This window comes from Pogoniulus pusillus, chromosome 14 (genome assembly GCF_015220805.1).
Source record: "Pogoniulus pusillus isolate bPogPus1 chromosome 14, bPogPus1.pri, whole genome shotgun sequence".
Lineage (NCBI taxonomy): Eukaryota > Metazoa > Chordata > Aves > Piciformes > Lybiidae > Pogoniulus > Pogoniulus pusillus.
Genome location: NC_087277.1, coordinates 2287350 through 2351186, shown reverse-complemented (window position 1 = coordinate 2351186; position 63837 = coordinate 2287350). Strand labels below are relative to the sequence as shown.

The 63837-nt window shown below is 50.9% G+C and overlaps 2 protein-coding genes across 9 annotated transcripts; one reads left to right on the top strand and one right to left on the bottom strand.

Moving 5' to 3' along the window:
• Nucleotides 1–3354: 3354 nt before the first annotated feature.
• On the top strand, nucleotides 3355–38620 carry DPYS (dihydropyrimidinase). 8 transcript variants are annotated; one of them, XR_010304769.1, is made up of 11 exons: nucleotides 3355–3572; nucleotides 5625–5900; nucleotides 13208–13366; nucleotides 17431–17610; nucleotides 18885–19074; nucleotides 25543–25699; nucleotides 27524–27665; nucleotides 28353–28495; nucleotides 33986–34128; nucleotides 37336–37418; nucleotides 38478–38620. XR_010304769.1 is itself a non-coding variant. In XM_064154125.1 (11 exons), exons 1-10 carry the CDS (start codon nucleotides 3528–3530, stop codon nucleotides 37414–37416), a joined length of 1581 nt encoding a protein of 526 aa, XP_064010195.1. In that variant the 5' UTR covers nucleotides 3371–3527; the 3' UTR covers nucleotides 37417–37418; nucleotides 38478–38620. The 8 variants fall into 8 exon arrangements, 7 of the variants coding, with proteins under 7 accessions (XP_064010194.1, XP_064010195.1, XP_064010190.1 ...); XM_064154125.1 differs by having other exon boundaries at nucleotides 3371–3572; nucleotides 33986–34193; XM_064154120.1 differs by lacking the exon at nucleotides 3355–3572 and adding an exon at nucleotides 3601–3721 and having other exon boundaries at nucleotides 33986–34193.
• A 2971-nt stretch (nucleotides 38621–41591) lies between these two features.
• DCSTAMP (dendrocyte expressed seven transmembrane protein) lies at nucleotides 41592–46099 on the bottom strand. The gene is made up of 3 exons (XM_064154127.1): nucleotides 45092–46099; nucleotides 43481–43801; nucleotides 41592–41675 (listed from the first exon to the last, which is right to left on the bottom strand). The coding sequence occupies exons 1-3, from the start codon at nucleotides 46097–46099 to the stop codon at nucleotides 41592–41594; spliced, it is 1413 nt and encodes a 470-aa protein (XP_064010197.1).
• Between the last annotated feature and the right edge of the window lie 17738 nt (nucleotides 46100–63837).

Sequence of the window (63837 nt, the reverse complement as noted above, 5' to 3'; positions counted from 1 at the left end):
TTTTCACATTTGTTGTTCGATTGGCACTGAAACAAATATTAAGGGGGTGGCCGAGCTTATGACACCGCAAGGAATTGTTTTGTTTCCAAAGTAAATGGCATGTTCTGTGCAAGTTCAGTGAGTATTGCTGGTAACTCTTCTTTCAAAAGAAGTTTTCCAGGAGAGGATGCTGGAATTGGTTACAGTATCCTGTGTTCTCCTTCCTGTCCAAATGCCAAAGCCGGATTGGGTCTGGGGAAACCCCCATACAGGTTTGGGACACCACTACTGTTTCAGTGAGTCTCTACATTAGATACTCCTTGCAGAGCAGTTAAGGCTTCTGCTGTTGGGATGACTTTTTGTATCCTTCCTGGAAAGTGTTTATTGTCCTGTTCTGTTCTCCTGCAGCTATTTAACTGCACTAGTTCATAGGTTCATAGAATGGTTTAAGCTGGAAAAGACCTTAAGGATCACCTAGTTCCAACCATGGACAGGGTCACCTACCAGACAAGGTCACTCAGGATCTTGTCCAGTGTGGCCTTAAACACCCCCCAGGCAACCTCCCAGGGCAACCTGTTCCAGTGTCTCGCCACCCTCACTCCAAAGAGTTTCTTTCCTCGAGCTCAAATCCCTCCCCTCTTCTCCTTTCACTACAAGCCCTCGTGTGAAGTCCCTTCCTGGCTTTCTTGTGGGCCCCTGCCAGGTACTGGAAGGCTTCTATAAGGTCAGTCTTGCTGTCCATATCACTGGCAAAGACGTGATGTAGATATTGCCTGACCAAGGCAAGTATTTAAATCCAGAGCAGGCGTCTCAGATTGTCACAGCATTGTTGACTGGTGCTGTTATAGAAGTAAGGCAGATTAATTAGTAGGATTACATTCATACCTGTGCAGTCAAATATTTGTGCACTGAAAGGTATGCCAAGAGAAATGCAGAGATAATTTTCAGCTGCTTGTCCAGGTGCAAATGAGCAACAACAGCTGGTAAAATATAATGTTTCAAACCCGTTTTCTTTCCTCTGGTCAGTTACAAAGGATCTTTGACAACCATGGTTGGAAGTGGTTCTGGCTCAAATGAGAAACAAAGGCAGCACAGTGAGGAAGTTCATAATCAGACATATCTGCAGCATGGCAAGGAGCAGAGGTGTGCAGAGGTTTGCTTTCTCTTGCCTCGTATGTCAAGCAGCAGTTGTAATTCTGACTTTGCACTCCTTCAGAAGAGAGATGAGAACTGCCCAAAACAGTGTTCTGCAGTGGTTTTTTAGGTAATGCTTCCAAATGAAACTAATCTCTCTGCTTTTGTGGTTATGCCTCTTGGAGTTTGGAAAAGTCCCATGCATGAACTATCTTTCTTTGGCTGAGATTACTGACCAGGAAGCAACTGACAACTCCAATGAGTCCTGTGACCTAGAACTTCAGTGCCTGAATGGAACTGCCTTTGTTGTATCACAGTATCACCAAGGCTGTCTCTCAGATTTGTCGAAGGTGGCCACTTGATTGGACCCCTGTGAAAGGAATAGCTAAATGAGCATGGTATTAGGGTTTCTGAGATGCTCTTCTGTTGCATTCCTGGTCTTTCTTTCCCTTGACAGTGCTGGCTGTGGTCCATTCACTGACTGGGGAGAAATGACAAGAAAGTGGCTCTAGTGGTTTGTCATTGAGCTGGGAGATTTGGACAAATCCTCTTTGCCCATAACTATCAATTTGTGGATGCTGTTCCATGTGAAACCTTCAATAGCCATGTGACTGCACGCAGTCCAAGGGACTTGTCTTTGTCACCCTCTCTCCTTGTTTATCAAAGGTCTCTTTGTTTATACAAAGTGAAATTTGGTACCTGAGACAATTAGATCCTTGGCAGTACAGCTTTTATCCAGGTGCCCATCTGCATGGTGGCAGAAAAGGGTTCGCTATCTCAGCTCAAAGTATAGCTCCATTACTTCATTTCAGTGCCCACTCAGAGCTGTCCCATTTACTCTTTAATGTTCACAATTCCTGTCGTAGCTTTACTTCTGCATCCTTATTCCTCAACTCTTCATCTGAGTAATCATATTACCAAAACTCAGCTGTTCGTGCCTCATCAGTACCATTGTTACTACTGAGCCAGAGTTCCTGCCTGAATTCCCATCACAGTACCTTGATCCTTGTCTTTCTATGAGCTCTAAATGCAGAAGACATGCTAGGTGCTGGTTGCCCTTTCCTACTTGTTCAGCACCACTCAGCTACCCCAGAGCGTGGGGTCTTTCACTTAGCTTTTTCTCTTTCTCTGCTCTGCTTTTCCCAAGAAGTTTTGACCTTTTCTTTTGCTGTGTGGTGTGATGAACCCAGTGGGTCTCTATCCCACTGCACAAAGGGGAGGCATAAAGGGCAGTCTGAGACGTGCAGACACAAGGGCAAACTGCTGCTGCTGCTGCTGCTCTCCTACCCACAGGGAGAGAAGGCCAAGGTGACATGCTGATGGGAGGGTGTTTTCCAAATCCAGTGTCTCTTGTCTCTGAGTATCTTCTCTGTAGCATGTGTGTGCACCCTCTCACAGCCCTCAGAGGCAGTATTCCATCTTCTGAAGCCATTGTCACTGAACTGGAAGAGGCTGAGGCTATGAAGGTGCCGGTGCTCAGCAGAATTGGGGACACGCTCGAGCAGTGCCACTGCTGAGTCTGCAAACCTCGGGTTACTGGGGGAGAAGAGCAGTGAAAGCCTGGAGAACCAGGAGCCGGTGGGCTGGGACAGAACAGGGCTCTCGCTCTGCTCCAGGCTGACAGTTCATTTTCTAGCTGTTTTCATATTGCCTTCCCTGCTCTGTTTCCCGGTCTGATCCTCTCCCAGCCAGGGCCAGCTCAGCCGTGTGTGAAGCCGGCGGCAGCAGCCCCGGGTCTCGCACGCCGGCGGGCAGGGGGCAGGGGGGCAGGGGGCAGAGGGGCAGGGGGTCGGGCACAGCCCGGCGGGGGCGGCGGTTGCTGCCTGCGCGGGGCGGCGCCGCTGGCCGTTGCGCGGGCACCAGTGGGGGCCGAGGGAGCAGCGGCCGCAGCAAGGGCCATGATGCACATGTCGGAGGGCAGCAGCTACCGCAAGATGATTTTCACCTGGTCCTTCGACAGCGGCCAGATGCCCGAGGCTCTTGAGCCTCCTGCGGGCTGGGTGAGAGGCCACGGCAGCCCTCGGCCGTCCTATAGGGTCTTCTCCCTTCTGCCCGGGGTATCGGCCGTGGAGCAGCATTGCGGGAGGGGGTGAGAAGCTGGGTGTCACAGATCCGCTGAGGAGCAGCTCGGGAGCGGTTCCTGGTGGTTGCTGTCCTCTGCCCGTGGCTCGGTTCCGTGGCAGCACCGTAGACTCCTCCATAGCGGCCTGCAGGGGCTCGGCTGCGATGGGTGCAGCGCTTGGAACGGCGCAGCCTTGCGCCCTCCTCTGCCCCGGCAGAGCTCACAGGCTCCCCAGGCACTGCTGCGGGGAACTCGGCCCACCCTGGGGCTCCCTAGACAGCTCTGTGGAGAGCTGGGGTCACCCTTGGTTTGCTCCAACCCCGCTGCAAAGAGTTTAGGCACGAACAAGGCAATGAAGGGTCACAGTGTCAGGAGAGCTCTGCATGTCTCAAGCCTGGTGAGCGCCTCGAAAACCCAGGCACCCTCCCCAGCGCCTGGCCCTGCTTTCCCCAGGCAGTCCTGAGCAGAGGGCTTTAAAGCCAGCGCTGCTCCCAGCCCGTGCCACCTCGCTGCTCTCGGCTGGGCGCTGGAGCTCCACTGGAGGTGGTAGGTGGAGCTGCTGAGGGCAGAGGGGTCGGTTTAAAGAGCGCTATGTACTTAGGGCCGTCGGGAGGTAACTGCTGCGCTGGGAGCGGGGCAGGCGCTGGGAGCAAGGCAGGCGCTGGGAGCGAGGCAGGCGCTGGGAGCGGGGCAGGCGCTGGGAGCGGGGCAGGCGCTGGGAGCAAGGCAGGCGCTGGGAGCGGGACAGGCGCTGGGAGCAGGGCAGGCGCTGGGAGCAAGGCAGGCGCTGGGAGCGGGGCAGGCGCTGGGAGCGGGGCAGGCGCTGGGAGCGGGGCAGGCGCTGGGAGCGGGGCAGGCGCTGGGAGCGAGGCAGGCGCTGGGAGCGAGGCAGGCGCTGGGAGCGGGGCAGGCGCTGGGAGCGGGACAGGCGCTGGGAGCAAGGCAGGCGCTGGGAGCGGGACAGGCGCTGGGAGCAAGGCAGGCGCTGGGAGCAAGGCAGGCGTTGGGAGCAAGGCAGGCGCTGGGAGCGGGAGAGGCACTGGGAGCAAGGCAGGCGCTGGGAGCGGGGCAGGCGCTGGGAGCGGGGCAGGCGCTGGGAGCGGGGCAGGCGCTGGGAGCAAGGCAGGCGCTGGGAGCGGGGCAGGCGCTGGGAGCGGGGCAGGCGCTGGGAGCGGGGCAGGCGCTGGGAGCGGGGCAGGCGCTGGGAGCAAGGCAGGCGCTGGGAGCAAGGCAGGCGCTGGGAGCGGGGCAGGCGCTGGGAGCAAGGCAGGCGCTGGGAGCAAGGCAGGCGCTGGGAGCGGGGCAGGCGCTGGGAGCGGGACAGGCGCTGGGAGCAAGGCAGGCGCTGGGAGCGGGACAGGCGCTGGGAGCGGGGCAGGCGCTGGGAGCGGGGCAGGCGCTGGGAGCGGGGCAGGCGCTGGGAGCAAGGCAGGCGCTGGGAGCAAGGCAGGCGCTGGGAGCGGGGCAGGCGCTGGGAGCACGGCAGGCGCGGGGAGCACGGCAGGCGCTGGGAGCGGGGCAGGCGCTGGGAGCGGGACAGGCGCTGGGAGCAAGGCAGGCGCTGGGAGCGGGACAGGCGCTGGGAGCGGGACAGGCGCTGGGAGCAAGGCAGGCGCTGGGAGCGGGGCAGGCGCTGGGAGCGGGGCAGGCGCTGGGAGCGGGGCAGGCGCTGGGAGCGGGACAGGCGCTGGGAGCGGGACAGGCGCTGGGAGCAAGGCAGGCGCTGGGAGCGGGGCAGGCGCTGGGAGCGGGACAGGCGCTGGGAGCGGGGCAGGCGCTGGGAGCGGGGCAGGCGCTGGGAGCGGGGCAGGCGCTGGGAGCAAGGCAGGCGCTGGGAGCAAGGCAGGCGCTGGGAGCGGGGCAGGCGCTGGGAGCGGGACAGGCGCTGGGAGCGGGGCAGGCGCTGGGAGCGGGACAGGCGCTGGGAGCAAGGCAGGCGCTGGGAGCGGGACAGGCGCTGGGAGCAAGGCAGGCGCTGGGAGCGGGGCAGGCGCTGGGAGCGGGGCAGGCGCTGGGAGCGGGGCAGGCGCTGGGAGCAAGGCAGGCGCTGGGAGCGGGGCAGGCGCTGGGAGCGGGACAGGCGCTGGGAGCAAGGCAGGCGCTGGGAGCGGGACAGGCGCTGGGAGCAAGGCAGGCGCTGGGAGCAAGGCAGGCGCTGGGAGCGGGGCAGGCGCTGGGAGCGGGGCAGGCGCTGGGAGCGGGGCAGGCGCTGGGAGCGGGGCAGGCGCTGGGAGCGGGACAGGCGCTGGGAGCAAGGCAGGCGCTGGGAGCGGGGCAGGCGCTGGGAGCGGGGCAGGCGCTGGGAGCGGGGCAGGCGCTGGGAGCGGGGCAGGCGCTGGGAGCGGGGCAGGCGCTGGGAGCGGGACAGGCGCTGGGAGCAAGGCAGGCGCTGGGACGCTCTCGGGCAAGAGCTGACTTTGTGCTCTGCGGCCTCGCTCTCACCTTGCAGGCTCCCATGCCACCCCAAAGCCTGGCTCGGCGGAGACTTTTGATCAAGGGGGGAAAAGTCGTGAATGACGACTGCTCGGCTGTGGCTGATGTGTATGTGGAAGATGGAGTGGTGCAGCAGGTGGGACCAAACCTGAACCCTGAGCCGCCGGACGGGCTTGTAGTGCTGGATGCGACCGACAAGCTGGTGATCCCCGGGGGCATCGACACCCATACGCACATGCAGTTCCCTTTTATGGGGAGCAGGTCGAAAGATGACTTCTATACAGGAACCAAGGTGGGTGGTCGTGTGTGTGTGTGTGTGTGTGCACCTGGGCTTTCTTAGGAATAGCTGCTGGTTACTCAGAGTTACTTGAAGGGAGAGACCAGAGGGGGAATCAAGCACAGGCAGTTGGTACTGTCCCTTGGCTGGGACATTGTAGTAAGTGGTTGGGGTATGCAGAGGTCCACATTTAACCTGCTGGGCTCCTTCAGGACCTGTTCTGTCTGCAGGTGGCGAGTGTTAAGTGGAATCATTTACAGTGGCTATTGCTATACAGGCTACCACTTGCATTGTGCATGCAACGAGCTTCATACTTTTCTGAGCAAAGGTTAACTAAAGCCACAGTTTAACTCTCCCAATGCCCTGGGAGTACTTCTGTGCTAAACCGATCCTCTCTTGTTACCACAGGGGAATGCAAGCTGTTCTGGTAGACACTTCAGACCTTAGAAGGTTCTATTTTCTCACTGTTTTGCAATTACAGTGCAGGTTTTTTTCAGCTTTTAGCTGATCTCATTGCATTCCCTGCAATAGCAATGTATCAGTTACTGGTACTAACAGTGTCGTGCATTAACTCCATAGCATTTGTAAGGTACTTTTCTGAGAGCTTTGCTGTGCAGGTTGAAATCATTGCCCTCAGATTGCTCTACTTGATTTGTCTGTTAGCAGGTGTCCTCAGAGAGCAGAACTGAGAGTTGCTAAAAGGCATCCCTGCCAAAGAAATGTATTTCACTGATGTGCAAAAACACTAATTTACCCCTTTGAAAAAGCTGAAATGAGTCAGATTCAACTCCTTTGAACAAGTGGTGTGGTTCAGTAACTGCACAACCATTAAGAGCCTTTAAAGTTTGCCATCTTGCTTAGTCTGGCTCAGTTCTTCAACAGGAAATTTCATTTCTGGTTTGCTCCACCAAGTGATGAGAGTGTGAGTTAGGTTGTCTGAGTGATGTGATTGCACATTTCCCCCTAGAACAAATCCAGGCTAGGCACTAACAGACTGGAGAGCAGCCCTGAGGAGAGGGACTTGGGGGTGCTGCTGGAGGAGAAGCTCAGCATGAGCCAGCAGTGAGGACTTGCAGCCCAGAAAGCCAAGCAGAGCCTGGGCTGCAGCAGCAGAAGTGTGGCCAGCAGGGCCAGGGAGGGGATTCTCCCCCTCTGCTCTGCTCTGCTCTGCTCTGCTCTGCTCTGCTCTGCTCTGCTCTGCTCTGCTGAGACCCCACCTGGAGTACTGCATCCAGTTCTGGAGCCCCTGGGACAAGAAGGATGTGGATGTGCTGGAATGTGTCCAGAGCAGGGCCAGGAGGATGCTGAGAGGGCTGCAGCAGCTCTGCTGTGAGCACAGACTGAAAGAGTTGGGGCTGTGCAGGCTGGAGCAGAGGAGGCTCCCAGGTGACCTTTTTGTGGCCTTCCAGGATCTGAGTGGGCTACAAAAATGCTGGAGAGGGACTTTTTAGGCTATCAGGGAGTGCCAGGACTGGGGGAAATGGAGCAAAGCTGGAGGTGATGAGAGTCAGAGTGGCTGTGAGGAGGAAGTTGTGGAGCATGAGAGTGGTGAGAGGCTGGAATGGGTTGCCCAGGGAGGTGGTTGAGGCCCCATGGCTGGAGGTGTTTGAGGCCAGGCTGGGTGAGGCTGTGTGCAGCCTGATCTAGGGTAGAGTGTCCCTGCCCATGGCAGGGGGGTTGGAACTGTCTGATCCTTGTGGTCCCTTCCAACCCTGACTGATTCTGTGACTGTATGACTTTTTAGTGTTGAGCCCAGAGTGCTGCAGGGAGGACTACAAATGACCTGTGTGCCATCCTTAAATTACTTTGGAATATTTCTTTCAGTAATACTATTTTTTTCCAACTCAAGACAGATTTGCTGATGTTGCTGCTGTTGTTTGAAGGGAAATATTTCATACCAGGCAGTTTTAAGCACTGGGATTGTTCTTTGCAAGGAGCACAGGGCTTGGAGTGGCTCACTGTAGTAGTCATTATGATTTGTAATTATTTAGTAAAACTGTCACACACACACACAAAGATCTTATCCTGCCTCAGCAGATCTCTCTTGCCATAACAAAAAGGCTGCTGTGTTAAGTGTAATATCTTTCTCCAAGTCAAGTGTAAGATAAGATTTAAAAGGAAAGCTACAGGATTGAGTTTCCACCTCTAGAATTGATAGCTGGAATGGGATTATAATCACAGAAATCACAGAATGGGTTGGGTAGGAAGGGACCTCCAAAGGTTATCTGGTCCAAGCACCCTGCAGTCAGCAGGGACATCCTCCACTAGATCAGGTTGCTCAGAGCCCTGTCGAGCCTGATCCTAAATATCTCCAAGGATGGAGCCACAACTACCTCTCTGAGCAACTTGTTCCAGTGTTCCACTACCCTCATGGTAAAGAACTTCCTTCTAATGTCCAATTAAAATCTCCCCTTCTATAGCATGAAATCATTGCCCCTGATCCTATCCCTGCAGGCCTTTGCCAACAGTCCCTCTTCAGCCTTCTTGTAGCCCCCTTCAGGTACTGGCAGGCTGCTATTAGGTAGAATCATAGAATCAACCATGTTGGAAGAGACCTCCAAGATCATCCAGCCCAACCTAGCACCCAGCCCTGGCCAATCACCCAGACCATGGCACTAAGTGCCTCATCCAGGCTTTGCTTCAACACCTCCAGGGATGGGGTCTCCACCACCTCCCTGGGCAGCCCATTCCAATGCCAATCACTCTCTCTGCCAACAACTTTCTCCTAACATCCAGCCTAGACCTCCCCTGGCACAACTTGAGACTGTGTCCCCTTGTTCTGGTGCTGGTTGCCTGGCAGAAGAGCCCAACCCCACCTGGCTACAGCCTCCCTGCAGGCAGCTGCAGGCAGCAATGAGCTCTGCCCTGAGCCTCCTCTGCTGCAGGCTGCACACCCCCAGCTCCCTCAGCCTCTCCTCATAGAGTTTGTGTTCCAGGCCCCTCACCAGCTCCATGGAGTCTTCGCAGGCTGAAGAACCTCAGCTCCCTCAGCCTGAAAGTCTCTTCCTTGAACTCTTCTGCAGCTATCTGGTGGAAGAGAGGGAACTCACTGTTAATGGGGGCCTAACAATGCAGTCTTTTGCAAAGGTTTGTGTTTAAATACAGCTCCCCACACGGCTTCCACAAGCAGTTACAGCTCTTGGTGCTGCTTTGTGTGGTAAATGGGGAGGAAAAGAAACCTACAGCATCTGCCCTGCTTGTCTACAGGCAGTAGAAACTGTTTCCTGGCTGAATGCAGTGCAGACTTTGATCTCTGGAGTGCTTAGTTTGCATGATTTAAAGTACATTATGTTGATGTTTGGTCATTTTCTGCAACAGGCTTTTATTTCTCTGTGAAGGCCATTTTTGTTAACTGTTTGTCAGCACTGCAGCCACAAGTTTCATTTCACAGGAGAAGTCAAACAAATGTGACTTGAAACCAGGAGATGGTTTTGTTTGGCAGGAAAAAAAGAAACAGCAGTGACTATGGATTTCTCTTAAGGTCTGAGTGATCTCCTTCTTAAAGTGCCTCCCTGGGCTTTTAAAGGAGAACTAAAGATGCAGACTAATTCAGATCTAGGTGTCTACACCAAGAAACCCCAAAGGAGGGGAGATCAATCATGTGCTACTAAAAAAGGAATGGGGTTTTCGAGGGGTTTAAAATGGCTTTTTGAGGCATAGGATAGAGAAAACAGAAAAAGGGGACACAGTCTCAAGTTGTGCCAGGGCAGGTCTAGGCTGGATGTTAGGAGGAAGTTGTTGGCAGAGAGAGTGATTGGCATTGGAATGGGCTGCCCAGGGAGGTGGTGGAGTCACTGTCCCTGGAGGTGTTGAAGCCAAGCCTGGCTGGGGCACAGTGCCATGGTCTTGTTGGTTGTCTAGGTCTGGGTGCTAGGTTGGACTGGCTGAGCTTGGAGCTCTCTTCCAACCTGGTTAGTTCTGTTCTATCCTATACAAGAAGCTGCAATCAGAGACTGCATACATGAACCAGAATGTCCAGATAGTCACTTTGGTGCTTAAAAGAAGACTCCAGATTTGGCTTAGTGGTTGGATGTAAACAAACATTCAGATATTGTGGACCTTCTTAACCCAGGCCAAAGTGTGGCAAGTGTTCAGAGCTGTGTGCTGGCAGTCATCATCTGACAAAGATTTTGGCAAGACAATCAGGGAGACAGAGTTAGGCTCCAGCTGTTGCAAAATATGCTACAATGATTAGCTAAGATTTACCTACCCAGCTGAAGAAATAAAGGCACAGAACACCTCTCCTTACAAAGAGAGGGGTAAAAAGTTATTAGGAGAAAAAGAGACTGAATCATAGAATGGTTTAGGTTGGGAGGGACCTCAAAGCTCAGCCAGCTCCAATCCCCTGCCATAGGCAGGGACACTTCCCACTAGAACAGGTCACTTATTGCTTCATCCAACCTGGCCTTGAACACCTCCAGAGAGGTAGCATCCACAACCTCCCTGGGTGGGATGGTTTGGGTGTTATCCACCCACACACACTTTGTTAAATCACCCAGACTAGACTCAGCTGCTCTGGAGATTCAATGAAGCTTTATATTTGAACCAGAATAGTTTCTGTACTGTTGTTTTGGGGAGTTAACAGCTTGCACACATACAGATACTCACCAACACATGAGTATTCATAGACCTTTCCTAAAGGTCAGGATAAAGACAGTGCATGTTGCCTTTAACCATGTACTTCCACGCACATAAAATCAGTTATGGAGAGAAGCTACGTGAAGGCAAGCACTGATTGGCTGTGGCTGAATGGTTCTCAGAGAGATTCATAGAATCAACCAGGGTAGAAGACAACCCCAAGCTCATCCAGTCCAACCTAGCACCCAGCCCTGGCCAAGCAACCAGACCATGGCACTAAGCTCCCCAGCCAGGCTTTGCTTGAACACTATAGGGACAGCGACTCCACCCATCCAGTCTGTGTGTTTCCAGTTTGGTGACCAGGATGTGCTGTGGGACAGAGTCAAATACCTCACTCAAGTCCAGGCAGATGATGTCAGTTGCCCTTCCCTGGAAGAGTTCCCATGGAACCCTTTGAATTTCTTCTCCCTAAGTCTACAAATACTCATGTATTCTAAATCCTGGTTAACAAATAAGCCAATCTGTCTGGTTAAAAAAAACCCAACAGGTTTACAGTTGGAACAGCTTCTCTTTGAGCAAATGTTTCCCTGAATTCATCACAGCTTCACAAATGTTTACATCACTCTTCAAACTGACATATTTACTCTTTTCCTTCCAGTTGCCAAGTGAAGGGAAGGGACTGATTGATCTAGAAAGAAGAGGAGTAATATAGCATGAATCTGAACTCTCTGTATTGTGATCTGACTTAGAGTCATAGAGTCAGGGTTGGAAGGGACCACAAGGATCATCCAGTTCCAACACCCCTGCCATGGGCAGGGACTTGGCGGTACCTGTTATGCTAAGGGATGTTGTTCAGAGCATTAGAGAGGCTGAACTGGAGGGCTGAAACAATGAGAGCAAAAGAATTTCAACATGGGATCAATTTCAGCCAAGGATCTGGTTTCTGAGAGTGACCAACAAAAATCCATCAGAGGAAAAAGGCAAAAAAAGTGATAATTGTCCATAACAGAAAATGAATATTAGATGTGGCACTTGGTGCCATGGTCTGGCCTTGAGCTCTGTGGTAAAGGGTTGGACTTAATGATCTGTGAGGTCTCTTCCAACCTTGGTGACACTGTGATACTGTAAAATGACAGGTTTGGATCCTCATAAGGCACTTACATTTTTGTCTGGTTTTTAACCTGTAAATATTTAGATGAAGGATGTAAAAGCCTTGTTCTATTTAAAAACCTGCTCTGCAGTTTTATTAAGTCAGAGAATCATAGAATCAACCAGGTTGGAAGAGACCTCCAAGATCAGCCAGGCCAACCTAGCACCCAGCCCTACCCAATCAACCAGACCATGGCACTAAGTGCCCCAGCCAGGCTTTGCTTCAACACCTCCAGGGATGGTGACTCCACCACCTCCCTGGGCAGCCCATTCCAATGCCAATCACTCTCTCTGCCAACAACTCCCTCCTGACATCCAGCCTCTCCTCACAAGGCTGTGTCCCAGACTCCTCACCAGCTTCATTGCCCTTCTCTGGACCCTTTCCATACTGTGACAGTATCAGAAAGGAGAACTGGAAGGTGAGACCATGAATGCTTTGTGCCACAGAAATTAGTAAGTGTTCAGCTTTTATTTCTCTGGACCAATTAGCCAATCAGAATGGTAGTTACCCAAGCTTGACCATATTAGGTGAAACCATAGGCTTGCATTACCCTTGCTTGGGAAAAACATAGGCCTTGCATGAGGCATACACAAGCTCAGCCTATGCACTTTGTCCACCACAGGATGTAAACAGGCCTGGGCAAGCCAGAGTCCTTAGATTCAGTGGCTCCATGTTCTTTTGTCCTCTTTCCCATGGTTGCTTCTCCCCAAAATAGAATGAGGGAGAGCAGAAAAGCATGTCTGGGCAAGCAAGGATATGTGTAAGCCTATTTAGGCCTACCACAACAATCAGTGATGAAGATGATGAGTCTGAAGAGCAGTGGTCCCAGTGCAGGCCCTTGAAGGGCACCGCTTGTCCTCTGCCTCTATCTGAACGTTGAGCCATTGGCCACTACCCTTTGGGTGTGATCATCCTACCCATTCTTTACCTACTGGGCAGTCCATGCATCTAATCCATATGTCTCCAGCTCAGAGAGGAGGATGTTGTGTCTAAAGTCCAGAGAGATGGCATCTGTTGGTCTTCCCTTGTCCATCGAGGTAGTTACACTATTGTAGAGAGCCACTAGGTTGGTCAGGCAGGACTTGCCCATGGTGAAGCCTCAAATCACCTCCTTGTCCTCCATGTGTTCCAGTATATGTTCCAGTATAGCTTCCAGGAGAATCTCCTGAACACCTGTTTGAGAGCATCCTTCTCAAAGGAGGTGCCAGGGGAGATTTAGGCTGGAGATGAGGAGAAAGTTCTTCACTGAGAGAGTCATTGGACACTGGAATGGGCTGCCCGGGGAGGTGGTGGAGTCGCCGTCCCTGGAGCTGTTCAAGGCAGGATTGGACGTGGCACTTGGTGCCATGGTCTGGCCTTGAGCTCTGTGGTAAAGGGTTGGACTTGATGATCTGTGAGGCCTCTTCCAACCTTGGTGATACTGTGATACTGTGAAATTAATCTCCTCAATCATTTTGCAAGTTCAGACTTGACTCAAGGAAACTCTTCAGTGGCTTCTGTCTTTTCAGTGTATCAAGTGCTGCACAGAGAGTTGGAGAGAGGGGGAGGAAATTTGCATGCTCTCTGATTGCTAAATATTAACTTCTCCTTTCAGGCTGCTCTAGCAGGAGGCACCACTATGATCATCGACTTTGCCATCCCTCAGAAGGGCTGCTCCCTTATTGAAGCCTTTGATACATGGAAGAGCTGGGCAGACCCTAAAGTCTGCTGTGATTATGCACTGCATGTGGCAGTTACATGGTGGAGTAACAAGGTAAACACAACAGCTGATTTTCAGCTCCGTGAGTTGCTGCTACATCTGGTTTTAATTAGCTCTGGTGCTGATTATAGCTTGCTGCAAGTACAGTAGAGATGTGGTGTGTAAAAACTACATCTGAAGGTGTCCATGGCTTATGGCCGAGAGTTTATGGGCATTAAATCAATCCATTGTATAATTTAGCTGAAGTCACAGTATCACAGTATCACCAAGGTTGGAAGAGACCTCACAGATCATCAAGTCCAACCCTTTACCACAGTGCCCAAGGCTAGACCATGGCACCAAGTGCCACGTCCAACCTTGCCTTGAACTGCCCCAGGGACGGCGACTCCACCACCTCCCCGGGCAGCCCATTCCAGTGCCCAATGACTCTCTCAGGGAAGAACTTTCTCCTCACCTCCAGCCTAAATCTCCCCTGGCACAGCCTGAGGCTGTGTCCTCTTGTTCTGGTGCTGGCCATCTGAGAGAAGAGAGCAACCTCCCCCTGGCCACAACCACCCTTCAGGTAGTTGTAGACAGCAACAAGGTCACCCCTGAGCCTCCTCTTCTCCAGGCTAACCAATCCCAGCTCCCTCAGCCTCTCCTCGTAGGGCTGTGCTCAAGGCCTCTCCCCAGCCTCGTTGCCCTTCTCTGGACACGCTCAAGCATCTCAATGTCCCTCCTAAACTGGGGGGCCCAGAACTGAACACAGTACTCAAGGTGTGGTCTGACCAGTGCAGAGTACAGGAGCAGAATGACCTCCCTGCTCCTGCTGGCCACACCATTGCTGATGCAAGCCACATGTTAGAAGACAATAAAAGTCTGCAGATAGCCTAAACCCTTGGGTAATACTGTGTGAAGTTAAAGTTAAAGGAAGCAGCTGTGCAAGACCCAGAGCAGGCAGGTCAGAGGGGGCAGGAGATCTTTGCCTGTGTTTTGCCTTTTCCTGTCTGACCACTCAGTGTGCTCCTGCTGTTATTTTATGGTTTTAATCAGGGTATGCAAAAGAAGCCCTGTGGTACTTAACTGCCTTTGGAAAGGAAGAGTTCTGTTTCTGGGTGACTGCAGAGTTATCTCCCTAAAGTTTGGAGTTGGTACCTTGGGAGACTCATCCTTGTGGTGTGAATGTTTGCTGCTAGCCTGAAAGCTTTATCCAATACAATCATAGAAACAACCAGGTTGGAGGAGACCTCCAAGCTCATCCAATCCAACCTAGCACCCAGCCCTACCCAACCAACCAGACCATGGCACTAAGTGCCCCAAGCCAGGCTTGGCTTCAACACCTCCAGCCACGGTGACTCCACCACCTCCCTGGGCAGCCCATTCCAATGCCAATCACTCTCTCTGCCAAAAACTTCCTTCTAACATCCAGCCTAGACCTCCCCTGGCACAGCTTGAGACTGTGTCCCCTTGTTCTGTTGCTGCTTGCCTGGCAGCAGAGCCCAACCCCACCTGGCTACAGCCTCCCTTCAGGTAGCTGCAGAGAGCAATGAGCTCTGCCCTGAGCCTCCTCTGCTGCAGGCTGCACACCCCCAGCACTTCCTCTAACTTTTAACTCTGAAAATACACAAACCAAAGCCTTCACTTTGCAAACAGCCCATCTTTGTATTCCATGCACTGAACCAGGCTGACTCTGACTTCCACCTCGCAGCAATGATATAGAATAAATTCTCCAGTGAAGTCTGAGGAATGTACACCTGAGACAGCCCTAACAGGGAACAGCTGAAAAAAAACCCATCCAATAAAACTAGGGAGGTGTAAATCAATGCAATGTTCTGGTTTATGTTAAGAGGTTGACTGTTTTTAAAGGCCAAGATTTAAAGAAACAGAAAGGTCTGATGCTTTGTTGCTGTAAAAGACCTGAGTAGAGGAGATGTGTATTTCATGCCTTGCTAGCAAGCTGCCATCTCCTCAGATTTTGAAAATCATAGAATGATAGAATCAAGCAGGTTGGAAGAGACCTCCAAGATCATCCAGGCCAACCTAGCACCCAGCCCTAGCCAGTCAACCAGACCATGGCACTAAGTGCCTCATCCAGTCTTGTCTTGAACACCTTCAGGGACGGCCACTCCAATACCTCCCTGGGCAGCCCATTCCAGTGCCAATCACTCTCTCTGACAACAACTTCCTAACAACATCCAGCCTAGACCTCCCCTGGCACAGCTTGAGACTGTGTCCCCTTGTTCTGTTGCTGCTTGCCTGGCAGCAGAGCCCAACCCCACCTGGCTACAGCCTCGCTTCAGGCAGCTGCAGGCAGCAATGAGCTCTGCCCTGAGCCTCCTCTGCTGCAGGCTGCACACCCCCAGCTCCCTCAGCTTCTCCTCACAAGGCTGTGCTCCAGGCCCCTCCCCAGCCTTGCTGCCCTTCTCCAAACACCTTCCAGCACCTCAACATCTCTCTTGACTTGAGGAGCCCAGAACTGGACACAGCACTCAAGGAGTGGCCTGAGCAGTGCTGAGCACAGGGGCAGAAGAACCTCCCTTGTCCTGCTGCCCACACTGCTCCTGAGCCAGTCCAAGATGCCATTGGCTCTCTTGGCCACCTGGGCACACTGCTGCCTCCTCTTCAGCTCCTCTCTCCCAGCACTCCCAGGTCCCTCTCTGCCTGGCTGCTCTCAGCCACTCTGTCCCCAGCCTGTAGCACTGCTTGGGGCTGTTGTGGCCGAAGTGCAGAACCCTGCACTTGACCTTCTTAAATCTCATCCCAAAGTATGGATTAAAAACATGCATTACTTGCAAAGCCTTCCCTTAGTCACAGTAATTAGTGATGGAGAAAATAAATTGCATGCCTCTGGGTTTGTGTCAGTGCAGGGTTTTTATGTCCCATGCTCACTCGATAATTCCTACTTAAGATATGCTGCCAGAAAATTGCCTTCAGTTTTATGTCAGTCTCTCCCCTTTACTGAGCAGACCCAACCAGATTATTAGATAGAAGATGAAAATGGAAGTTTGACTTTTAGAAAGGAATTATTGCCATGGGAATTGTAATAGTGCCACAGGTAGACATGAATTAGTGTCACCAACGTTTCACTGGGGAGGGAATAAAGTCCTTTGCTCTTTATCCATAGCTACCCAGATAAGCACAGGATGGGAGGGTGCCAGGATGCTGTCTCTCTTGGCCACCTGGGCACTGCTGCCTCATCTTCAGCTCCTCTCTACCAGCACCCCCAGGTCCCTTTCTTCGTGGCTGCTCTCAGCCACTGTCCCCAGCCTGTAGTGCTGCTTGGGGTTGTTGTGGCCAAAGTGTAGAACCCTGCACCTAGCCTTGTTCAATCTCATCCCATTGGCCTCTGCCCACCCATCCAGCCTGGCCAGGTCCCTCTGCAGGGCTCTGCTACCTTCCAACAGCTTCACAGCTGCTCCTAGCTTGGTGTCATCTGCAAACTTACTGATGCTGGACTCAATCCCCTGCTCCAGATCATCAATAAAGATATTGAACAGGACATTGAGAAGCAATTTGATGAAGAAAAAAAAAAGTAGAATAAAAGTGCCTTTGACTACATGACTTGGGCTGTGTGCTTAGAAAATGTATGTGATGGATGTGTGAAGGCTCTGTTGGAGGTCGGAGACCGGTGCGGCGAGAGATCGGGGCACTGAGAGTCGACTCTGTGGCTTCTGCGCAGCAGTGCAATTTATTAGGGCGATACAGCGACCTTTATAGCCCCCAAAGGGGGTGTAGACAACTGACTTAGTTCGAGATTGGTACAAGTGGAGGGTACAGATTGGCTCCAGGTTAAGTGTAAGGCAGAGATAGGTTAACTTACAGTAAACACCTTAAGGATCCCACCCAGGGGGGGTGGCCAGAGTCAGCCCCCTGGGCCGTGCCCACCCCAGAGGCGGGCAGATTCCACCCCCTGACAGCTGTGCGTGGGTTGCTCATAGTTGCAGGCTCAGGCCCCTGGGAGCCTCAAGGCTCCAAGGACACTTCTCATCACAGGGTCTGATGTTTACCTTTCATGCTCCGCTGCGGGAGGAAGCTTCCCACAGGCTCAGCCTTTGTATTTACAGCTTCCCTATACAAAGCTTATTATTAACAGGTCAAATACAGTGTTGCTGTTTTGAAAACCCCTGTTTGTCTTTCAGGTGAAGGAAGAAATGAAAAGTCTTGTTCAAAACAAAGGTGTTAACTCCTTCAAGATGTTTATGGCCTACAAAGATGTATACATGGTGAATGATGAGGAGCTCTATGCAGCCTTTTCCTGCTGCAAGGAGCTGGGAGCCATTGCTCAAGTCCATGCAGAGAATGGGGAGCTAATTGCACAGGTAGGCATTTTGCCCATCACAGTCAGGGGTATGAATGCCTCTCTCACATCAGTAGAGGTGTTAGTGCCATCACTGTATCATAAGAAAAGCCTTTGCTGCCCTGTTTTACTTCCAGGGAACCAAAACCAAACACAGTGTCCAAAATGCTAACGGATGCTTGTGATGGGCTAAGACATTGTACTCTGGAGTCCTGAGTTAGCAGTGTAGGCAGGAGGCAGATCTGCTCTGGTGACAGCTCTGGTGGCACTACAACATCTAGGTACTGACAGTGTAATATCTACATTTGACTGACAAAGCAAGCAACAGTCCAGGCCTGACTGTTGACTAAGTCATAGGGACAGCAGTCAGGTGTGTAATGCCCAACCCTGGGTCTCTCCAAACATACTCAATTCACCTGGCAGGGGCCAATCCAGAAGCACAGAGAAAGCTTTGCTGATTGGGTGCAAAATCTCAGCATCTCAGCTCCCACTGCCCTCACAGTGCTGTGTGCAGGCACTGGCAGTGTAACCCCACTGCTGGCCCTGCATTTCTTTCACTGCTCCAGGCAGTAATGCCTTGGCTCTGCCCCAGGTACTGTAACAGAAATGGAATTATTCCTAAGCAATCTCACATCCACAAAGCATAAACTCCTGAAATATCCTATGGACAAAATCTTATGCCTTTTAAAGCCTTTCATAGAATCATAGAACCAACCAGGCTGGAAGAGACCTCCAAGCTCAACCTGGCACCCAGCCCTGGCCAATCAACCAGACCATGGCACTGAGTGCCTCAGCCAGGCTTGGCTTCAACACCTCCAGGGACAGTGACTCCACCACCTCCCTGGGCAGCCCATTCCAATGCCAATCACTCTCTCTGACAACAACTTCCTCCTAACATCCAGCCTAGACCTCCCCTGGCACAGCTTGAGACTGTGTCCCCTTGTTCTGTTGCTGGGTGCCTGGCAGCAGAGACCAACCCCACCTGGCTACAGCCTCCCTTCAGCTGATTGTAGACAGCAATGAGCTCTGCCCTGAGCCTCCTCCTCTGCAGGCTGAACAGCCCCAGCTCCCTCAGCCTCTCTGAAGTCACTTAGGTGTTCTGAGGCCTGTGTTTATTGAAAGGTAGGTTGAATTTCAGATAGCAATAACTTCTCCTGGTTAAAACCATCATTATCTTGATATTTTTCTCTCAAGCTAACTGCAGTGGCTGCTTTAGCATGCATTTGCCTGGCAGTATGTTCCTGACACCCTGGTGCCACTTTAACCAACCCTTATGTGTTTCTGTGTGGTGTTCAGGGTGCAAAGAAGATGCTGGCAATGGGAATAACTGGCCCCGAGGGGCATGAGATGTGTCGTCCAGAAGAAGTGGAAGCTGAAGCTACACAGAGAGCAATTATCATAGCAAATGCTGTCAACTGTCCCCTTTATGTAGTCCATGTGATGAGTAAAGCTGCAGCCAGGGTCATCAGCAGTGCACGGAGAGAAGGTAAAGGTCCCAATTCTGTTGTGCTTGGACAGTGGCGCTGGAAGAAGGGTCATGGAAAACCAAACAGCACCAAGGTCTTCTCTCATCATGGGTGTCATAACCCATGGGTGATTTTCATAGAACCATAGAATCAACCAGGTTGGAAGAGAGCTCCAAGCTCAGCCAGGCCAACCTAGCACCCAGCCCTGTCCAACCAACCAGACCATGGCACTAAGTGCCCCAGCCAGGCTTGGCTGCAACACCTCCAGGCACAGCCACTCCACCACCTCCCTGGGCAGCCCATTCCAGTGCCAATCACTCTCTCTGCCAACAACTTCCTAACAACATCCAGCCTAGACTTCCTATATTTCTTGGAGTGGGATGTCTAAACTGTGTTGTGGGGCCCCAGAGGTGCTGGGTTCTTTCCCTTCTCCCCAGAGGAATTTTTTTCTCCCCTTTATTCCATACTTCCAAGATCAAAACAATGGTCAGGATGTCACTACTGAATTAAAACTGCTATAATCAGTCCAAGACAATGTATTCTCTGCTCTTACTGTTCCTTGAGTAGCAGTCTGTGAGTCCTTACTATCTGTTTAGACAAGTTCTGCAGCAGACCATAACCTGTGTTCATAAACATGGTCCTGTTCACTGGACACTCTTCTGGCTTAGGCCCAGGTGGAGAAAAGAGCAGCATGCATCCACTTGCTCACTTCTCACCCTGGCTGCAACAGAAGGCTTGTGGGTTGAGACAAGGACAGGGAGGGTTTGCTCACTGATTTTTGTCATGGGGAAAAAATGAGTCTCAGCTGTAAAAAAAACCCAAACATCTGTTACCAATCAAATCAGAGTAGGATACTGAGAGACAGAGCAAAGTCTTAAAAACACCTTCCCCTTGCCCCTCCCTGCCTTCTGGGCTTAGTTAGGCTCTCAGTTTTTCTTCCTCTTCTCCCTGGGCAGCTCAGGGAGATGTGGAATGGGAGTTAGAGTCAGTTTATCACACATTATCGCTGGTGTTCCTTCCTTATCAGGCAGAAGCTCTTGGCCATCTGTTGGGTAGGCTGGAAGCACTCTGAAGGCTGTTGAGATTCAGGATGTTTTGCCTCCTTGCCTGTAAGTTCATCCAGAGCAGTCTGAGGAGCCATGGTGCTGAGGATACACTAGCCAGGTGGGGTTGGGCTCTTCTGCCAGGCACCCAGCAATAGAGCAAGGGGACACAGTCTCAAGCTGTGCCAGGGGTGGTCTAGGCTGGATGTTAGGAGGAAGTTGTTGTCAGAGAGAGTGATTGGCATTGGAATGGGCTGCCCAGGGAGGTGGTGGAGTCACTGTCCCTGGAGGTGCTGAAGCAAAGCCTGGATGCTCTGGTTGATTGGGTAGGGCTGGGTGCTAGGTTGGCCTGGATGATCTTGGAGGTCTCTTCCAGCCTGCTTGATTCTATGATTCTATATGAGTAAAAGAAGCAGGACAGAAGCCTGTGACTTGGAAAGCCTAAAACCTTTGTGGGATATTGTCCTAATTACCTTTTTACGTCTAAGTTTATGCTCTTCTGACCTAACATGAGTTGCATAGAGACCTCAGTTTCTTGACTTTAGCACTTACACAAGGGACAGGCACTCGGTGCCATGGTCTAGTTGACTGGCTAGGGCTGGGTGCTAGGTTGGACTGGATGATCTTGGAGGTCTCTTTCAACCTATGATTCTATTCTATGAAAGTGCTTATTAATATCAACAAGCAGAGTTTGAGAGCTTGCTGAAAGTCAAATCAACCCCAGCATGATATCTTTGTGCCAATATATGTATGGATGCGTTAATGTGGAATGTGTATCGATTATGACTTACAACAAGAGTTATCAATGATTCAAGCTTATAAGGGAGTCTATCAGAGCATTTTTTAATGTGGAACATGTATTGATTATGACTTATGGTAAGCTTTATCGGTGATCCAAGTTTATAAAGGAGTCGGTCAGGGTTTTATTAATGCGGAATGTGCATTGATTATGACTTGCAGTGAGATTTCTCCTTGATTGAGGTTTATAAAGAGCATTTCTTTTACCCCTTTGGCATTGTGCTATACCAGGTGCGTCCACTAGGTGGCAGTGGCGCTGGTAACGCGGCTTGTGCCCATCCGCGTACGGCTGCGCTCGCAGGTGTGTGGTGGCAGCAGGCAGCTGGGACAAGAGCTGAAAGACCCAAATTAAAGCTGAAACAGCGGCTGCGAACACAAAAGAGCTAGGAGATAGGAGGCAGTGTTTCAGAAGACGCTATTCAACTCGAAGAAATGCACACCGGCTGTAACTGCTGTACAGTATAATCAGGCATTGCCACAAGGATGGTCTGCAGGACCAGTTTAGGGAGTGACCTTGGGTAGATAAGCTTCTGGAATGTGTAGAAAGAAGAAACTGGTGCAGTTTGTGCTTAAAGTGGTACAGATTGGATTTCAGAGCTTCCTAGGCTGGGGGTGATGCAATCAAAACCATTAGCCTGGAAAAGAGGAGGCTCAGGGCAGAGCTCATTGCTGGCTGCAGCTACCCAAAAGGAGGTTTGTAGCCAGGTGGGGTTGGGCTCTTCTGCCAGGCAAGCAGCAACAGAACAAGGGGACACAGCCTCAAGCTGTGCCAGGGCAGGTCTAGGCTGGATGTTGTTAGGAAGTTGTTGTCAGAGAGAGTGATTGGCATTGGAATGGGCTGCCCAGGGAGGTGGTGGAGTCACCATCCCTGGAGGCATTCAAGCAAACACTAGGTGAGGCACTTAGTGCCATGGTCTGGTTGATTGGGTAAGGCTGGGTGCTAGGTTGGACTGGATGAGTTGGAGTTCTCTTCCAACCTGCTTGATTCTATGATTCTATGATCAGTGCTTGCCTTCATGCAGCTTCTCTCCATAACTGATTTCTATGTGCGTGGAAGTACATGGTTAAAGGCAACAGAAATCTAGGAGTGATAGTGTAACTGAGAGAGGTAAAACTGACAGCATCTGCCTGGACCTGGGTGAGGCATTTGACTCTGTCCCACAGCACATCCTGGCCACCAAACTGGAAACACACAGGCTGGATGGGTGCAGCACTGCTGGGTGAGGAACTGGCTGGATGGTGGCAGGCAGAGAGTGGTGAGCAAGGGCACAGTGTCCACCTGGAGACAGTGCCAAGTGGCTCCCTCGGGGGTCAGTGCTGGCACCAGTGCTGTGTGACATCTTTGGCAGTGACACAGACAGAAGAATCAGTGCACCCTCAGCAAGTGTGCAGATGGCACCAAGCTGTGTGGCACAGTCGACTTGCTAGAGGGCAGGGATCCATCCAGAGGGACCTGCACAGGCTGCAAAGCTGTGCCCAGGCCAACCTCAGGGCATTCAACAAGGCCAAGTGTAAGGTCCTGCACCTGGGTCAGGACAATCCCAAGCACAGCTCCAGGCTGGGTGGGGAATGGCTGAGAGCAGCCCTGAGGAACAGGCCCTGGGGGTCTGGGCTGATGCAAAGCTCCACAGGAGCCTGCAGGGTGAGTGCAGCCCAGACACAACCCTGTGCTGGGCTGCAGCAAGAGCAGTGTGGGCACAGGGCAAGGGAGGGGATTCTGCCCCTTGGCTCTGCTCTCCTCACAACCCCACCTGCAGTCCTGGGGGCAGTTCTGGAGCCCCCAGCACAAGCAGGACGTGGAAGTGTTGGAGCCAGTGCAGAGGAGGCCACCAAAGAGTTCCAGGAAATAATTCTCAAGGAATTGTATGAATGTCATAAATAAACCCCAAATGTTTTACCAACAGATACTCAACTCGGGCAGGTTAGAAGGACTCTAGAATGAAATCTATGTAAACTCTCAAGTACCAGAGGCTCCCAGGTAATGTGAAGTATTCACTGCAGTGCAATTAATTTCTCTTTTCAAGCCTGTGTCTCCATCTCTTGATGCTATTTACAACTGCAAAATCTTCCATGCTCCTTTCCAAGAACTCAGGATGAAGTACATATTCATTGCAGCCCATGTCAGAGGAAGACTGATACACCTTCTGGTCCTGTCACCCACCTCAGAAGGGGACAGGCTGATCTTCAGTGAGCATAATCTGTTTCCTGGGTGACAAACTGATTCTGAGCACAGCAAATGCCAACGTTTTAGGGTGGCTCACTGAGCCTGCCTGAGCTCAGGTCCAGTCTGTAAGTAGCTGTAGTGATGCAAAGCTCTGCCTGATGCAATAAGCCCTGCTTTTCAGACAGGCAATTGTTTTGGTTGGAAGAGACCTTCAGTTCTGCCTGGTTTAGGTCACAGCTGGTCAGTATCTTTGTCCTCTATGACCTTATCATAAGTGCTGCAGATTTTTTTGCTGGAATAAGCAGAGGAGTTTTTCGAGCTTGTGTTGGTTGATGTTTCTCAAGTTTATAACTCTTTCAGCTCTGAGAGGTGATAAAATAAATTGCAATTGTCTCTTCTTCTTTGTTGTAAAGTAGGTTATGTGAAAGTAGTTCCCTGCCAGACAGTTTGGGCATCTGATGAAGAAATCACCACAGCTATTTCCCAGCAGATCAGAGATGTCAGAGAGACCAAAGAGCAGAACACTTTCTGCTTGATGCTTTTATTACATGCAGGAATACAAAACAAATGGAAAGAGCTGATTTATTACCACATTATTGCACTTTTTTTTTGCCTACAGGCAGAAAGTAATCAAGCTAGAAAAAGCTTCATGCAGAATATCCTTGTTGTTTGAATTAAAGCAGTGTCTTTATACTGCTGTATCCTTCAGACAGAGTGGTTATGGTGCAAACGAAATGCTCAGTCAGCAGAAGTGTCCAGATGTAGTCTGTTGAAGCTGCAGTGTTCTGAATCAAAATCACTTGAGGTAAGGGCTTGTACTCCTTCCCACTCATGGGAACAAGGAGAGCTGCTCAGGTCACATTCTGACTGCAGAAATAGGTCACATTCTGGCTGCAGAAATGCCACCGCTGGCTGTGCTGCATGAGTTAGAATCCACTTGGCATAGCTGACTGAGAGCCTGGAGGCTTCAGTTTTATGGTGTGAGACTGAGATGAGAAAACTGTGTATGGAAACTAAACATTTGCCTTTCTGATTTACAGCTTTGTCCTAACAGTTCTTAGTTAAGGTTTATTTTGGGTGGGAGTTTCTTTAGTTTGTTTAATTTCCTTAGCTTGGCATTTGGCAGACACAGTCTGTATCACACTTCCCCTGCCCTCACTTCTCATAGTATCTTAGTGTCATGGAATCCAGCAGGTTGGAGGAGACCTCCAAGCTCAGTCAGCCCAACCTAGCACCCAGCCCTGGCCAATCAACCAGACCATGGCACTAAGTGCCTCAGCCAGGCTTGGCTTCAACACCTCCAGCCACAGCCACTCCACCACCTCCCTGGGCTGCCCATTCCAATGCCAATCACTCTCTCTGCCAACAACTTCCTAACAACATCCAGCCTAGACCTGCCCTGACACAGCTTGAGACTGTGTCCCCTTCTTCTGTTGCTGCTTGCCTGGCAGTAGAGCCCAACCCCACCTGGCTACAGCCTCCCTGCAGGCAGCTGCAGACAGCAATGAGCTCTGCCCTGAGCGTCCTCTGCTGCAGGCTGCACACCCCCAGCTCCCTCAGCCTCTCCTCACAGGGCTGTGCTCCAGGCCCCTCCCCAGCCTTGCTGCCCTTCTCCAAACACCTTCCAGCACCTCAACATCTCTCTTGACTTGAGGAGCCCAGAACCGAATGCAGCACTCAAGGTGTGGCCTGAGCAGTGCTGAGTTTATTTAGTATATACAGAATCATAGAATGGTTTAGGTTGGAAGGGACCTCAAAGCTCATCCAGTTCCAACCCCCTGCCATAGGCAGGGGCACCTCCCACTGGAATAGAATCAGAATCAACCAGGTTGGAATAGACCTCCAAGATCATAGACTCATAGAATCATCCAGTCCAACCTATCACCCATCCCTATCCAGGTCACTCAAGTCTTCATCCAGCCTAGGTTTGAACACTTCCAGGAAGGTTATGGATCACAGAATCACAGAATCTTTGATCACATTCTGTGATTCTGTGCTCCACAACCTCCCTGGGCAAGCTGTGCCAGTGTCTCACCACCCTCACTGTAAAGAACTTCTTCCTAAGAAGAACAGCTTACAGTGTTGCACAGAGCACCAAGCAGGTACAGCCAGGGAATAGAAGGACCTTGGTCATAGTTAATGCAGCTGAGGACTGTGTTGCTTTTGAAATCTCAATCACATGGCTGGGAAACAATCTGTAAACTCAATTATCCTATATCTGTCAACAGCTTAATTAAAAACCCTCACCCAAGCAATGTTCTCCTGAAGAAACCTCTTGCAAGATCACCAGCAGAATACTCAGAACAGAGATGCTGTGTTGTAGCTTAGTTTATTATGTCCTTCTCTATGCTGCTGATTCTATTTAAACCCCTCAAATTTAAATCCCTTGCTAAGAAAAACATCCAGAGCAGGAAAAAAAAGTAGAAGATATCCATTCTGATGTTGTTTGCTGAGGTTGGCATTGCTTTGCTTTTGTCTTCCAGGGAAGGTGGTTTATGGGGAGCCTATTGCTGCAAGTCTGGGCACTGATGGCACCCACTACTGGAATAAAGACTGGGCTCATGCTGCAGCCTATGTCATGGGACCTCCACTCAGACCAGATCCATCTACTCCTGCTTTCCTCATGAACTTACTGGCCAAGTAAGCAGCTGATCAGACAGAAAGAGCTGATGCCCAAATACACATCAGATTCTGGAGTATGTAATAGCAGGTTGATGTCCCAGGGATTTCTGAGTACAGAGTCATAGCATCAAGCAGGTTGGAAGAGACCTCCAAGCTCATCCAGCCCAACCTAGCACCCAGCCCTGGCCAATCACTAGACCATGGCACTAAGTGCCCCAGCCAGGCTTGGCTTCAACACCTCCAGGCACAGCCACTCCACCACCTCCCTGGGCAGCCCATTCCAATGCCAATCACTCTCTCTGCCAACAACTCCCTCCTGACATCCAGCCTCTCCTCACAAGGCTGTGTCCCAGGCCCCTCACCAGCTTCATTGCCCTTCTCTGGACTCTTTCCATACTGTGACAGCATCAGAAAGGAGAACTGGAAGGTGAAACCATGAATGCTTTGTGTTACAGAAATTAGTAAGTGTTCAGCTTTTATTTCTCTGAACTCTTGTGGCCTTTTCTCCCCATTTGATTTTGATCAGTGAGGCATGCCTTGCTAGGGCTGCAGCAAACCCTGAAACATGCCCAGGGGAACAGTTAGCCAGTGGGAAGCATGTACAAAGCAGGGTCACGGTTAGGGGTATGGGGTTTCATTGCCAGCTGCCTCTTCACTGGAGATTTGGGTGCTGTGGGGGCTGGGTTTCATTGCCAGCTGCCTCTTCACTGGAGATTTGGGTGCTGTGGGGGCTGGGTTTCATTGCCAGCTGCCTCTTCACTGGAGATTTGGGTGCTGTGGGGGCTGGGTTTCATTGCCAGCTGCCTCTTCACTGGAGATTTGGGTGCTGTGGGGGCTGGGTTTCATTGCCAGCTGCCTCTTCACTGGAGATTTGGGTGCTGTGGGGGCTGGGCTTCATTGCCAGCTGCCTCTTCACTGGAGATTTGGGTGCTGTGGGGGCTGGGTTTCATTGCCAGCTGCCTCTTCACTGGAGATTTGGGTGCTGTGGGGGCTGGGTTTCATTGCCAGCTGCCTCTTCACTGGAGATTTGGGTGCTGTGGGGGCTGGGTTTCATTGCCAGCTGCCTCTTCACTGGAGATTTGGGTGCTGTGGGGGCTGGGCTTCATTGCCAGCTGCCTCTTCACTGGAGATTTGGGTGCTGTGGGGGCTGGGTTTCATTGCCAGCTGCCTCTTCACTGGAGATTTGGGTGCTGTGGGGGCTGGGTTTCATTGCCAGCTGCCTCTTCACTGGAGATTTGGGTGCTGTGGGGGCTGGGTTTCATTGCCAGCTGCCTCACCAGAGCCTGAGGGAGCTGGGGCTCTTGAGCTTGGAGAAGAGCAGACTGAGAGGTGACCTCATCAGTGGTTATAAAGATGTGCAGGCTGAGTGGCAGGAGGCTGGAGCCAGGCTCTGCTGGGTGATGCCAGTGCCAGCACAAGGGGCAATGGTGGAAGCTGAGGCATAGGAAGCTTCATTTAAACATGAGGAGGAATTTTTTCCCTATGAGGGCAACAGAACACTGTCACAGGCTGCCCAGGGTGGGTGTGGAGTCTCCCTCTCTGGAGATATTCAAAACCCACCTGGGTGTGCTCCTGTGTGATCTGCTCTGAGTGATCCTGCTCTGGCAGGGGGTAGGACTGGATGAGCTTTTGAGGTCCCTTCCAGCCCCTGACATTCTGTGATTCTGAAGAGGAAACTGCTTCACAGAGGAGCTACCTGTTACTGTCAAGCTGCTTTTGGAGGATGGGACTGAAGAGAGGCTGATGTGGGTGGCTGCATCTACCTAGCTTTGGCACTGATTTACCTCTGTTGACACTGTCTGGTGTACACTGTGACCCATAATTCATTTTGTTTCTCTCTAGTGATGACCTCTCTGTGACAGGGACTGACAACTGCACATTTGACACATGCCAGAAAGCTCTGGGGAAGGATGACTTCACCAGAATCCCTAATGGAGTGAATGGTGTGGAGGACAGGATGTCAGTCATATGGGAAAAAGGAGTTGTAAGTACAGCAAGAGATCTGAATGCCAAGGGAATGACTTTTTACAGCAAAATGTCACCCCTCAGCATTTATCAACACTCCAGTTTTATCAAGTTTATTATGGGATGAGCCCTTTGATCAAATGCCATATCAAAGTTCTTACTACCTGTCACATTAGGGCCCTGGCAGATAAAAAGTGATACTTAGTGCTTAAAACTTAGCACTGGAGAATGGTTCCCACAGCAGAGCAGCAAAGGACTGCTGTGGTTTCAGTGGCAGTGCACAGGGAATCTGTTTGCAGGTGAAAGGAAAGCTAAAGGAAAGAGAAACTCACAGTTCCAATTTGTTCAGTTCTTTATTTTTTTCCTCTTTAATCTCTCTCAAACTTACCTGCTGGAGGAGCTTCTACCCTGGGTGTGTGCCTATCAGCATCTAATTTGTGTTTTCAGCCAGAGGAAACAAGCAAGAGAGAAATCCTTCTTGATGTGTGGCTCTGGCCCAACCTAGCACCCAGCCCTGGCCAATAAACCAGACCATGGCACTAAGTGCCCCAGCCAGGCTGTGCTTGAACACCTCCAGGCACAGTGACTCCAGCACCTCCCTGGGCAGCCCATTCCAATGGCATCTTAACTTGTTTAGCAACACAATCATTTCTTTTGTTCCTCGTTTAACACAGTAATGCCTTCTCTTTTGTGGACTCTCCTGCAGTACAGTGGGAAAATGGATGAGAACAGATTTGTAGCTGTCACCAGCACCAATGCAGCAAAGATCTTTAACCTTTACCCAAGAAAGGGGAGAATTGCTGTGGGTTCTGACGCTGACATTGTAATTTGGGATCCCAAAGCTACAAGGTATGTATGGGTTATTGTTTCCTTCCATCCAGTCTCTCTTAACAGAGCCTCTGTTCAGCAGTAAGCCTTTGGGGTGGGATGATGGTGTTTATTTACAGGTGGTTTGTCTCCTGCAGTAGTGTAGGTAGAGATAATAGAGTCACAGAATCAGTCAGCGTTGGAAGGGACCACAAGCATCAGCCAGTTCCAACCCCCTGCCATGCCCAGGGACACCCTACCCTAGAGCAGGCTGCACACAGCCTCAGCCAGCCTGGCCTCAAACACCTCCAGCCATGGGGCCTCAACCACCTCCCTGGGCAACCCATTCCAGCCTCTCACCACTCTCATGCTCCACAACTTCCTCCTCACCTCCACTCTGACTCTCCCCACCTCCAGCTTTGCTCCATTCCCCCCAGTCCTGGCATTCCCTGACACCCTAAAAAGTCCCTCCCCAGCTTTTTTGTAGCCCCCTTCAGATCCTGGCAGACCACAAGAAGGTCACCTGGGAGCCTCCTCTGCTCCAGCCTGCACAGCCCCAACTCTCTCAGCCTGTCCTCACAGCAGAGCTAGCACATGGCTGCGTGAGTGAGGCTAACTCTCCCTAGTGCTTGTCTCATTTCACTGCAGATCCTGAAGAGGGCACAAAGAGCACAGCAGAGAAAAGGCACCAGGCTAATGCATTTCAACATTTCAGCTGTCAGGCAAGCTTCAGACTCCTGTGCTTTGTTGACTCTGGGGAGGGATTTTCAGTTTCCCAACAGGCTTGTCCGGGGGCAGAGATCATCGAGTCTAACCCCCCTGCCAAAGCAGGACCATACAATGAGTCCTTCCTCTTGAACATGACTTTTTTTTTCTTGTTTGTAAAGCTGAAATGTTGTAAGAGAAGAAAATGCAGCTTCCCTGCTCAGATTTGACACTGTGTGGCTATAGTCTTCAAATACTCTTTGATACTAGCCCAAAGTGCCAGACAGTTGCTGAAGGGAGGCTGCAGCCAGGTGGGGTTGGTCTCTTCTGCCAGGCAAGCAGCAACAGAACAAGGGGACACAGCCTCGAGTTGTGCCAGGGGAGGTTCAGGCTGGATGTTGTTAGGAAGTTGTTGGCAGAGAGAGTGATTGGCATTGGAATGGGCTGCCCAGGGAGGTGGTGGAGTCACTGTCCCTGGAGATGCTGAAGCAAAGCCTGGCTGGGGCACTCAGTGCCATAGGTTAGTTAATTAGAAGGGTTAGGTGATAGGTTGGACTCAGTGATCCTAGAGGTCTGGTTTAGTTAATTAGAAGGGTTAGGTGATAGGTTGGACTCAATGATCCTAGAGGTCTGGTTTAGTTAATTAGAAGGGTTAGGTGATGGGTTGGACTCAATGATCCTAGGGGTCTGGTTTAGTTAATTAGAAGGGTTAGGTGATGGGTTGGACTCAATGATCCTAGGGGTCTGGTTTAGTTAATTAGAAGGGTTAGGTGATAGGTTGGACTCAATGATCCTAGAGGTCTGGTTTAGTTAATTAGAAGGGTTAGGTGATAGGTTGGACTCAATGATCCTAGAGGTCTGGTTTAGTTAATTAGAAGGGTTAGGTGATGGGTTGGACTCAATGATCCTAGAGGTCTGGTTTAGTTAATTAGAAGGGTTAGGTGATAGGTTGGACTTGATAATCCTTGAGGTCTTTTCCAGCCTGGTTAGTTCTGTGATTCTTTGAGTTCTGCCAGCTCACGACTTGTTTTTAGCTCCCTTATCTCACTGCATACTTATTAAAGGACACAAAAATACCCAAGAGGCCTGTGAGTCTCTTGCAGCCATGTGCTACCAGACATCATCTTGCAGACCTCAACACCCTCAGCATCCCAAGTGCAGCCTGTGCGCACAGAGCTGCTTTGTGAGAGCTTGGGAAAACACATGTAGGCAGCAAATGTGTACTCACTGTGCTGTCTTATTTTAATCTGTGCTTTGATCACCACCGTTCACTGACTTCTTTCAGCTGCACACAAACAATAGAACAGCTCCAGGCCTGTGAATCAAAAGGCAACTCAAAAGGCTGCATCAGGAGAAGAGGGCAGAATAAGGAATGGAAAAGGGAGTGTCACCTGTCAGCAAGTCAGTGTCCTCCTTAGCTGATGCCTTTAGCTGTTTGAGAGCAAACAGGAATGCAAAATCTCTAGGGCTTGTTTCAGAGATGCTTGTCAAGGAATCTAAATAATGCAGTAGCCAATTCAGACCATGGAAAGAGCTGAGCATCCCTTGGAAAACAGGGGCAAAAGGTGCCCAAGATTGCATAGGAGACGCTCCTGGTGGGTATTAGGGCTCAATAAACTCACTGTAGCCTGTTGGAGCCTTGCAAACAAGTGCCAGATCAGACCCTAGAGGTAAGATCTAACAGCCCTAGGAATAAAAAGCCTGTGTGGAGTGGAGTTTAGCTTTCAAAGTGCAGCTGCTCCTTTATACCAGCATGCAGTCTGGGAAGCCTCACCCACCAGTTTTTTTCCCACACACCAAATGCAGCCTACATGTTAACTGCTTTTTGAATGCAGAGCTGCTGTGCAGGGAGCAGTCTCTCACCTCATCCTTCTTGGATTCTGCTAGAGTGGCCCTCTTTGGCAGTCCTAACAGTGCTACAGGCCTGGGGCAGTGTGGCTGGAGAGCTGCCTGGTAGAGAGGGATCTGGGGGTTATAACAGACAGGCAGCTGAATATGAGCCAGCAGTGTGCCCAGGAGGCCAAGAAGGCCAATGGCATCCTGGCTTGCATTGAAAATGCTGTGGCCAGCAGGAGCAGGGAGGTGATGATCCCCTTGGACTCGGCTTTGGTGAGGGCACACCTTGAGTGTCGTGTTCAGTTGTGGGTACCACAATACAAGAGAGATGTGGAGCTGCTGGAGCGGGTCCAGATGAGAGCAACAAAGATGGGGAAGGGTCTAGAGAATAAATCTGATGAGGAGCAACTGAGGGAGCTGGGGATGGTTAGCGTGAGGAAGAGGAGGCTGAGGGGAGACCTCATTGCTGTCTACAGCTACCTGAAGGGACATTGTGGTGAGGCTGCTGCTGGGCTCTGCTCACAGGTAATGGAGACAGAACAAGGGAGAATGGCCTCAGGCTGAGGCTGGGGAGGTTTAGATTGGATATTGGGAAAAAGTTTTTCATGGAGAGAGTGTTCAGGGACTGGAATGAGCTGCTCAGGGAGGTGGTGGAGTCACCCACCCTGGATGTGTTTAAGGGTGGTTTGGCTGTGATGCTTAGGGCTATGGTTTAAGGAGAATCTTGTAGAGTAGGGGTCTAGGTTGGAGTTGGTGCTCCCGAGGGGCTTTGCCAGCCTGCATGCTGCTGTGATTCTGTGACATAAATGTGTGTTGCTATGAGGATGATCAAACACTGGCACTGGTTGCCCAAAGAGTTCATGGAGCCTAATTGAACACAGCCCCAAGAAGCCTACTTTGGCTGACCCTGACCTGAGCAAAGAGCCTGGAAGAGATGCTCTCCAGAGGTGCTTTCCAAGCTCAGTGACTCTGTGGTTCTGTGAACTGCAACAAAATAAGGCTCTCTGAGGCAGCAGGATGGACGTTTCCCTGGTAACTTGCTGTCTGGACAGATGTCAGCTGCCCTCGCCAGAGAACTGAATCTTAGAAATGGTACTGGAAAATTTAAGCCTGCCTTATTTTCTCCCTGCATAACCCTGTCTTTGTTCTCCCTGATAATCACTTCCAAATTCCCCTTAGTCACTGAACAGACCAGTTTCTATTTTCCTATCTTACCATGCCTTTATGCAAGCTCAATTTCACATTACTGTTCCCCTCCTGCCCATTATACAGGGTGCCTACTTTGGCTTCCATCTCAGATTAGCTTGGAGTGATTGATAGGACCAGACCAAAAGTATTGTTGACAAATGACTTCCTTAGCATAATCAGAAAAATAATTTGGTTGTCATTCCCTACCCATCTTAAAAATGATGGATTTTAGGAGATATGATTTCATATAATTTAATATCTCATCCCTCACATAAGTCATTGTGACTCCTAGCTCCCAAACATTACCTTCCTGCCTCTTCCAGTCCAACCTAGCACTCAGCCCTATCCAGTCAACCAGAGCATGGCACTAAGTGGTCCATCCAGTCTTGTCTTGAACATCTCCAGGTACAGCAACTCCACCACCTCCCTGGGCAGCCCATTCCAATGCCAATCACTCTCTCTGCCAACAACTTCCAAATCACAGGCTTCTGTCCTGCTTCTTTTACCCATATAGAATCACAGAATCAACCAGGTTGGAGGAGACCTCCAAGCTCATCCAATACAACCTAGCACCCAGCCCAAGCCAATCAACCAGACCGTGGCACTAAGTGCCTCATCCAGGCTTTGCTTGAACACCTCCAGGGGTGGTGACTCCACCATGTCCCTGGTGTCCTGGGTTAGGGTGGATCCCTCCCCTGGTAGAATAAACTCACCACAAGATGGAAAGTCAGGGCAGGATGAAATTGTATTTCTTATAGTTTAAGTAAACAGTATAAAGAGAAATAAACTACTAGAGAAAAAAATGTAACCTTAAGGAACATGGGGAAGGGGTCAAGTGGTGACAAAGCAGCAAAAGCAGCAGCAGCCAAAACAGCAGCGGGGGAAGACAGCAGCAGGCACAGCTCAAGCAGCAGAAGCCAGCAAGGGGGAAGAACAAGCTGTGCTTCTAGACATAATCTCTTGGTGCTCCAGTGAAATGATATTAGCTTATCCCTTGTTGCCATTTGTGCTAGTTTGAAGCCAGCTAGAATGTTTTGGTGAGAAGAACTAGATTGCAGTCCATGGAAGGAGAACAATGGTGATGTCTGCTTCACTCATAGGCTTGCTGAGAGATATAAGGATCCAGCCATAGATAAGGCACTCCACTACTTCTCCTGCTGGGGAGCTCTGAGCTGCATCTCTCTAACCTCTCTGCTGTTTCTGTGATTAACCCACTTTGCTTCCTAACCCCCTGGCTGAACCTCCATTCTTCCTTGGGACTGGGGTAAGGTTGAGAGGGGTGGGAGAAGGTGGAAGGGCTGTTGGGAGCCCCTCCTGGGGACTCAGGTTTCTGGGAGGGCTGTTGTGTTTCTGTATTACCTTTTACCTTGTCTATTTCTGTCTATAACTGCATATACTGTAACTATCTGCTTGTATCCTGTGCTAGCTGTAAATATAAGCTTCATTCAATTTCCAGAGCTGGCTGAGTCTGGTCTGGGTGATTTTCAGAGTGTTGGGGGGAGGATGGGTAACACACAAACCATCACACCATTGTATAGCCTGTCCCTGGAACGTTCACCTCTCCCCTATGTCTGAGCTAGAAAACCTGCTCAAACAGCTACACCTGGGCAGCCCATTCTGATGCCAATCACTCTCTCTGGGAAGAACTTGGTATAGTTTAAGCATAGTTTAATAGTTTATGCCTAAACACAGTTTAATAATGGCTCAAACTTGTCTTCCCTGATGAATTTCTCAGGACTTCCTAACGGAGTAAAAGCCAAGGGTCTGCATCATTGGGGGTGTTCTTTTGTTTGGTCACCACAGGACAATCTCTGCCAAGACACATCACCAGGCCAACGACTTCAACATATTTGAAGGCATGGTCTGCCACGGAGTCCCAGTTGCAACAGTTTCAAGAGGCAAAGTGGTTTATGAAGCTGGAGCCTTCGATGTCACAGCAGGAGAAGGCAAATATGTCTCCCGGGCACCGTTCCCTCCATACGTCTACAGTCGAGTCAGGCAGCGGGAGGAGGTTAATGAAACTCATCCGTCTCTGCGGCGCTTTGTGCAGCGGCAGGGTGGCTGGCTCTTGGGAAGAGAGGTTTGGGAACTCCAGGGTAGTTTCCCTCACTAATTGCTCTGCCAAGGTGGGAGGAAATAAAACGAAGTACTCCCTTCTTTTCCAGTCTTTAGCCTCTAGAAAAACATAACCGGCTGCTCTTAGGGCAGTCTGTGCAGCTCAGAGACCAAACCTGGGTGCTCAGTAACGTGTCCCACTTGCAGTGGAAGTGGACAAAGTTTTGCTTGTGTCTAATCTGGCTAACTGCTACCTTTTGTCACTGACTTCACTGAAAATCAGAGAGACTCACTGAGAAAGAAACCAATCATTTGATACCACTTTCATGGGTCAGGTATTAGGATCCATACCCTGCAGGCTGTTCAGAACTAAGGACAGAGAACAGATTATTGCATTTGGGGTTTTGCAAAGAAAGAAACACTTTTTTCTTTCCCTTTTTATTTTTCTGTTCCTTTTCTTTTTTTTTTCTTTTTATCTTTCCTTTTTTCTTTTTCTTTTAATTTTTCTTTTTCATTTTCTTTTCTTTTATTATTTTTTCCTTTTTATTTTCCTTCTTTTTTCCCCTTTCTTCTCCTTCTTTCCCTTTTTCTTTTCCTTTTATTGTTCTTTTTTCTTCTTTTTATTTTTATTTTCCTTTTTCTTCTTCTCCTTATTATTCTTTTTCTTTTTCTTTCCCTTCTTCTCCTCTTTTCCTTTTCCTTTTTATTTTTATTTTATTTTTATTTTTCCTTTTTTTCCCCTTTTTTTCTTTTTCTTTTCCTTTTCCTTCTTCTTTTCCTTCTTCCTTTTCCTTTTTCTTTTTATTTTTCTTCTCTTTTTCCTTTGCCTTTTCCTTTCTCTTTTCCTTTTCCTTTCCCTTTTCTTTTCCTTCTCTTCTTTTTCTTTTTCTCATTTTCTTTCTTTTTCTTTTTGTTTTCTTTCTTCCTTTCATTTTCCCTTTTCCTTTCTCTTTGTCTTTCCTTTGTCCTTCTCTTTCTTCTCTCTTCCCTTTCCCTTTCCCTCTCTCTCTCATTTCCCCTTTTCCCTCTCTCTCTCCTTTCCCCTTTTCCCTCTCTCTCTCCTTTCCCCTTTTCCCTCTCTCTCTCCTTCCCCCTTTTCCCTCTCTCTCTCCTTTCCCCTTTTCCCTTTCCCTTTCCTTTTTCTTTCCCCTTTTATTATTTTGTTTCTTATATATAGTGTAAATTAGATTATCCAGAGTTGCATTGTATTTAGCATCTCATTGTGGTGTTGCCACTTTGCTGTTTATTTTGCAACTAGATTCTTCATTTGCAACTGTCCACACAATGTATATATTCTCTTAGCCTTTTCAACATGCATGAAGCTTAATCTTCAAATGTAAAAGGCAAAGGTAAGGGTAAGGGTAAAAGAAGGGCAAAGAAAATAGTATGTCTGTGCCTGGACTTCTCAGACCTAGAAGAAAAAATGAACCAACAGCCTTAACTGTGGATCTGTGTGAAGAAAATACTCTCCTTTTCCACTCAAAGTGTCACTGAATTGAAAGAGTTGCTCCAAAGGTCGTGCAGTTCTCTGGCCAGCTGCTGTTAAAATGGTCTCAGAGGCTAAATAGTAGACTGGTTCTGCATTTGTAATCTAGACAGCTTCTCTTTGCAGCAGTCCTCACAGAAATCATCATCCTCCCAATCCATCTTCAGTGGGAAGTCTGTTGTGCCAAAGGTTACATGGGACTGAAAGCCTAATTCTCTGCAAGCTGAAGATGTTTGGTACTCTGCTACTGAGGGCTGCTTGTTGTAGCACTTTCTTTGTAGTGCAGTGTTGATCCCTTTGGGTTTTAGTGCGGAATGAATGTCAGGTAGTGATGGTTAAAAGGTACTGGAAACAGATTGGTGCTGATGTTGCACCAGCAGCAACTTCAGGCATTCCCTTTCATTTAAGTAACAGTTATTAAATGATAATTGGGTGCTTCCTCTTGAGTTGTAATGACTCCAGATCCTGTCATCCCTGCTGAAGCCTTGTGTCCCATGTTAGAAGGAGGCTTCAGCAAACCTGATGGTTTCCAGTTCCCATCAGAGCCAGAGAAAGTTTTTCCTTAACCAAAACACCTTCAGAAAGTCATTTTTTCAACCAGCTCAACCTCCTGCAGCCAGAGCTGGGGTGGTGTGTGGTAGATACCCAGAGAAGACAGGGCTGGTTTTGTTTCACTGATGCTCATTTAGCTCTCTTACCTGTATTAAGAGCATCAGTGGAAAATGTGATCACTTTGGAAAAGAAGCAGCTTAGGGCTTGAACATGCAGCCAGCCAGCTGTTCTGGAGAGCAGCTCAAGTGTGTTTTCATAGAATCAACCAGGTTGGAAGAGACCTCCAAGATCATCCAGGCCAACCTAGCACGCAGCCCTACCCAATCAACCAGACCATGGCACTAAGTGCCTCAGCCAGGCTTGTTTTGAACACCTCTAGGGACAGCGACTCCACCACCTCCCTGGGCAGCCCATTCCAATGCCAATCACTCTCTCTGACAACAACTTTCTCCTGACATCCAGCCTAGACCTGCCCTGCCACAACTTGAGACTGTGTCTCCTTGTTCTGTTGCTGGTTGCCTGACAGAAGAGCCCAACCCCACCTGGCTACAGCCTCCCTTCATGTAGTTGTAGACAGCAATGAGCTCTGCCCTGAGCCTCCTCTTCTGCAGGCTGCACACCCCCAGCTCCCTCAGCCTCTCCTCACAGGGTTTGTGTTCCAGGCCCTTCACCAGGTTTGTTGCCCTTCTCTGGACACGTTCCAGATGCACGATGATCTCTGGAGTTTTGCTGCTCCAGGATCTCTTGGGTCTAAGGAGGAGAAGCATCAATAAAGCAAGGTGGAACATGGTCAGTTGCTTCTTTATTTCAGTTATGAAAATGAGGGTTGCTGTGTTAGAGTGCTGAGCAGACTGCACTACCCAGCTCCTGATCGAAGCTGAGAGCTCAACAGCTGAATCCCAGCATGGGAGCTCTTTGCAAGAGAGAGGTTTGGTGAAAGCATTGGGGTGCATAATGTACAAAGAAGGATTAGCACAGGAGTGAGGCTTTCATTGTGCCCAGTTAGCAGCTGCAGCAGAAAGACAAATAGCAGTGAAAGACTTCCAATATCTTATTGCAGGTCTGCCAGCCTGTTCCTGTTAAGAGAGAACCATATACAGATGTGGCCTCAGGAGCATCCTTCCCCAGTTTTGGCTCTTGAAGGTAACTTTCTTTTGGTACTTCACTTAGTGCTTCTCTGAAGCCTCAGTGATCCAGTTTAAGCCTAGCTGAGATATTTTGGTGAGAAGAATTAGATTATAGGCTGTGAAAAGAAATGATGATGGTGTCTACTTCACTCCTGGGCTTGCTGAGATGTATAAGATCAAGAACATAAACACAGGTAACACAGAGTCTCTCTCTGGATTTTTGGGCTGTATTTTTCTCTCTCTAACTCAGCTTGCTGCCTGACTAATCCTTCTGCTTCCTAACCCCCCTGGCTAAGCCTCCAAACTTACCTTGAATGTAAGGCAAAGTCTGGGGTAAGGTAGAGGGGTGGGAAGTAGGTGGAAGTGTGGTTGAGAGCTCCTCCTGGGGACTCTGCTTTCTGGGAGGGCTGCTGTGGTTCTGTACTACTTTTTAACTTGTCTGTTTCTGTCTATCTGTTATAAATACCTGCTTGTATCTTGTGCTAAGCTGTAAATATAAACCTTCATTCAATTTCCAGAGTGGCTGAGTCTAGCCTGGGTGATTGTTTTAAGCACTGGGGTGGCAGGGAACATCCAAACCATCACATTCAGGACAACAAAAACGTGGCAGGCCACCTACTTGTGACAGGCTTGTCTGGAAGAAGCCCTCTCAGATGCTGCCCTAGTCTCAAAGGGATGGATGTAAAGCCCAGGTTTGCACCTCACACAAAATTCAGTCTGTTGTTAGTGCTAACTAGCACAAGGACAGTGGGAGGGTGTCGTGGTGGAAGGGTGAAGTTTGCTTTTCCACGTTTCATTGGATCATTGCTTTAGAGCTACTGCACAGTGAACCTCATTCAGGGCATTGGTAGCAGCAACAAAGTGCAGCATCCTATTTGTTTTCCTCTGCTGTAAGGCAGAAAGGTTTTGTAATAGAGAGGACCAAAGGTTAAAGCTGCAACCTAGTGAGAGAGCAATAATCATTCCTCCTAGCACTCTTTCTCCATTATTACCTCCCTGAGTGACAAATTGCAAAGCAGAGATTTTGTTTCCTTTTGCAAGATTATATCCCTGTTGTCTTTTTCCTTTCCTGTAGATAAAAGCAAATGAAACCAACCCTGCTGTCCCCACTACAGCAGTGCACTCTGGGCCCCACAATCAAGCCACAGCCAGCTTCTCCAGAGCCAACCTGAAGCAGCAGTAACCAATAAACATGACCACTGGGCTTCCTGCATCAAAGTTGTCATTGCAATTTCTCCTCAGAAGGAATTTTGCTCTAAGAAGTGGGAAATGCATTGTACAAAATGGAGTGGTAGACACAAGTAATAAGAGCTATGATTACAGTGTGGCAGCAGCTTGGTAGGGGCTTAAAAGTAGGTAAGTCTGAGGCTGGTATTCCTTAACATTTGTCTTTAGAAGGTATCAGCTAAACTATAAAGTAAGAGCAATGGCCTTTTAACCACACTTCCTACAGTCTTGCTCTGACTGAGAGGGGATCTAATAAATGTCTATAAATCTCTGAGGGCTGGGGGTCAGGAGGGGAGGACAGGCTCTGCTCACTGCTCCCTGGGATAGGACAAGCAGCAATGGATGGAAGCTGCAGCACAGGAGGTTTCAGCTCAACACAAGGGGAACTTCTTGACTGTAAGGGTCCCAGAGCCCTGGCACAGGCTGCTCCTTCTCTGGAGCCTTTCAAGGCCTGTCTGGATGTGTTGCTGTGTGCCCTGAGCTATATTGGATGGTCCTGCTCTGATAGGGGGGGGTTGGACTGGATGATCTCTTTGGGTCCCTTCCAAGCCCTGACATCCTGTGAGCCTGTGAAGCATTTCCTCATGGAAACGGTAATTAGATCCTTGAATGGGCTGCCCAGGGAGGTGGTGGAGTTGCCACCCCTGGAGGTGTTTAAGGAAAGCTTGGATGTGGCACTCAGTGCCACGGTCTGGTCGAAGTGGTGGTGTTAGCTGATGGGCTGGAGATGATGCTTTCAGAGGTCTATTGCAGCCTCAGTAATGCTGTGGCTGTGTGATCTCTGCAGAGAGGAACTGTGCTGGAGCACGAAGCTTTCCTGGGCCACTGGAGGGCAGGGCTGGTATTCTCTATCAGGAATGAAATGAGAAGGAAGTTACTTCAGGCACAGCTGCACCCATGGAGCTCGTCCACAGGCTTTGTGGCCATGAAGCTGACAATAGCAGCCCCTGCTCTCAGGCTTCGTTTCAGCAGCACCAGAGGGTGATCCTTTGATCCTTGCTTTCCCCTTTTGCGGTGTAAAACAGAACTAGAGGAAAGGTTTTGCCTTTCTTCTGTAACGGCAAACATCTCTGGACTATTTGATCTGCTATGCAAACAGTGAGTCAGCGTTGGCAGGGCAGGGATCAGGGTGAAAAAGCAGCTGTGAATCCAGCCAGCTCTGCCACCACACATCCAGCTGCCCACACAAAGTGCTGCCACAAAACCAGCACTGAGGTGAAAGAAACCAAAGGCTGCAGCTTAGCTACGATGCACACCAGGCTGGGAGGTATGGGGTGCTGATAAGTAGAGGTCCATAAGCATGGGGCTGGGCTCTTCTGCCAGGCAAGCAGCAACAGAACAAGGGGACACAGCCTCAAGTTGTGCCAGGGGAGGTCTTGGCTGGATGTTAGGAGGAAGTTGTTGTCAGAGAGAGTGATTGGCATTGGAATGGGCTGCCCAGGGAGGTGGTGGAGTGGCTGTCCCTGGAGGTGTTGAAGCCAAGCCTGGCTAGGGCACTTAGTGCCATGGTCTGGTTGATTGGGTAGGGCTGGGTGCTAGGTTGGGCTGGCTGAGCTTGGAGGTCTGTTGCAACCTGGCTGATTCTATGATGCTATGACTGTATGATTCCTTTGGGATGAGATGTGCACTGTTATTGCAGTGCCAGGTGTGTTCCAAAGGGAACACAGTGCCAGCAGCTGTGGTGCAGATGCCTGCAGAAATACTCTGAGCCCTTTGGATGCTCTGGATGTGCCTGGTACTTCCAAATGCCCTTTGGGCTCATAGGACAGCTGCTGAGATCAAAGTGCCAGAGAAGACTGCACTTCATGAGAGGCCAAAGTCAGTGACTGTCCTAAACCCTGGGTGTTTTCACAGCCTGATAACAGCAAAGAGCTGGGGGTGTTGAAGCCAAGCCTGGATGAGGCACTTAGTGCCATGGTCTGGTTGATTGGCCAGGGCTGGGTGCTAGGTTGGACTGGATGAGCTTGGAGGTCTCTTCCAACCTGCTTGATTCTGTGGTTCTATGAAGCTATGCTTGTTGAAGCATCCTTGCTTGTTTTGTGCTTCAGGAGGCTCAGGAGCACTAGAGTGTCGCTCTGAATTAGCTTCACAAGACAACCAGGTCAAAGTTTCATTAATTTTACAAACCAGATTTGATCCAATTGGAGGACTTTTTGTTTTGTTTTAACAGTAAATGACACAGCTTCTGTGTGAGTGAAGGAAAAAGGAAGCTGAGCTCTGCTGGGGGTGGGGGGGAAGGCGAGGGAGGAATGAGTCAAAAATCCAGATTTCAGCCTCTTGTTTTGTGTACTGGCAAACCTGAGAAGGGCAGTCAGAAACAATGCCCAGTAAAGTCACAGCTGCTGGAAGTTTCCATTAAGCCAGTGCATTAGTAGATCAGATCTTTAACTTCAACTGTGCCTGGAGCTCACTTGTATCAACAGAAACACATCCTGTTGTCTGTGGGGGGTTCTGTTGGAGCAGAAGAAAGCATTCCAAGAGAGGAAAGAGGAATTTGAATGGCAAAGATATGGGAAAGAGGAAGAGGAGTGAGGGGGAGTGGGAAAAAACAGGCTGAAGGCTTTAGGACAGCTGAGGGATGAAAAATAGGTAGAAAGGTCTAGAAATATGCCCTCTACTTAGGTATTTGGCCAGCCCACAAGTAAGTTCTTCCTGTAGTCCTAAAAGCTCCAAGCTGTTTGATTGCTTTTACACAGAAGTTCAGACCCTCCATGGCTTCCTGAAGCACCAGACCTCAAGCTGAATACTAGATAGTAAAGCAGTCCAGAGCTGTCTGTGGTGGGAAACACACTCTCACCTATGGTTTCTTTCCCACAGGTTCCTAAAATACTGATAATTAACTTTTGATCCTGTTTGTTGCATTTTAAAGTTGACAGTCCACAGGGAAAATGCTGGGTGCAAAACACAGGTCTCTGTAGAGCTGAAGGATCTCAGCCTTGTCCAAAGCCTCTCCTGGTCTCTTTCATGCTCTGTCTTCCATTGCCACACTCCTTCCTTTCTTCTTTACTGCCTCCCTTGCCTTCAGTATTGGAAGCCAAAAGTCAACCTGAAAAGACAGCAGTCACAGGATCACAGAAGTCAAGGGCTGGAGGGGACCCAAAAGAGATCCTTGAGTCCAACTCCCCTGCCAGAGCAGGACCATACAGTCTAGCTCAGGTCACACAGAAGCACATCCAGACAAGCCTTGAAAGGCTCCAGAGAAGGAGACTCCACAGCCTCTCTGGGCAGCCTGTGCCAGTGCTCTGGGACCCGTACAGTCAAGAAGCTTCCCCCTGTGTCGAGCTGGAGCCTCCTGTGCTGCAACTTGCATCCATTGCTCCTAGTCCTACCCCAGGAAGCAAATGAGAAGAGCAATATGATGCCAGAGATCATCCTGACACTAACATCCTTTACAGTCAGTATTGAAGGCTATTAAAAACCAAACCAAACCCAGAATCAAACCTTGATGTGTCTGCAGCTATCCCCCTGGATGTGCATGGATAGATGCAGGTGTGGTTGTTATTTCCATCAGTGGAAGCACACAGATATACAGAGGGGGAATGTTTCCAGCAAGCAAAACGTTCTGTTGCCTACTGATATTTGCAATTGCATCCCTGCTGTGTTTTCAAACAGAAATAGCCATTCTGCTAAGCAACAGCTGAACATCTTCCTCAGCATGAAGAGGCTGCTCACAACTGCCTAATGTTTGCTGTCTAGATTGCAGGAATACTCTTTGAGCTCGCACAGAATGTTAGGGGTCAGAAGGGAACTGGAAAGAACATCAAGTCCAAGCCCCCTGCCAGAGCAGAGTCACCTAGAGTGGGTCTCACAGGAATGCATTCAGGTGGGTTTTGAATGTCTCCAGAGGAGGGGACTCCACAACATCTCAGGGCAGCCTGCTCATAGAATCACAGAATTCTACTACTCCAGGGCTCTGTGCCCCTCACAGTGAAGCAGTTTTTCCCTGTGCACACATAGGGACCTCCTCTGTCCCAGCACCTCCTGACACTTGCCCTCCACATATTTATAAGCATCAGTGAGGTCATCCCTCCTTCTCCTTTCCTCCAAGCTACAGAGACTCAAGGCCACCGAGGTGCTCAGAGGGCTGCAGCTGCTCTGCTCTGGGGACAGGCTGAGAGAGTTGGGGCTGTGCAGCCTGGAGAAGAGAAGGCTTGGAGGAGACCTTGGAGTGACCTTGCAGGATCTGAAGGGGGCTGCTGGAAGGCTGGGGAGGGACTATTGACAAGGTCTGGTAATGACAGGAGGAGGAGGAATGGGTTTGAAGTGGCAGAGGGGAGATTGAAATTGGATGTTAGGAAGATCTTTGCAGTGAGGGTGGTGAGACATTGGCACAGGTTGCCCAGGGAGGTTGTGGAGCACAGAATCACCCAATGTGATCTTTGATCTCATTGGGTGATTCTGTGCTCCGCAACCTCCCTGGAGGTGCCCAAGGCCAAGTTGGATGAGACCTTGAGCAAGCTGTTCTAGTGAGAGGTGTCCCTGCCTATGGTGGGGCTTGGAACTAGCTGATCTTTGAGGTCCCTTCCAACTTAAACCATTCTATGAATCTATTGAGTTGCTCATGAAAACTGTTTCTTCTCTGGTAAGCTCTAAGGAGCATTTTCTTGCCAGCACAGTTGTTTAAGTGTGCCTATATCAGGTCTCATTTGTGAGTGTTAAAGAAACAGAGCAAAGCACTTCTATGATCTAATCTCACCAATAGGAAACTTGTTTCTGGCCCCTGTGCAGGAGAGCACTGAGGGCAGCCTAATAGCACCTAGCTGAAGATAGCAAACGTTGAAGCATTCCCTGGAGCTGGCTGCCTCACTGGCAGAGGGAGATGCTTTTTTGCCCTGAGAGCTGATGCCTTACCCTGCTAGCAAATGCTTTCTTGCCAGGTTTCTCTGGTAGCTTTGCTCTCTTCTGGAGTATTTCTGCGTGCAGGAAGTGTATCCGTTTCATCTCAGTGTCAGGATAAAATGAAGCCAATATCAGTATCTTAAGCTGGGTCAGGAGGCCAGAAAATAACCCAAAAACGATTAAAAAGAAGATGATTGCTCCAAGCTGGATCCATGTTGTGGAAGGAGTGAGCACTGGCTGAGGGATGCAGTCGTGCTTAAACAAAGAGATCTTGAAAGGGTCAACCTTTGTGACGTGGTCTCTCATGTCGAAGATAAATCCATTCTGATTCCTCTGCACAAGAGAAGAGGGAGGAAGAGCTGATGATGATGCATCAGGAACAGTGTGGCCAGCAGGACAAGGGAGGTTATTCTTCCCCTGTACTCAGCACTGGTCAGACCACACCTTGAGTGCTGTGTCCAGTTCTGGGCTCCTCAATTCAAGAAGGATGTTGAGGTGCTGGAACATGTCCAGAGAAGGGCAACAAAGCTGGTGAGGGGCCTGGAGCACAGCCCTGTGAGGAGAGGTTGAGGGAGCTGGGCCTGTTTAGCCTGGAGAAGAGGAGGCTCAGGGGTGAGCTTATTACTGTCTACAACTACCTGAAGGGGCATTGTAGCCAGGTGGGGTTGGCCTCTTCTCCCAGGTAACCAGCAATAGAACAAGGGGACACAGTCTCAAGTTGTGCCAGGGTAGGTATAGGCTGGATGTTAGGAAGAAGTTCTTCCCAGAGAGAGTGATTGGCATTGGAATGGGCTGCCCAGGGAGGTGGTGGAGGCACCGTCCCTGGGGGTCTTCAAGAAAAGCCTGGATGAGGCACTTAGTGCCATGGTCTGGTTGATTGGATAGGGCTGGGTGCTAGGTTGGACTGGATGATCTTGGAGGTCTCTTCCAACCTGGTTGATTCTATGGTTCTATGATTCTATGAGAGTACTGATGCCTCCCTTTCCTGGTATTGCACAGAATCACAGACTCAACCAGTGTACAGGGTTAACACTCCAGGGGGAGTAAACCCTGACCTTGACTCTAGGTGATCACAGTATCACAGTATCACCAAGGTTGGAAGAGACCTCATGGATCATCGAGTCCAACCCTTTACCACAGAGCTCAAGGCCAGACCATGGCACCAAGTGCCACGTCCAGTCCTGCCTTGAACAGCTCCAGGGACGGCGACTCCACCACCTCCCTGGGCAGCCCATTCCAATGCCAATCACTCTCTCTGACAACAACTTCCTAACAACATCCAGCCTAGACCTGCCCTGGCACAGCTTGAGGCTGTGTCCCCTTGTTCTGTGGCTGGTTGTGTGGCAGCAGAGCCCAACCCCACCTGGCTACAACCTCCCTTCAGGCAGCTGCAGGCAGCAATGAGCTCTGCCCTGAGCCTCCTCTGCTGCAGGTTGCACCCCCCCAGCTCCCTCAGCCTCTCCTCACAGGGCTCTGCTCCAGGCCCCTCCCCAGCCTTGCTGCCCTTCTCCGGACACCTTCCAGCACCTCAACATCTCTCTGCAATGGAGGAGCCCAGAACTGGACACAGCTGAGGGAAGCTTTTCGATACTAAAGAAATAAGCAGTGCTGACAGATACTTACTCGCTGAGAGAAGATGAATTTAATCTCTAGATCTGGAACTTCCTGGAGGTGCTTATTGACAGAAATAATTAACCAATACAACAGATAATCTACTGCAGCAAAGAGCAGCCAGGTGCAGAGATTGACAATCACAGGGAGGAAAAAGTACTGCATGTTTTTCCTTTCCTTCCTGGTGAGGCAGAAAGATGGGATTGTCACGTAGGTTTTCCTTTCTTCTCTGCTGAGTGGCAGAAGGCAGGGTCTTTGCTGCTGCTTCTGGCACTCATCAAAAGCAATGAACCGTTTTGTGATGTAAATGTTCATAAATTTGGCACTGCCAGAGCCCACAAACTTCTTGATAAAGAGGCCAGTCCCAAAAGAAGCCAGGAAAATCCCAACTCCAGGCAGGATTTTCTGGCCTATGCAGGACACTAGGGTCAGCATAAAGGATACCTGGCTAGCAACTCTCTGCATGGCTTGCTTGGTGTCGTTGAGCTCTTGTTTCAGTGCCTGGTCTGCAATGGAGTAGGATGGGGTGAACTCATCCCGCAGGAGCTCGGGGGGAAGCCTGGCTGCCTCGTAAATCAGCCTCACTGCCTCAACGTAGTACTTGAGCAAGGCAAACTGCTCGTACTCTAAGTGGCAGGTTATGCTGTCTGCCAGAACCTTCAGGTTGTGGAAGGTATTCTGGATGCTGCCTGCCATCAGGACGCCTGTGGCAGCAGTGATGAGGGCGTTCCTGCCGCTCTGCAGCCCGCAGGAAAGCAGGAGCAGGGCACTGAAGCAGCGCAGGTGCTTGAAACAGCAGAGCGCGATGGAGAGCAAGACCCAGAGGGATCCAGAAATCAGTAAGGGACCCAAGGAGTGCTGTGCCAGGGAGAAGTGCATGCCAAGGAATAACAGCAAGCTGGCAAAGAAGCCAACTACAGAGCAGACTGCAAAAAGCTGCATCAGATACTTCCAGCCAGGCTGCCTTTCGGATATAAACACTCCCCATGCGCTCCGGGCCATGGAGACCAATCCCCGCATCCTCTTCTGCTTCTTGCTGGCACTGCAGTGGCTCAAACTGAAAGGCAACAACACCAGAAAGTTGTTAGCTGCAGCTGTACACTGCTAGCTTGTTGGACTGGAGGATCTCTTTGGGTCCCTTCCAGCCTCTAACATCCTGTGAGCCTGTGTGGCTCGATGATCCCTTTTGGTCCCTTCCAACCCCTGCCATCCTGTGAGCCTGTGTGACAAAAGCACCTTGAGTCCCAGCAGCTCTCTGTGTGGCTGGACTCATCCCTTTTCCTGTTTCTCTGGTGGGCAGAAACAAGCTGCCCCCTCTCTGTGTGCTCCTGACCCCCCAGCCATGCCCCATGACCACACTCACACCCCCCCATGCCCCACAGCAGCAGCTCTGAAGGCTTCCTGTGCTGCTTATGTGGAGGTTGTATACACCCATACACTGCTGACACAGATCTGCTTGGGACTGGCTGCTGCTGCTTCCCACTGCAGGGCTGCCTCAGGCAGAGGCTAAAGCACTCTGTGTGAGACTGAGGTCTTTGTCTCCATGAGCACAGCTATGAACAGGGGCAAGATGCCTCTAAAAGGTGTTGCAAGATGTTTTTGTCACACAGGCTTTACAGGACGCCAGGGGTTGGAAGAGACCAAAAGGGATTATCATGCCACAGGATCATAGGATGTTAGGGACTGGAAGGGACCCAAAGAGATCATATCCAGTCCAACCCCCCTGCCAGAGCAGCACCACACAATCCAGCTCAGGGCACACAGGAACACACCCAGACAGGCCTTGAAAGGCTCCAGAGAAGGAGACTCCACAGCCTCTCTGGGCAGCCTGTGCCAGGGCTCTGGGACCCTTACAGTTAAGAAGTTCCCTCTTGTGTTGAGCTGGAACCTCCTGTGCTGCAGCTTCCATCCATTGCTGCTTGTCCTATCCCAGGGAGCAGTGAGCAGAGCCTGTCCCCCTGCTCCTGACCCCCAGCCCTCAGATAGTTGTAAACATTGATCCAATCCCCTCTCAGTCTTCTCTTCTCCAGACCAAGCAGCCCCAGGTCCCTCAGCCTCTGCTCAGGCAGTGCTCCAGTCCCCTCGCCATCTTCGTAGCCCTCTGCTGGACTGTCCCCAGCAGCTCCCAGTCACTCTTAATCTGGGGAGCCCCAAACTGAGCTGTCCTTTTACAGCTTGTGCCCTCTTCTTTCTCATTTGCTCTGTAGACACCGTGGCTCACACACATATATCTTTGTGTGTGTGAAAGAGGGCCATGAGCCTGCCTGAGCACCCAGTGGCTCCCCACAGACAGTGCCTTTGCCTTACACAGACACTGGCTTTGCCTTATGCAGACACTGGGAAGGGCAAGAGGGGAGGGCAGGAACTTCCCATTGCTAACTCCATGGAGGGGAGTGCAGCTTGACCTGTGGGGAGCAGCCAGAGCAGCTGCCAGGGAGGGAGGAACAGATGGAGCAGCATGTGCGTGCTGCCCAGGGATGGGGAATGAAGCTCTCTCTGTTTTCAGCTGGAGATAAGCCAGTACAGAGGGAAGAAAACATGTTTGAGAGGTACCAGCTCTTCTTTGGGTTTCTCCTGGGATAGTGCAGCTACAAATTTGTACACAGTTTTAACCCTAATTGCCTGCAGTTGACACAATCTCTGCTGCCTATCAGCACCTCTCTAATGTGAATTATTAACTGTGATGGTTTTGGAGTTTCCCACCACAGATACACAATGAAATCTCCCAGACTGGACTCAGCCAGCTGGAAGTTAAGGAATGAAGCTTTACATTCACAGCTTAGCACAATAGACAAGCAGATAGTTACAGTACATTACAAATATATACAGTTACATGCTAGTTAAAGGTCATGCAGAAACACAATGCCCCTCCCAGACATTCAGAGTCCCCAGGAGGGGCTCCCAACCACCCTTCCAACTTCTTTCCATCCCTCACTCTTATGCCAGTCTGCCTTATGTGCAATGTGAGCTGGAAGGATCAGCAAGGGGGGTTAGAAGCAGAATGCTTGGTTGGGTTACACAGATCCAGGCAGAGCAGCAGAAGCCCAGGGAGAAAACACAGACATTGACTCCAACAGATAGAAACTGTCTTATCTATGTTTGTGACCTTACTATTATCCATCTCAGCAAGCCTATGAGTGAAGTATCCATCACCATTGTTTCCTTTTCACAGCCTAGCACCTGATTTTTCCTCATTAAAATACTCCAATTAGCTTCAAACCAGCACAGTAACTCTGTGAGGTGAAGTTCAGTTCGATGGGAAACAGTCCAGTGCTCACATCTTTCCTTCTTTTTCAATGCAATACTTACAGGTGCCTGAAACAGCACAGCATGACAGAAAGGAAGCTCCAGATGTGTCCAGACATCAGAAAGGGACCCAAAGACTAGTGTGCCAGAGAGAAGTGCACCCCAAGGGCTAAAAGCAGGCTCGCAAAGAAGCCAACTGCAGAGCAGGGTGCAAAAAGCTGCATCAGGGCACAGATGAGATACTAATTAAATGAAACAAACTATAGCAATTTTATCTTCTAATAGAGAGTGCTTATCTTTGCTAATGCATGCTGGAGATATTGCTATGGCTTGGCTTCAGCTTGCACACAGCAGGTAGCCAGGAACTGAACTGCTCTTTTGTACCCACACTGTGTTTTACTGGCACTAGGCTTTATGAATTCCACTAGCACTCACTGCACCAATTTCCCCTTCCCCTCACTGTAATTAGTTATTGGTTGAGTTGTTCTTGGCTTTGCATGCAACAGGAGCTGAGGGTGAGCAGGGCTGGCATCTGACCCCAGCTGGGACCTTCTTGCTCAGCATGCTGCTTTTCCTTGGCCTTACTTGGGCCTGATTCTTGTTTAATCATAGAATTGAGCAAGTTGGAAGAGGCCTCAAAGCTCATCCAGCCCAACCTAGCACCCAGCCCTAGCCAGTCAACCAGACCATGGCACTAAGTGCCCCAGCCAGGCTTTGCTTCAACACCTCCAGGCATGGCCACTCCACCACCTCCCTGGGCAGCCCATTCCAATGCCAATCACTCTCTCTGACAACAACTTCCTCCTCACATCCAGCCTAGACCTCCCCTGGCACAGCTTGAGGCTGTGTCCCCTTGTTCTGTTGCTGGGTGCCTGGGAGAAGAGCCCAACCCCATCTGGCTACAGCCTCCCTGCAGGCAGCTGCAGGCAGCAATGAGCTCTGCCCTGAGCCTCCTCTGCTGCAGGCTGCACCCCCCCAGCTCCCTCAGCCTCTCCTCACAGGGCTGTGCTCCAGGCCCCTCCCCAGCCTTGCTGCCCTTCTCTGGGCACATTCCATCACCTCAACATCTCTCTGCAATGGAGGAGCCCAGAACTGGACACAGCACTCAAGGGGTGGCCTGAGCAGTGCTGAGCACAGGGGCAGAAGAACCTCCCTTGTCCTGCTGCCCACACTGCTCCTGAGCCAGCCCAGGATGCCATTGGCTCTGCTGCCCACCTGGGCACACTGCTGGCTCATCTTCAGCCTACTATCCACCACTACCCCTAGGTCCCTTTCTTCCTGGTTGTTTTCCAGCCACTTTGTAGTGCTGAGGAATATCCTGACAGATGCTGAGTGGTTTTGGTGCTTAAACTGCTTCGACAGGGCTTAATGGTGCAAGCTCTGCTGATTTTTAACAACACAGAAGCAGCAGGGGGTGGGGGAAGGAATTTACCAAGCAGTTAGCTTTTTAAACAGAGACACAGCTGATTTGGCAAAGCAAAATAAAGAGAGTCAGACCTTGAGGTCTGCAGTCTCTTTTGACACAGACCTAACCCAGGCTCCACGTGGGGACCTCAAACCCAGTTGATTTGGCACTGGTTAGTACCACTCGGGTTTTGCAGCCTCGTGCAAAGTCTGACACCACTTTTCTCTGTGCAGCTCTTCTGTCTGAGCTGCTCTAAGGAGGACCACAGCAGGTGGGCAGGCTCTGCCCTGCATGGTTGTGTAGGATCTTTATGTATAAAAACAGTCTTGTAAAGAGAGTTATTAGATGAAGAGGGCAACATTTACTCCCTTGGCGCTAGAGCTACGCAGCAACCTTTGCCTCGCCAAGGCTGTTGGGATTTTGTGCAGGAATTAAGGAAGAGAAAGGACACCATAAGAATACAGAGATGAGTATTTCCTCTTCTGGCAGCTGCCTGCCCTCCTAGCCTTACTCACATTGCAGTTTTGCAGCATCACTTCCCTTTTTTGGATCCTGGCAAAAAAAATCCAGTGCTGAACTATGGGTCACTAAGGGGCAAAAATACAGGAGGGAGTCCCCCACTAGGAGCAGGGGTTGTCTGTGGGAAGGTAGGAGAGCCCCACAGAGGGACCTTGCCAAGCTGGATGGGTGGGCAGAACCAATGGGATGAGACTGAACAAAGCCAAGTGCAGGGTTCTACGGTTTGGCCACAACAACCCCAAGCAGCACTACAGGCTGGGGCCAGAGTGGCTGAGAGCAGCCAGGCAGAGAGGGACCTGGGGGTGCTGGGAGAGAGGAGTTGAAGATGAGCCAGCAGTGTGCCCAGGTGGCCAAGAGAGCCAATGGCATCCTGGGCTGGCTCAGGAGCAGTGTGGCCAGCAGGACAAGGGAGGTTCTTGTGCCCCTGTGCTCAGCACTGCTCAGGCCACACCTTGAGTGCTGTGTCCAGTTCTGGGCTCCTCAAATCAAGAGAGATGTTGAGATGCTGGAAGGTGTTTGGAGAAGGGCAGCAAGGCTGGGGAGGGTCCTGGAGCACAGCCCTGTGAGGAGAGGCTGAGGGAGCTGGGGGTGTGCAGCCTGCAGCAGAGGAGGCTCAGGGCAGAGCTCATTGCTGTCTACAACTACCTGAATGATAGGGCAAAGCCTGGCTGAGGCACTTAGTGCCATGGCCTGGTTGATTGGCCAGGGCTGGGTGCTAGGTTGGACTGGATGAGCTTGGAGGTCTCTTCCTCCAAGTTTGCCAGTGGTAGCTTGCCAATTAACTACAAATCACAGAATGCTGCAGTGCAAAGGACAAAGGGGAACAAGAGAGGTTACACAGCCCCTTTGACACATCACATCACTCTATACAATATAAGAGAGGAGTCTGGGACCAAATTGTTTTGTGAACTTTAGGAACAGACCCTCCAATCATTTAGCTGACAACAATTAAATGGAGCAGGTCCTTGTACCTTAGAACACCTGCCTCAGTCCATCATTACTATGCACAGCCATTTGCTATTAATCATAGAATCAACCAGGTTGGAAGAGAGCTCCAAGCTCAGCCAGCCCAACCTAGCACCCAGCCCTGGCCAAGCAACCAGACCATGGCACTAAGTGCCCCAGCCAGGCTTGGCTTCAACACCTCCAGGCACAGAGACTCCATCACCTCCCTGGGCAGCCCATTCCAATGCCAATCACTCTCTCTGCCAACAACTTCCTAACAACATCCAGCCTAGACCTCCCCCAGCACAACTTGAGACTGTGTCCCCTTCTTCTGTTGCTGGGTGCCTGGGAGAAGACTCCAACCCCACCTGGCTACAGCCTCCCTGCAGGCAGCTGCAGACAGCAATGAGCTCTGCCCTGAGGCTCCTCTGCTGCAGGCTGCACACCCCCAGCTCCCTCAGCCTCTCCTCACAGGGCTGTGCTCCAGGACCCTCCCCAGCCTTGCTGCCCTTCTCTGGGCACATTTCATCACCTCAACATCTCTCTGCAACTGAGGGGCCCAGAGCTGGACACAGCACTCAAGGTGTGGCCTGAGCAGTGCTGAGCACAGGGGCACAAGAACCTCCCTTGTCCTGCTGCCCACACTGCTCCTGAGCCAGCCCAGGATGCCATTGGCTCTGCTGCCCACCTGGGCACTGCTGCCTCATGCTCAGCTCCTCTCTCCTAGCACCCCCAGGTCCCTCTCTGCCTGGCTGCTCTCAGCCACTCTGGCGCCAGCCTGTAGCACTGCTTGGGGTTGTTGTGGCCAGAGTGCAGAACTCTGCACTTAACCTAGATCAATTAACCCTAAAGCAGCATTACTTACAGGCCCTCCTGTGCAGTGCATGAAGGCTCTTCCCAGTGCTGTGTTATCTCTCTGGGGTGGCACCGAGCTGACCAGCAGTAAAACATTTCCCATGAGCAGCTTTTCTTTCCCATACCCTCCCTCAGTGACTCAGGCATGCCACAGTTTTGAAATTATTCTGGGTTTGACAAAGATTAATGAGGAAGCAATCCAGGCACCAGCCCAAAATAGTCTATCATTTGCAACTGCCATTTTCCACCTTTTTTTCCTCTTTTTTTTTTCCCCCCTTGGCAGAGTAATGGATATCAGCAAATGAATTCTGGGCCCAAATTTCCAAGGCTTAATTATTATGTTGAATAATGCCTTAGGTCTAGAACATTGGAGCTATTTTTGGTGCTCCCCCAGCAATTTGGTGCCCAAATAACTTCGAAGATCAAATAATTTTTTTTTACATTACAAATATTCCTTCTGAGATCAGCATAAATATTTCTGTAGATCATCTGCCTAGGAATGGTACTCACCTTAAATAGGCAGCAGAAGTACTCAGAGTGTGTACCAAGTCCTTGGTTAATAGATGTGACTGACGTGCAGGAAGGCATCAGCTAGCTAAAGGAGTTTGACCAGGCTGGAGAAATGGACTGGCAAGGATCTCACGAAGCTCACCAGAGCAAAATGCCAAACTCTGCCTCTCACAGGATGTCAGGGGTTGGAAGGGACCCAAAGAGCTCATCCAGTCCAACCCCCCTCTGCCAGAGCAGCACCACACAATCCAGCTCAGGGCACACAGCAACACATCCAGACAGGCCTGGAAAGGCTCCAGAGGAGGAGACTCCACAGGCTTTCTGGGCAGTCTGTGCCAGGGCTCTGGGACACTTCCAGTCAAGAAGTTCCCCTTGTGTTGAGCTGAAACCTCCTGTGCTGCAGCTTCCATCCATTGCTACTTGTCCTATCCCAGGGAGCAGTGAGCAGAGCCTGTCCCCCCCTCCTGACCCCCAGCCCTCAGTTATAGACATTTATTCAATCCCCTCTCAGTCTTCTCTTCTCCAGACTAAGCATCCCCAGGGCCCTCAGCCTCTTCTCCAGGCAGTGCTCCAGTCCCCTCATCATCCTCATAGCCCTCTGCTGGACCCCCTCTTGCAGATCCCAGTCCCTCTTAAACTGAAGAGCCCAAAACTGAAGGCAGTACTCAAGATGAGCCTTCACCAGGGCAGAGTAGAGGGGGATGAGAACCTCCCTTGAGGTTCTCCTCTTGAGGAGGAATAACTCCAAGCACCAATACAGGATGAAGCTAACTGATTGGGAAGTAAGTCTGCTGAAAAAAGATCTGGATCTGGTTGTGGAAAACAAGCTGAGGATCAGGCAGCAGAGTGCCCTGGTGGCAGAGAGTGCCGGTGGCATCCTGAGCTCAGCAGCAGCAAGTCTCGCCCGCGACTCAGGGGAAGTGACTCTTGCCTTTGACTCAGCCCTGGCGAGACCACAGGCAGAGTGCTGTGTCTGGTGAGGAATCCCAGGGGAAAAGGGGAAGATGATTCTGGGGTTTCATTGGTTCATTCTTCACCACATGCCTTACCAGAGAGTGAGAGAGTGATTGGCATTGGAATGGGCTGCCCAGGGAGGTGGTGCAGTGCTCATGCCTGGAGGTGTTGAAGCCAAGCCTGGCTGGGGCACTTAGTGCCATGGTCTGGTTGGTTGGCCAGGGCTGGGTGCTAGGTTGGGCTGGATGAGCTTGGAGCTCTCTTCCTACCTGCCTGATTCTATGATTCTATACCAAACCCATTTACACTTGCTCCTCACCTCTGCTGGCACAGTATCATGTCTGTGCCTCCTGTTCATGCTCTCCATTTGCTCTAGGTCAGTTTAATGAACATGACACATTACCATAGAATCACAGAATCAGTCAGGGTTGGAAGGCACCACAAGGATCATCCAGTTCCAACCTCCTCTGCCATGGGCAGGGACACCTCACACTAGAACAGGCTGCCCAGGGAGGTGGTGGAGTCACTCTCCCTGGAGGTGTTCAAGCAAAGCCTGGATGAGGCATTAGTGCCATGGTCTGGCTGGTTGGGCAGGGCTGGGTGCTAGGTTGGACTGGATGAGCTTGGAGGTCTCTTCCAACCTGCTTGATTCTACGATTCTATGATCCAGCCTGGCCTTAAAACACCTCCAGGGATGAGGCTTTCACCACCTCCCTGGGCAACCCCTTTCAGACTCTCACCACCCTCATGCTGAACAATTTCTTCCTAACATCCAGTCAGAATCTCCCCATTTCCAGCTTTGTTCCATTCATCACAGTCTTATCACTCCCTGACAGCCTAAAGAGTCCCTCCCCAGCTTTCTTGTAGCCCCCTTCAGATACTGAAAGGCCACAATAAGGTCCCCTGGGAGCCTTCTCCTCTCCAGACTGAACAACCCCAACTCCTTCAGCCTCTCCTCACAGCAGAGCAGATCCAGCCCTCTGCTCATCCTCATGGCCCTTTTCTGGACACCTTCCAGCACCTCCATATCCCTCTTGTCCCAGTGGCTGAAGAAATGGATGCAGTACTCCAGGTGAGGTCTCACCAGTGCATAGCAGGGGGCAGGATCACTTCCCTCACCCTGCTGCCCACACTGCTCCTGCTGCAGCCCAGGCTCTGGCTGCTCTCTGCAGCCCACTGCCTCTGTCTGTCCTTTCATCACTTGTCAGCAGGACCATGTGGCAGAGGTTGACTTGAAAGGAAATCAGAGGCTGCTCCACTGTTTCATGAGGACCCCAGCAGAGAGAGCAGGAGTTTCACACACACTCTGCTAAGCTTCTGATACCTTCCCAATAGCATCTGCCACACACTTTCTCTTGCAACCACTTTCACAGCTTTCAGTTCAGTTTTACTGCTTGTGTTTAACCATCCAGATCCATCTCTGGGAGATAAAATATACTCCTTGCTTCCCTCAGAAATATTACAGGCTAACTACCTATTGCTAGGGCCATTGCTGTTACACCAAAGGAATCCTAACCTGGAGTTTGACTCTCTTTAAGATGCTGGATTCAAACTTACAGGCTTAGTTCTGTCCTGAGTCTTTTGGTAGAGTCCAGTTTTATCAACAACTATGAAGTGCTGGCATGCACATTGCCTATTTGCCCTAGTGTGAAATGTGCCTGAATGTGACTTTCCAGATAGCTGCTTCTCCAGCAGCTCCTAGTAGCACAGAAGCAGCATGTCAGGTCTCACTGGCTCACCCTAGCACCAGATTCCGCCCCCCCCCCCCCCATGAGAGAGCAGCCATAGCCCTGCTGTTTCAAATGCAGCTCTAGAACAAGTTCAGAGAGCTGGCAGGCTACAAGATGAACACAGCACAATGCTCACAGGTCTCCTGTCAGGTCTCACTGGCTCACCCTAGCACCAGGTATCCCCTCCCCCAGCCAGCAGCCATAGCCCTGCTGTTTCAAAAGCAGCTCCAGAGCAAGTTCAGAGAGCTGGCAGGCTACAAGATGAACACAGCACAATGCTCACAGCACCTAAATTATGCAGAACCTGAGGGTATAATTAGGTACTGAGGACATCTCTAACTGAGGAAAGTCTCCATTCATTACAGGACAAATGACTGAAATGGCTTCTAGCAGAACACATCCTTCACAGCATTACACAGGGGGCAATCTGTAAAGTCATTCCAGCAGCTACAAGTCGTCAGGCCAAGCCTCCACCAAGCCCTGACAGCAGCACATAGCAGATGGTTACAGACTCACAGAATGGTGGTTCTTGAGCATCCAGCCATGGCCTAGGTGACCCTGTGTGAGTGGAGGTGGGGCTGCAGGGTTTGGAGCAGGTGAGCTCCAGAGGTGCCTTCCCATCTCAAACCTTCTGTGACTGAGTCTCTGACAGGTAATATTCCTCTTGGATCAGTTCTCCAGCCTCTGAGGCCACTCCAAATGGCAGCACAGCTCTCTGGTGCATAAGGCACTCCTCTCATCTCTGTGCTGCCTGCAAGCTTCCTGAGGCTGCACTCTTTGCAGGGCCTTAGCAAAGCTGTCACACAGTATTGTATACACATGGGCAACCTGTGCCAGGGTCTCACCACCCTCACTGCAAACAACTGCTTCCTGGCATCCACTTTCAATCCCCCCTCTGCCAGTTCAAACCCATTCCTCCTCATCCTGTCATTACCAGACCTTGTCAATAGTCCCTCCCCAGCCCTCCTGTAGCTCTCTTCAGATACTGGAAGGTCGCTCCAAGGTCTCCTTAAAGCCTTCTCCAGGCTGCAGAGCCCAAACTCTCTCAGCCTGTCCACATAGCAGAGCTGCTGCAGCCCTCTGAGCATCTTCATGGCCTCCTTTGAACTCACTCCAACAGCTCACAGAATCATAGAATCAACCAGGTTGGAAGAGACCTCCAAGATCATCCAAGCCCAACCTATGCCCCAGCCCTATCCAGTCAACTAGACCAGTTCCATGTCCTTCATCCTGTGCTTCCCTGCTGATGCTGTTTAGTCCTGGCCCCTGTAAAACAGGAGGAGCTGATAGTTTACTGACTCCCACAGGAGTGCAATAGTGGTGGTGGGGTTTAACTCTGCCCTGTCTGCCCAGTGAGGTACAGATCCCTCTGTCTGCACTTGTAAAAGTGAGGATGACTTCAGAACAAGAGCATTTCTGACCTCCTTTCCCAGTTTTCTTCTTAATCCCTGCAGAATGACTACCAAAAATTTGAGAGCACATAAAAGTGTATTCCAAACCTCCCTGCTCAAGCTCCTACTGTTCTGCCAGGTCCTTGACACATTTCAACTGATAACAATGCTGTGATTAACAGTTTTGATAATGCTGTGCTCTGGCTGCTGTGAAATGCAAGATGTATGACTGCTGCTTTGGGTTTGTCTTTAGACTGCAGGCAGCAGTTTGTTGTTGGGTTAGGTTGGGTTTTTTTCCCCTTTTGTGACATTTTTTCCCTTTTAGTGTGGCACAATCAACTTGCTAGAGGGCAGGGATCCATCCAGAGGGACCTGCACAGGCTGCAGAGCTGTGCCCAGGCCAACCTCAGGGCATTCAACAAGGCCAAGTGTAAGGTCCTGCACCTGGGTCAGGGCAATCCCAAGCACAGCTCCAGGCTGGGTGGGGAATGGCTGAGAGCAGCCCTGAGGAACAGGCCCTGGGGGTCTGGGCTGATGCAAAGCTCCACAGGAGCCTGCAGGGTGAGTGCAGCCCAGACACAACCCTGTGCTGGGCTGCAGCAAGAGCAGTGTGGGCACAGGGCAAGGGAGGGGATTCTGCCCCTTGGCTCTGCTCTCCTCACACCCCACCTGCAGTCCTGGGGGCAGTTCTGCAGCTCCCAGCACAAGCAGGACATGGAAGTGTTGGAGCCAGTGCAGAGGAGGCCACCAAGATGCTGAGAGGGCTGCAGCAGCTCTGCTGTGAGGACAGGCTGAGAGAGTTGGGGCTGTGCAGCCTGGAGAAGAGAAGGCTTGGAGGAGAGCTTGGAGTGACCTTGCAGGATCTGAAGGGGGCTCCAGGAGGGCTGGGGAGGGACTATTGACAAGGTCTGGTAGTGACAGGAGGAGGAGGAATGGGTTTGAACTGGCAGAAGGGAGACTGAAACTGGATGTTAGGAACTGGATGTTCTTCACAGTGAGGGTGGTGAGACACTGGCACAGGTTGCCCTGGGAGGTTGTGCAGCACAGAATCACCCAATGGGATCAAAGATCACACTGGGAGATTTTGTGCTGCACAACCTCCCTGGAGGTGTTCAAGGCCAGGTTGGATGAAGCCTTCAGCAACCTGTTCTAGTGGGAACCCCCTATAGCAGGGCCTTGGAACTGGCTGAGCTTTGAGGTCCCTTCCAACCTAAACCATTCTATGATCCTTTATCTGTGAGCTGCAAGCACAAAGCAAGCTGAGAGCTGTGAACACCATGCTACACTGAAATCACTCATATTGTGCTCAACCTGCTCCTGCCTGAGGAAGATCCTGGGAGCAGGATTCCAGAGAGCCAGGAAAGAAACAAAGGGCAGAGTTGGTTTTTCATAGAATCCCAGAATGTCAGGGGCTGGAAGGGATCTCCAAAGCTTACCCAGTCCAATCCCTCTGCCAGCACAGGATCACCCAGAGCAGATCACACAGGAGCATATTCAGGCAGGTTTGGAATCTCTCCAGAGAGGGAGACCCCACAGCCCCCTTGGGCAGCCTGTTCCAGTGCTCTGTCACCCTCACTGGGGAAAAAAATCCCTCCTCATGTTTAAGTGAAACTTCCTATGCCTCAGCTTCCACCCACTGCCCCTTGGCCTGTCCCTGGGCATCACTCAGCAGAGCCTGGCTCCTTCCATTTGTGCTCATGGCTTTAATGCCTGTTTGTGTTTCACTGCTACAGCAGAAATTTAGGTTAAAATAAGACAATTAAATTTTCTTGGTCTAAATATCCAAGGGAATGAAATAAAGGCAGTGGTTCATTAGTGAGCTGTGGAGCAGAGCTGCACAGAGTGAGCAGGATGTCTGGAGCCAGCAGCACAACAGCTATGGCTGAATGGTTCTCAGAGAGATTCATAGAATCAAGAAGGGTGGAAGAGAGCTCCAAGATCATCCACTCCAACCTAGCACCCAGCCCTATCCAATCAACCAGACCATGGCACTAAGTGCCCCATCCAGGCTTTACTTGAACACCTCCAGACACGGCGACTCCACCACCTCCCTGGGCAGCCCATTCCAATGCCAATCACTCTCTCTGCCAACAACTTCCTCCTCACATCCAGCCTAGACCTCCCCTGGCACAGTTTGAGACTCTGTCCCCTTGTGCTGTTGCTGGGTGCCTGGCAGAAGAGACCAACCCCAGCTGGCTACAGCCTCCCTGCAGGTAGCTGCAGACAGCAATGAGCTCTGCCCTGAGCCTCCTCTGCTGCAGGCTGCACACCCCCAGCTCCCTCAGCCTCTCCTCACAGGGCTGTGCTCCAGGACGCTCCCCAGCCTTGCTGCCCTGCTCCAAACACCTTCCAGCACCTCAGCATCTCTCTGCAGTGGAGGAGCCCAGAACTGGACACAGCACTCAAGGGGTGGCCTGAGCAGTGCTGAGCACAGGGGCAGAAGAACCTCCCTTGTCCTGCTGCCCACACTGCTCCTGAGCCAGGCCAGGATGCCATTGGCTCTGCTGCCCACCTGGGCACTGCTGGCTCATCTTCAGCTCCTCTCTCCCAGCACCCCCAGGTCCCTTTGTTCCTGGCTGCTCTCAGCCACTGTGTCCCCAGCCTCTAGTGCTGCTTGGGGTTGTTGTGGCCAAAGTACAGAACCCTGCACTTGGCTTTGTTCAGTCTCATCCCCTTGGCCTCTGCCCACCCATCCAGCCTGTCCAGGTCCCTCTGCAGAACTCTCCTACCCTCCAACAGATCAACCCCTGCTCCTAGCTCAGGGTTGCAGAAACTCACTTCTGATAGGCTCCAGTCAAAACCCTGATCCAAACACTGCCGAGCTTGGGTAAAGCTCAGATCTGATGCTGGTAGCTGAAGCTTAGCTTTGCATGATACAAAAGTAGTGGTTCATTCGCTATGAAAACAGTCACTTGATGCTTGTTCAAAGGACTATTCCTGTAAGGCTCCCAACAGCCTCCAGAAAAGCAGTTTAGCTGAATAATCATCACTCATGGCCACACAAATGCTCCTGAGGGGCTCAGGAAAGTGAGATCTTGATACCACTCTATTGAGTTGATGGAGTGCCCAACAGACACCATGAAGTGACTGCCCAAGGCACAGATTTCTCACATCCTTCTTGTAATGAAAGCTGGAAATGTTTCTCTTCACTTTGTGTTTCATAACCTCCTCTGTGTTGGAGATGTCACTCCCAACAAGTTATGCAGCCAGCTATAGCTGCTAGCTTCAACTGCAGGCAGACTAAGCATTTCAAATGCACCATGAGAACAACAGTTAAGAAAGCAAGGCAAGTTCTCAGGCTTGCAAGATGCTGTGGAGGCTGCTCTTTAGGTGGGGGAACACCTGAGAGTACTCAGAAAGTACTTCTTCCATAATTCCAGATCATAGAATCAACCAGGTAGGAAGAGAGCTCCAAGCTCAGCCAGCCCAGCCTGGCACCCAACCCTGCCCAACCAACCAGACCATGGCACTAAGTGCCCCAGCCAGCCTTGGCTTCAACACCTCCAGGCAGGGCAACTCCACCACCTCCCTGGGCAGCCCATTCCAATGCCAATCACTCTCTCTGACAACAACTTCCTCCTAACATCCAGCCTAGACCTCCCCTGGCACAACTTGAGACTGTGTCCCCTTGTTCTAATGCTGGTTGGCTGGCAGAAGACCTGACCCCACCTGGCTACAAACTCCCTTCAGGTAGTTGCAGACAGCAATGAGGTCTCAGCTCTCCACTCAGGTTTTTTATAAGACCTTTTTCTGGGCTGATTTTCCCCCCACAGAACAAAAGCTTTAAGTTGCAGTGGACCAAATGAGGTCTGTAGAGCACACTTCCTCAGGCAAACACACAGATACAGAGGTACAGTTGAAAGTTGAAGTAAACCCTTCTGGTGGCACCAGATGATGACTCTGAGTAGCATTTATCTGCTAATGATCTCTTCATCTTTCTGCCTGACCACACAATGAAAGGAACTTATGAAATGTCTCTATTGATAGCTGTGGCTGCTGTGGGGGGAGCTACAGATGTGTCTCAGATGAGTCAAAGGAGGAGATGGTAAGCATTACAGGAGCAAGTATTTGGTTTCAGATGATTCTCATGTCCCTGGAGGAACACCAGTTATGGAAGTGCTGCCTTCCCTCTGACCCAGGCGCTGCAGCGAGACGAGCTGTCACACTGGGGTGGAGACAGTGAAGTTTGTGTCCCTTTGCTTTAAAACACAATAGCTGGCTCAGAGAGGCAAGCTGCACATTTTTGGTCTGGCTGCAGAACATGCTCGGATGTGCACCATGGCTGTGGTTTCCCTTCCAATGAAAAGCAGGATGTCATACACCCAGCTCCTACATTCCTTCACTTGGCTTACGCAAGTGCATGATGCTCTCTGTTAGCAGACACCGTTCCCAGCCCACAGCATGGAACTCTGTGTTACTCAGAAACCTTCCCACCAGCATGGAGAGCATCAGAGAATCACAGAATCAAACAGGTTGGAAGAGGCCTCCAAGCTCAGCCAGCCCAACCTAGCACCCAGCCCTGCCCAAGCAACCAGACCATGGCACTAAGTGCCCCAGCCAGGCTTGGCTTCAACACCTCCAGGCACAGCCACTCCACCACCTCCCTGGGCAGCCCATTCCAATGCCAATCACTCTCTCTGACAACAACTTCCTCCTAACATCCAGCCTAGACCTGCCCTGGCACAGCTTGAGGCTGTGTCCCCTTGTTCTGTCACTGAATGACTGGCAGAAGAGCCCAACCCCACCTGGCTACAGCCTCCCTGCAGGGAGATGCAGACAGCAAAGAGGTGCCCCCTGAGCCTCCTCTCCCCCAGGCTAAACAACCCCCAGCTCCCTCAGCCTCTCCTCACAGGGCTGTGCTCCAGGCCCCTCCCCAGCCTTGCTGCCCTTCTCCAAACACCTTCCAGCACCTCAACATCTCTCTTGAATTGAGGAGCCCAGAACTGGACACAGCACTCAAGGTGTGGCCTGAGCAGTGCTGAGTACAGTACAGAGCTGAGCTCAGTACAGAGCTTCCAGCACTGCCACTCCTCACCTCCTGCTACTGCACAGAGCCTTTTGCATGCCAGCACCTGCCTGGTCCAGGCACACTATGCTCTCACTGCCCTGGAGGGAGCTGGTAAAAGTGATTCCTTAAGCCAGACACATCTTACATAAATTGTGAGTGTGAAAGACAAACCATGGCTGTAGGTTCCTCAGAGCTATGCCATGGGATAATCATTGTCCTAACCTTCATACAATCAACCAGGTTGGAAGACAGCTCCAAGCTCATCCAGTCCAACCTAGCACCCAGCCCTATCCAATCAACCAGACCATGGCACCAAGTGCCTCATCCAGGCTTTGCTTCAACACCTCCAGGCACGGTGACTCCACCACCTCCCTGGGCAGCCCATTCTAGCTGGAAAAAGAAATACCCCAGTGGATACAGTGCAGGCCAGCAAAAAGCCTTTGCAGAAGCACTGTGTTGGCTGGCTGGTTGCAGCTGTGCTTTGCACGGGGCTTTGCAACTGAGGAGCAAAATAATCCAACCTGAAGTTCATCTCCCTCCTGTACATCACATGCCTGGAAGTGTGACTGCCAAGGTTGCCATGGACAGGCAGCCAAGCTAGCAACCCAAGAGAGGCAGCCCGTGGGTCTGCTGCCATGTGCCAGTAGTGCTTAGCACAAGCACCTAAGGTACAGCTCTTCTTTTGCTTTCCCTTTGGAGCCTGCTGTGACCTGCAGTGGAATAAAACCACTACTTTCTGCAAAGCTGAGGGGAGTCTAAACCCTTTCTCCACAGGCAAGGCACAACTAATTAGCAGGCAACAAACTGCACTGGTATCTCTCAGCTGCCCCTTTCTTGGGCCAAGGGAAGGAAGATAGATTCAGAGGATCACTAAACTTGAAATTTATTGTAGGGAGCAAGCTTTTTAGCATAGGAAACGTGAGGCTTTGGTGGAGGCAAAAGCTTCAGCAGGTTGGTTTTCTGCCACTTTCCAGCACCCAAGGCAGGCATTTACCAGCCACTGATTTCCTGGGGCTCTGCAGGGCCCCCAGTGACTCACAGCAGAGGCTGCACATCTTCCTCCTAGCAGTCACCCTCAGCTGACTTCTTCTTTCAGTGCCTCTGTCCCCAGCCATCCTGGAAGTCATCTCTCCCTCTCAGCAGAACATTTCATTTACCTTTGTTACCTTCTGGAGGAATCCAGCAAATGCTTATGTAGAGATAACACAGAGTCATAGAAACAGTTAGGGCTGGAAGGGACTGCAAGGATCAGACAGTTCCAATACTCCTGCCATGCCCAGGGACACCCTACCCTAGAGCAGGCTGCCCACAGCCTCATCCAGTCTGGCCTTAAACACCTCCAGCCATGGGGCCTCAACCACCTCCCTGGGCAACCCATTCCAGCCTCTCACCACTCTCCTGCTCAACAACTTCCTCCTCACCTCCAGCCTCACTCTCCCCACCTCCAGCTTTGCTCCATTCCCCCCAGTCCTGGCACTCCCTCACAGCCTAAAAAGTCCCTCCCCAGCTTTTTTTTAGGCCCCCTTCAGATCCTGGCAGGCCACAAGAAGGTCACCTGGGAGCCTCCTCTGCTCCAGCCTGCACAGCCCCAACTCTTGCAGTCTGTGCTCACAGCAGAGCTGCTGCAGCCTCTCAGCATCCTCCTGGCCCTGCTCTGGACACTCTCCAGCATCTCCACAGCCCTCTTGTCCCAGGGGCTCCAGAGCTGGAGGCAGGACTCCAGGTGGGGTCTCAGCAGACCACAGCAGAGGGGGAGAATCACCTCCCTGGCCCTGCTGGCCACACTTCTGCTGCTGCAGCCCAGGCTCTGGTTGCTCTCTGGGCTGCAAGTGCACACTGCTGGCTCCTGCTGAGCTTCTCCTCCAGCAGCACCCCCAAGTCCCTCTCCTCAGGGCTGCTCTCCAGCCACTCACTTCTCAGCCTGGATTTGTGCTTGGCATTGCCTCTACCCAGATGCAGGACTCAGCGCTTGGTCTTGTTGAACCTCCTGAGCTTGGCTTGTGCCCACCTCTGCAGCCTGTCCAGGTGCCTCTGGATGGATCCTGCCCTCCAGCCTGGCTGCTGCACCACACAGCTTGGTGTGGTCAGCAAACTTGCTGAGGATGCACTCAGTGCCTCTGTCCATGGCACCCACAAAGGTGTTGAAGAAGACTGGTCCCAGGGCTGATCCCTGAGGGACTCTGCTTGCCACTGCT

Excerpts from the sequence above, each read along its gene's own strand:
- DPYS (XM_064154125.1), top strand. The coding sequence starts at position 3,528 with ATGAAGGGTCACAGTGTCAGGAGAGCTCTGCATGTCTCAAGCCTG. Across the intron at positions 3,573-5,624 it reads CTCTGCATGTCTCAAGCCTG|GCTCCCATGCCACCCCAAAG; the intron begins GTGAGCGCCTCG and ends CTCACCTTGCAG. Across the intron at positions 25,700-27,523 it reads CTCATGAACTTACTGGCCAA|TGATGACCTCTCTGTGACAG; the intron begins GTAAGCAGCTGA and ends GTTTCTCTCTAG.
- DCSTAMP (XM_064154127.1), bottom strand. The coding sequence starts at position 46,099 with ATGCGGGGATTGGTCTCCATGGCCCGGAGCGCATGGGGAGTGTTTATA. Across the intron at positions 43,802-45,091 it reads AATTCATCTTCTCTCAGCGA|AGGAATCAGAATGGATTTAT; the intron begins GTAAGTATCTGT and ends TCTCTTGTGCAG. Across the intron at positions 41,676-43,480 it reads AGAAAGCATTTGCTAGCAGG|GTTGACTTTTGGCTTCCAAT; the intron begins GTAAGGCATCAG and ends CTGTCTTTTCAG.